The sequence below is a fragment of the Neolamprologus multifasciatus genome, chromosome 18 (assembly GCF_963576455.1).
Source record: "Neolamprologus multifasciatus chromosome 18, fNeoMul1.2, whole genome shotgun sequence".
Lineage (NCBI taxonomy): Eukaryota > Metazoa > Chordata > Actinopteri > Cichliformes > Cichlidae > Neolamprologus > Neolamprologus multifasciatus.
In genome coordinates, this window is record NC_140456.1 from 513,462 (window position 1) to 577,164 (window position 63,703).

The 63,703-nt window shown below is 45.1% G+C and overlaps 5 protein-coding genes and 1 long non-coding RNA gene across 13 annotated transcripts; 1 reads left to right on the forward strand and 5 right to left on the reverse strand.

Annotated features, from left to right (window-relative positions):
• Window positions 1-2,096: 2,096 nt before the first annotated feature.
• LOC146496874 (uncharacterized) lies at window positions 2,097-13,313 on the reverse strand. 2 transcript variants are annotated; one of them, XM_085140771.1, is made up of 3 exons: window positions 13,031-13,313; window positions 11,966-12,250; window positions 2,097-5,628 (listed from the first exon to the last, which is right to left on the reverse strand). In XM_085140771.1, exons 1-3 carry the CDS (start codon window positions 13,200-13,202, stop codon window positions 4,427-4,429), a joined length of 1,659 nt encoding a protein of 552 aa, XP_084996897.1. In that variant the 5' UTR covers window positions 13,203-13,313; the 3' UTR covers window positions 2,097-4,426. The 2 variants fall into 2 exon arrangements, with proteins under 2 accessions (XP_084996897.1, XP_084996898.1); XM_085140772.1 differs by lacking the exon at window positions 11,966-12,250.
• Window positions 13,314-13,942: 629 nt separating this feature from the next.
• LOC146496875 (uncharacterized) lies at window positions 13,943-22,605 on the reverse strand. Its single transcript, XM_085140879.1, has 2 exons — window positions 20,926-22,605; window positions 13,943-17,725 (listed from the first exon to the last, which is right to left on the reverse strand). The coding sequence occupies exons 1-2, from the start codon at window positions 21,095-21,097 to the stop codon at window positions 16,716-16,718; spliced, it is 1,182 nt and encodes a 393-aa protein (XP_084997005.1). The 5' UTR covers window positions 21,098-22,605; the 3' UTR covers window positions 13,943-16,715.
• A 111-nt stretch (window positions 22,606-22,716) lies between these two features.
• Window positions 22,717-42,713, reverse strand: LOC146496876 (uncharacterized). Of its 6 annotated transcripts, none has more exons than XM_085140903.1 (2): window positions 42,607-42,713; window positions 22,717-24,160 (listed from the first exon to the last, which is right to left on the reverse strand). In XM_085140903.1, exon 2 carries the CDS (start codon window positions 24,143-24,145, stop codon window positions 23,051-23,053), a length of 1,095 nt encoding a protein of 364 aa, XP_084997029.1. In that variant the 5' UTR covers window positions 24,146-24,160; window positions 42,607-42,713; the 3' UTR covers window positions 22,717-23,050. The 6 variants fall into 6 exon arrangements, with proteins under 6 accessions (XP_084997029.1, XP_084997032.1, XP_084997030.1 ...); XM_085140906.1 differs by having other exon boundaries at window positions 22,717-24,169; window positions 42,607-42,693; XM_085140904.1 differs by having other exon boundaries at window positions 22,717-24,166; window positions 42,607-42,667.
• On the forward strand, window positions 30,856-32,740 carry LOC146496877 (uncharacterized). Its single transcript, XR_014870791.1, has 2 exons — window positions 30,856-30,969; window positions 32,371-32,740. It is a non-coding gene; the product is annotated as an uncharacterized LOC146496877 (long non-coding RNA).
• On the reverse strand, window positions 37,596-44,619 carry LOC146496878 (uncharacterized). The gene is made up of 2 exons (XM_085140928.1): window positions 42,607-44,619; window positions 37,596-39,411 (listed from the first exon to the last, which is right to left on the reverse strand). Exons 1-2 carry the CDS (start codon window positions 42,776-42,778, stop codon window positions 38,576-38,578), a joined length of 1,008 nt encoding a protein of 335 aa, XP_084997054.1. The 5' UTR covers window positions 42,779-44,619; the 3' UTR covers window positions 37,596-38,575.
• A 109-nt stretch (window positions 44,620-44,728) lies between these two features.
• On the reverse strand, window positions 44,729-58,083 carry cyp7b1 (cytochrome P450, family 7, subfamily B, polypeptide 1). Of its 2 annotated transcripts, none has more exons than XM_085140826.1 (6): window positions 56,863-58,083; window positions 51,629-51,765; window positions 47,747-48,343; window positions 47,206-47,412; window positions 46,954-47,132; window positions 44,729-45,870 (listed from the first exon to the last, which is right to left on the reverse strand). In XM_085140826.1, exons 1-6 carry the CDS (start codon window positions 56,943-56,945, stop codon window positions 45,577-45,579), a joined length of 1,497 nt encoding a protein of 498 aa, XP_084996952.1. In that variant the 5' UTR covers window positions 56,946-58,083; the 3' UTR covers window positions 44,729-45,576. The 2 variants fall into 2 exon arrangements, with proteins under 2 accessions (XP_084996952.1, XP_084996953.1); XM_085140827.1 differs by lacking the exon at window positions 56,863-58,083 and adding an exon at window positions 51,907-52,356.
• Window positions 58,084-63,703: the final 5,620 nt, after the last annotated feature.

Consider the following 63,703-nt stretch of genomic DNA (forward strand, 5'->3'; position numbering starts at 1 on the left):
CCATGATGAGAGAGACAGAGTCTGGAAGTTCTCGCTGCAGTCTAGCGTTAGCGTCTCCTTTCAGGCAGGATAGACGAATGTCACCGAGCAGTGACAAAGAGCAGTTTGAGGTCAAAGGCTTGCACCCGTTTGCCACAGCAGATGATTTTCAGTAAGTGAATGTGTTTAATTGTAGGCAGGGACATTACTGGATATTCTTGTGTAATTGCTACAGAATAATATTTATTTTATTAATTTACATTTACAATTTCTTTCCCCGGGGACCCTGTGACACCCCATTGAAGAGCCGTAGGCTGGATCTCTTAAGATCTCACTGTTGGGTTTGTAAGGCCATGTTGCTCCTAAATTTCTATCTTGTTCAAAGAGAAGATAGAAAACATAGTTCTGAGCTAATCGACCTTAGTGTTCTCCTTTTTTAAAAGAATCGATAAAGAATCGAAAATGGAATCGTAAAAATCTTATCAATACCCATCCCTACTCCTGAAAGCCATGTGGTGGCAGACATGAACCCTGACAGTGTCCTGCTTATGGCAAGGAGGTGCGACTTTCTTTGTGGGCACAGTGTCTCCTGGAAATGTAAAAACTGAGCACAATAAAGCAGAAGAAAGCACTCAGGTTATGAAGCATATACTCCCAATAACATGAAACTAGGACTGGGCGATATGGCCCAAAATTCATATCTCGATATTCTTTAGCTGGATGGTGATATATGATATATATCTTGATATTTTTTTAAAGCCATAAAGATTTACAGCACAGAGAAAAAACAATAAAGACGGGGCGGGTACATTTCAAACTTGTTATTTAAGTTATTAGGCTTAGCAACACAACTATTAACGTTCGTTTGAAACCGTTATCAACATTAACAGACTGAACTGGGCTTAATAACAGGAGTGCATCATTTTAGTAAATTATTCTGGTGAGTATCAGCTGCGCTGGGTTTGTAAATCGGGACATCCAGCTGCGGTGCTGATCCGACGCCACTCGTGGCAAAAATCCGGACAAATGTCACTTGATGAAGGAGCAGATCTGCATCAGATGAGATCAGCTGACTGCGTGTGCGTGCGCTGTGCACAGCGGTGTGTACTCTGTGCGTTAACAAGGAAAACACAGATAAGAAAGTGGTGCACAAAAGCAGGGTAGTGACAGAATCGATGCACATTATTGATATTTGAAGCATGTGTAGCTGCACATTAACACACGGGTACTGTGGGATATATTTTTAAAGCGCTCGTGCTCTCGTCCACTCCCCGCAAAAAAATAGCAGCTGTGCGGCATCTGTGGCGTCGGTGCTCTCATCACATGCGATGGAGTAAACATCAAAAGCACAGCTTTATCAGACAGTTGCAGTTTAATGTTGGCTGACGAGTCTTCAATGCGTCGCACGACTGGATTTCTGGACACGCTGACGTTGTTGAAGTCCTGCACTTTTTCCACATTATTTCGGTGACTTTAACGAGGTGTGTTTTATGAGGTCGCCATCTGAAAAAGGCTCGCCATGTCTCGCGATGAGTTGGGCGACCTCATAGCTGCTATTGGAGCCTTTTCCTGGACCTTTCGAGCACGAAATAAATACTGTTGCTGACCCTGCAGTAGAGTTAATTTCTGCTCTCGCTCAGCACCAGTGTTGGATGCATAGGCCTGATGTTTGGTTTCATAATGACGTCGTACATTATACTCTTTCATAACTGCCACAGTTTCAGTGCAGATCAAACAGACACACGTCCCCTTGAATTCTTTGAAGAAATATTCACTCTCCCACCGTGTCTGAAATTTTCTGCATTCACTTTCTACCTTTCTTTGGTTCTGACCTGTTTAGTAACTTGGGGGTAAATTTCTTCTGTGATTGTCCTTTTTGTTGGAGCAACTGCCTTGATCAACAGTAGCTCCCCCTGGTGTTAAAACTAAGAAGTGCAATACACTCAAGCAAAAGTTGAAGTGCAGCCATATTCTATTCTATTTATAAATTAAATTAATCAATTAAAAATGGACCGCGGGCCGGAGTTTGGACACCCCTGGTTTAGGTGGACGGCCTTGTCTTGGTAGGTTTACAGTTGTGCCATACTCCTTCCATTTCTGAATGATGGCTTGAACAGTGCTCCGTGGGATGTTCAAGGCTTGGGAAATCTTTGTGTAGCCTAAGCCTGCTTTAAATTTCTCAATAACTTTATCCCTGACCTGTCTGCTGTGTTCTTTGGACTTCATGGTGTTGTTGCTCCCAATATTCTCTTAGACAACCTCTGAGGCCGTCACAGAGCAGCTGTATTTGTACTGACATTAGATTACACACAGGTGCTCTCTGTTTAGTCATTAGCACTCATCAGGTAATGTCTATGGGTAACTGACTGCACTCAGACCAAAGGGGGCTGAATAATTACGCACACCCCACTTTGCAGTTATTTATTTGTAACAAATGTTTGGAATCATGTCTGATTTTTGTTCCACTTCTCACACTTTGTGTTGGTCTTTCACGTGGAAGTCCAATAACATTGATTCATGTTTGTGGCTGTAATGTGACAAAATGCGGAAACTTCAAGGGGGCCGAATACTTTTGCAAACCACTGTACAGTGTCCAGCTGGAAGATGATGCAAAGCTGCTAATCCAGGCTCCACGGAGAGTCCCAGCTCCGCTTAGGGATAGTCTTAAAAAAAAAAAAGAGCTGGACAGGATGTCACAGTTGCAGCTCATCACAAAAGTGGAAGAACCGAACTCAATGCTGTGCATGGAGAAATGGAACAAAAGTAAAGAACTGCGAGTATGCAGGGACCCTGGAGATTTAACCTAAGCATAAACAAGAGCACTGCCAGATACCAACGCGTGACGAGATTAAAAGTGAAATGGCCAGACACATATACTTCTTTAAGTTACATGCAACACGGGATTTCTGCAAATAAAGCTGCGTGAGAAAAGTTAAAAAACTGAACTTTTATTTTGTACTTGTAAATCAGATTGTGTAGTTGCAAGTTTTGTAACCTTGTAAACCAAAATATGTGTCATACTAGGGCTGGGCGATATGACCCAAAATTCATATCTCGATATGTTTTACCTGGACGGCGATATAAGATATATATCTCTATATTTTTTTTTAAAGCCATAAAGTAAGAACAAAAAGAGAGTTCTTAGTCAAAGCTGTGTCCCAGATGTCACACAGGCACTTTTATTAACATAGATGTACATAAAATTTAGTCAAAAATAAATGAGCATTTATTAAATAATAATGCTCCATAAATAAAAGAAAACAATGTTGTTTTTGTGCATAACAAAAAGCTCACAATTGTGCAGTCAAAATGTAAACTAAAAGACGCTGAGCATAGTAACAAAGACAGATTTCACAGCTGCTCTGTTCCCAACTTCTACTGTGTGACTGACAGCATTGAGTTTGAAATCCTCGTCGTAACCACGTCTCTGAACAGGTGCCATTTATGGTCCTTATACACAGTAGGGTAATATTACGTTGAAGCACAGTACGTATCACTCCGCGAGGCTCCTCGGTAGCCGTATTGCTCTGACAATCCATCAAGCGGTGCTGCTCCGTAGCTTGCCAAAGTCGTACTAAAACATTTTTGACAGATTGCTGAGCGCCGTGTTCCACATAAAATTGGTTTGCGGCCATCAAGCACAACCAGAATTCATACATAAGGCGCGCTGTCAACTTTTGAGAAAATGAAGGGACTTTAGGCTGTGCAGCGCCTCTGGGCCGCATGGTGTTAGCATGGTTAGCTCGTTAGCGTGGTTAGCTAGCTAACACGTTGACGGCGTCCAGCCCCACGCACGGGGCGATGCGCAGTAACTCGTTAACGGAGGTTTGCCGTGTCCATCTTGTCCCTTCCTGCAGGTGAAGCGATGGGGGAGGAGGGGGAGTTGTGTTCAGTGAAGGAGGGGCGAGGCTGAGTAATGTTGCGTAAAGACAAAAGTGGACGAAAGAGAGGCAAACTTGCGGCTCCACAAGTATAGTTATAACGTAACATAGACTATATTGATATAAAGGATATTGTCACATCTTATATCTCGTATAAAAATATATCGATATTTTTTAAAAACTCGATATATCACCCAGCTCTATGTCATACATACATGAGGATGCAGGTTTTTAGGATCACCTCTAAAGGCTGAAACAATAACAAGTGGATGAAATTACAAAATACATGAACGCATGAGAAGAAACAACGTGCTCTAAACAAACCATTACAGACTAAAGCAGGCAGAAAAAGCCAGAGGGATTCTCAGCTTCAACTTCAAAGTCTCACATAAAACAGTGACACACAAACACAAACTATGAAGCGCCTTGAGGCGACTTTTGTTGTGATTTGGCGCTATATAAATAAAATTGAATTGAATTGAATTGAAAACAGGAATACAGCATAAAAGACAGATATTTCTAGAAAACAACAACCTGTGAGAGTTCTCATGCAGTCTATCAAATTCCTACTCGCACTGAAACGTTTTATGAGCCTCTGGCTTCTCACCTGTGTGAGTTTTCTTGTGACACATCAAGCTACTTTTTTGACTGAAACTTTTCCCACATGTATCACAGGTATATGGCCTCTCACCTGTATGAGTTTTCTTGTGAATATACAAAGTACTGCTTCGACTAAAACTTTTCCCACATGTATCACAGGTATATGGCCTCTCACCTGTGTGAGTTTTCTTGTGAATATACAAAGTACTTCTTCGAGTAAAACTTTTCCCACACGTATCACAGGGATATGGCCTCTCACCTGTGTGAGTTCTAAGGTGGCGTTTCCAGGTACTTCTATCACTGAAGCTTTTCCCACAGGTATTACAAGCAAACAGCTTTTCACCTGTGTGGGTTCTCTTGTGATTATACAAATAACTGCTGTGACTGAAGCTTTTCCCACAAGTGTCACATGGATACGGCCTCTCACCTGTGTGGGTTCTCATGTGGATAGATAAATTCATTTTTTTATGGAAACTTTTCCCACATGTATCACAGGGATATGGCCTCTCACCTGTGTGGGTTCTCATGTGATCATACAAGTGACTGCTTCGACTGAAACTTTTCCCACAAGTATCACAGGGATATGGCCTCTCACCTGTGTGGGTTCTAAGGTGACGTTTCCACGTACTTCTATCACTGAAACTTTTCCCACATGTATCACAAGGATACGGTTTCACATCAGTGTGAGGTTTCTTTCTTTGGGATTGACTCTTGATAGGTTTTTGGCAAACATCAGACTCTCTACCTGTGGCAGCATTGCAGGGACTCTCTGACACAGTCCAGCTCTCCACATCATCCTGACGTATGTCTCGCTTCTGTCTCTTCTTTGGCACTGAGGTCACAGTTTCCCTTAACCCTGACTCTTCACACTTGCTGGATTCTTCATCTGTGCTTTCACTTTGAGGAGAGTCATCACAGAGGAGCTGCTTCCTGTCTCCTCCTGGTTCACTGTGCTCTCCTTCCTCAACAACAGTCACCATAAAGGTATCCGTCTCCTCCTTCAGTCCCAGCTGCTCTCCCTCCTGACTGCTGCACAGTTCCTCCTGTTCCTCTTTAATCTGTGGAGCTTCTGGTTCCTCCTGCTCCACACTGGAGCTCCTCTCCTGGTTCCAGAGCTGCTGCTCAGGGAGAACCTCCTCCTCATCATAGATATGCTGCTGTGGGACGTCTGGAGAGAAAACCGGATACATGAAAATGGTGAATATATTCATCATGCTATCCATTTTCATAAACACTTCTGTATCACCCAGACAACATCTCCGGGCCCACTGAGTTCTCAATAAGCTATACAAGGCATTTGATCAACTTCTCATTCTAGGAGCAGTGTTGAAACAGCTACTGCTGACATCACCAGTGAGCTGGGACCAACCTTATCACCATTCTTATCAGCAGTGATGCTCCTAACCCCATCTCCCATCCTCTCCAGTTAGAATGACTGTCCAGTATTGGAATCATGGACACAGCTTTACGATATTTTACATCCTTCCTATCTGACACAAAACAGCTCGTTCACAGCAGAACCGTCAGTGTTGGGACTCCTCTTATTTACAATCTCTCCCTTTACTCTCACAAATATTCCCCACCATTGAGGAGTACAGTTTCAATTTTATGCTGATGAGACAACACTTTACATTATCTAAGTAGCTTGGAGAGAAAAGCGTCTGGACTTCTTTAAGTTGCTTAAAGACGTTTCACCTCTGAACCAGTTTTTGTCAAGCACGACATCCCAGTGTATTTCACACCCAGCAACACACTCTGACAGAAACTGGACAAAACTCCTAAACAAACTTAACAATGTGGTGTTTGCTGTACAGTGCAGCGAGGAATGCCCAGACCTCTACATTGGAGAGACCAAACAGCCACTTCACAAATGCATGGCACCTCCACGAGACACAAGACTCGGCTGTCCATTTACATTTAAAGGTCAAAGGTCACTCTTTGTAAACTTGTTAAGACTTACAAAACTGCGCTGTGATCGTGGCAGGAGATTCCTGAAATCTGTCCCGCCTGGATTCTTTAAAAACGTGAGCTTTCTGACGAGGGAAAACAACACACTGGACCAAGTCTGCACCAACATGTTTGGGAAGCGCATCTGTAACCTGAAGGTCGCCGGTTCGATTCCTGGGCTCTCTGGCCGACATATCCTCAGCATAACCATGTATAATATCCACAAAATGTAAAAACAGTTATACACACACAATACGGTAATATTATGTTGAAGCACAGCACGTATCACTCCGCGAGGCTCCGCCTACGATAGCCGTAATGCTCCGACAATCTATCAAGCGGTGCGGCTTCGTAGCTTAGCAAAGTCGTACTGAAACATTTGACAGATGTTCGAGCGCCGTGTACATAAAATCGTTTCGAGGTCAGTAAACACAACCAGAGTTCATACATAAGGCACACGGGATTATAAGGGGCTCTGTCGACTTTCAGAGAAATCAAAGGATTGATTTTAAGTGCGCCGTATTTTCCAAACAACACGGTAATAACGACGGCCCGCTAGCATGCGCTACCAAAAATAGTGCTTTGTTGTGTATCTGACGAAAGCTAAACCAGTTCCACACCACTGAAGCTGCAGCAGTTTTACAAACCAGTTCTGGTTCATCCGTTTCATTCAACGATCCACTTTCACTCTTCTCGTTCTGCGTCGCCGCCATGTGCGTATGTAAACAAAGGCACTGCGCATGCACGTTTTACCCATATTCTATCGCGATATTTCATTTTCCTATCGTTGCCCGACATTACACCGGTATTACCGTGAACGGTATGATATAGCCCAGCCCTAAGACCCTAAGTGCTAGGACCAATTCTGTTTACATTATACATGCTTCCCCTAGGCAGCATCATTAGAAGACATAGCATACATTTTCACTGCTATGCAGATGACACCCAGCTCTATCTGTCCATGAAGCCAGATAACACACACCAATTAGTTAAACTGCAGGAATGTCTTAAAGACATAAAGACTTGGATGGCCACTAACTTTCTGCTTCTTAACTCAGATAAAACTGAGGTCATTGTACTCGGCGCTGAAAAGCTTAGAAATATGGTATCTAACCAGATTCTTACTCTGGATGGCATTACCTTGGCCTCCAGTAACACTGTGAGGAACCTTGGAGTCATTTTTGACCAGGATATGTCCTTCAACGCACATATTAAACAAATATGTAAGACTGCGTTCTTCCATTTGCGCAACATCTCTAAAATTAGAAATATCCTGTCTCAGAGTGACGCTGAAAAACTAGTTCATGCATTTATTACTTCCAGGCTAGACTACTGCAATTCATTATTATCAGGATGTCCAAAAAACTCACTGAAAAGCCTTCAGTTAATCCAAAATGCTGCAGCAAGAGTCCTGACAGGGACTAGAAAGAGAGAGCATATTTCTCCTGTTTTGGCTTCCCTTCATTGGCTTCCTGTTAAATCCAGAATTGAATTCAAAATCCTGCTCCTCACATACAAGGTCTTAAATAATCAGGCCCCATCTTATCTTAATGACCTTGTAGTACCATATTACCCTATTAGAGCACTTCGCTCCCGCTCTGCAGGCCTACTTGTTGTTCCTAGAGTATTTAAAAGTAGAATGGGAGGGAGAGCCTTCAGTTTTCAGGCCCCTCTTCTGTGGAACCAGCTTCCAGTTTGGATTCAGGAGACAGACACTATCTCTACTTTTAAGATTAGGCTTAAAACCTTCCTTTTTGCTAAAGCATATAGTTAGGGCTGGACCAGGTGACCCTGAATCCTCCCTTAGTTATGCTGCAATAGATGTAGGCTGCCGGGGATTCCCATGATGCATTGAGTTTTTCCTTTCCAGTCACCTTTCTCACTCACTATGTATTAACAGACCTCTCTGTATTGAATCATATCTGTTATTAATCTCTGTCTCTCTTCCACAGCATGTCTTTATCCTGTCTTCCTTCTCTCACCCCAACCGGTCGCAGCAGATGGCCGCCCCTCCCTGAGCCTGGTTCTGCCGGAGGTTTCTTCCTGTTAAAAGGGAGTTTTTCCTTCCCACTGTCGCCAAAGTGCTTGCTCATAGGGGGTCATATGATTGTTGGGCTTTTCTCTGTATCTATGAAGCGCCTTGAGGCGACATTTGTTGTGATTTGGCGCTATATAAATAAAATTGAATTGAATTAACCCTAAACCAGTTCTTCACCTGCTTCAGCCAACGAAACAGGGACACCATCACCCATCCTGCCGTTACAGACGACGCCCCCATCCAGCTGGAGCAGCATCAGATCAAAGCCACATTGTGCAGAGTCAACGCGAGGAAAGCAGCTGGTCCTGACGGTGTAGCTGGTAGAGTGCTTAAAGCATGTGCAGACCAACTAGCAGAGGTTTTCACCACCATCTTCAACCTCTCACTGCTACAGTCTGTCGTACCATCCTGCCTTACGTCAGCCGCCATCGTTCAAGTGCCCAAGAAGAGCAAAGTGAGCTGCTTGAATGACCATCGTCCAGTTGCTTGAACACCCATAATTACCAAATGCTTTGAGCAACTCATCATGTCGCACATTAAAGCTGCCATCCCTGCAGACCTCGATCCACACCAGTTTACATTCAGGGCAAACAGGTGGACAGAGGACGCCATAATAACAGCTCTTCACACAGCCCTCACACACCTCCTCCACCCTCATTCTGAACGTAGGCGTCCCACAGGGGTGTGTCCTCAGTCCCCTCTTATACGCACTTTTCTCCCATGACTGTTCACCAATCCACACCAGTAACACCATTATAAAATGTGCTGATGACACCACCATCATAGGACTGATCGAACACAGCGATGATTCAGCTACAGAGAGGAGGTTCAGCATCTGAACACAGCCGAGACCAAGGAGATGGTAATTGACTTCAGGAGAACAAAGCGATCTGAGCACTCCACCCTCTACACTGATGGAGGAGGTAGAAAGGGTAGAAAGCTTTAAGTTCCTCGGAGTCCACATCTCGGCAGACCTCACCTGGTCCACAAACATCTCCCACCAGGTAGGGAAAGCACAACAAAGGCTGTACTTCCTCAGGAAACTACGTCAGGCCCAGTTACCCCAGAGTCTGCTAATAAACTTCTACCGCTCCACCATCGAGAGCCTTCTGACTTACTGCTGCACCATGGAGGACAAGAGGAAACTGCAGCGGGTGGTGAGGGCAGCAGAGCGGACAATCAGCTCTTCAATAACCCCCCTCAGAGACATTTATACTGCCAGACTTCAGCAAAAGCCAGCATCATCATCAAAGACCCCTCGCATGCTGGACACTCACTCCTAGGTTTATATCTGGGATTCTCCACCATTTGACCTTAGAACTGAAGAAGCTTCTCGGATGAGAGGTGAAACGTCTTCAAGTAACTTAAAGAAGTCCAGATGCTTTTCTTTACAAGCTCCTTTGACTACGATGACCTGGATGACTGAGAACCTTCACAGACAGATTGAAGAAACCATTTCTCCAGGCTAAATGATGATCCTCTAAATTTGAGACACGCCATTTCCTCTCCAGATTACGAGTCATCTGCTTTAGGCTACGTGTTTGAGAATTATACCACGGGGTCAGGTACTTCTGATTAGAGTCCTTAGTTTTCACTGGAGCTACAGTATCCAGAGTCGTACGTAGTGAGGAGGTGAAATTATTAACAAGATAATCGACCTCTGTTGGGGTAGCGTTCAGATAGCTGCTCTGCTCTGTGTTGGTACAGGGCATTGACGATGATAACAGTGGGTGGATTATATTCTTAAACTTAGTTACAGCGCTTTCAGAAAGACATCTACTTTGATAAAGTCTACTCTCCACTGCTGTGTAATCAATTATTGTAAATGTAAATGTTATCAGGAAATGAAAATCCTGCTCCTCACATACAAGGTATTAAATAATCAGGCTCCATCTTATCTTAATGACGTCTTGATGCATCTGAATCATCCAGGTAAGTAAATCTCCAAAAGTTGATTCTGTTCAACAGTGGCCAGGAGAATTTGCATGATTAAGATTAAGGAACTGACCTCCCAGCCCTTTGTTCCTTCAGTGGGCTGGTTTCAGTCATTATGCAAATGTCCTGTTTATAAGATTGAAACCTGCAGTCAGCTGAGACTGAAGACGTCACCTGATGATGAAACGTTTCTCCCACAAAACGCTACGTCCAGATGAACAGAATCAACTTTTGGTGGTTATCTTAATGACCTTACAGTAGGTCTGCCACGATCAGTCGATTATAAAAATTGTGTACGACTAATTTAATAGTCGATGAGTCGTTGGAAACTCTGTAAGATCCTGAAAGAATCAGGAATAAGTAGCAGGATTTAAAAGTGTAATAACGGACTGAAACAGAAGATGGCAGCACTGCATGTACAAGCTGCCGTTAAATGCCAAGGAAGGAAAAAAAAAAAAGCAATGTCCATTTGTATATATACAGATGGATAACCCATATATCCATATGTCCAGTATCGTAGCTGTGTCCAAATTTAGGGGCCGCATCCTTCTGAGGGCGCAATTGTAGACCGATTAACTTTCCCTAGAGATCAATAAAGTATTCTGATTCTGATCACGTTACAGCGACGTGACGAAGGCTGTCCAAATTTAAAGACCCCTCCAAATACATCCTTCATTTCCCCAGATTTGAAGGATGGGTCGGGTGTGTCCTTCGTGGCCCAACCTATCCCAGAATTCATAGCGCAGCCCAGCTCAGTTTCCAACAATGGCGGCAGCTAGTTAGTTTTAATATTACTCTTATTATTCTTTCTGGTCACAAAATAAACGTTTAACATATTTTCAGGCGAGAATGTAGCTGTGTAAACCTCAAACATCTGCTCAGTTTATCAAGACACCACATATTTTCAAAAGCGCTCCGACGTTTTCGGAGACGTCTGTTACCCACTAGCTCGATAGCTAGCCGGGGGCTAGGCTAACTAGAGCCGTGAGAACACCGGACTCCGGCAAATCGTTTTCAAACCCACCGCCGTCTTTCGCTACTCAGGTTAAACATGATATATAAGTCACTTAGATAATTTAAAAATGTTATTGTTTGGCTTTTTTTAGTATTTTATTTGTTCCTGAGTAAATCGGTTTGGCTGAGATTAAAGTTATAGTTTTTACACAGCTGAATAAACATCAAGCAGACAGCTGATTATCAGAAGTGCGAGATGCTCGAGAATTTACTCCGGTGTCCTGTTATATTCCAGTTTGGATTCAGGAGACAGACACTATCTCTACTTTCAAGATTAGGCTTCAAACTTTTTTTTGCTAAAGCATGTAGTTAGGGCTGGACCAGGTGACCCTGAATCCTCCCTTAGTTATGCTGCAAAAAGCCATCAGTCACCATGGTGATGTACCCAGTAAGAAGTGTGAGAGGAAAACCCCAATCCTGCCTCACAGCCGCGTCCTCGGGTGAGTTTAAAGCTGAATGTTTGTTGAAACAGAGACACATCCACCTTCTGTCCTCCAGAAACATCCCTGCAGCCTCAAAGTAAACGAACCATAGAGCTGTGATCAGGATCCTCCCTCAGAGGGACACTCACCTGTCCTGTGCAGCTTGATTTCGGGTTTCCAGGTGATATCCAGCAGTCTGCGCTGACGCTCCATCTCTTCCTCGTGCTGCACAGGATCATTATGAACTGCAGGCTCCTCCTTCAGTCCCAGCTGCTCTCCCTCCTGACTGCTGCACAGTTCCTCCTGTTCCTCTTTAATCTGTGGAGCTTCTGGTTCCTCCACACTGGAGCTCCTCTCCTGGTTCCAGAGCTGCTGCTCAGGGAGAACCTCCTCCTCCTCCTCCTCCTCCTCACAGACCTGCTGCTGTGGGACGTCTGGAGAGACAGAAGAAAGAAGTCACAACCACAGAAACATTAACAGGACTTTACAGCATGACTGCGTCGCTCGTGTGTGAGAGTAAAGCCGTCCAATCAGCTGTAAGTCGCTGATCTCAGATCTGCATTTATTCAGACAAACATCTGGAAGGTGAAGCCCCCTCAGCACAGCAGCAGCACCGCACTGCCACTACACTTCATAAATTCAATATCAGCTTTCACTGTGCGAGGCTGCACATTAAACTCTGTGTCACTTCTTTCAGTCGCGTCCGTGACTCTGAACAACAACATGGTTTGTTTTTCTCACACGTGTGGAAATGTGACCACAGGAACCGTGCACGTGCTGTGGACGACTTTAGCTTTTATGTGACATCATCACAAAGGGCCCGGGCGACCGCTCTGACGTCACTGATGGAGAAATAAAAAGACTTATTGTTATGACGTTAACACTGAACTCTTTACAGCAGAAGAAGAAAGGAAATCAAGAAAAAACCTTTTCAGGCTGGATTACTGAGTTTAGAAGGTGCACCTGAACGCACCATCAAACACACGTTTCACCGCCAAACAAAAAGTTTTTCAAACGATTCACAGGATTGAGTGATGGATGCAGGTCAGAGAAAAGCTCAGATCAGGCTGATTTCAGCGCCTGCTGTTTGAATGGAGCGCAGTGCAGTCCTGTCCTCTGTTTGCTCTTTGTTAGCTCACATCTCCAAAAAGTCCTCACAATCAGAAACGTCCCGCAGAGCTGTGATCAGGCTCCTCCCTCAGAGGGACACTCACCTGTCCTGTGCAGCTTGATTTCGGGTTTCCAGGTGATATCCAGCAGTCTGCGCTGACGGTCGATCTCTTCCTCGTACTGGACGATCGTTTTTTCAAACTCCAAGAATATTTGTTCAGCAGCAGCAGTTAGTCGCTCGTTGATAAACTCTCTCAGATACTGAACTGAAGGCATTGTTACTGACACAGCTCACACACGCAGCTCACACACAGCACAAAGCCTCCAAAAGTTCACGCTGGAACAACCAAACTGCCGCTTTTAAAAAAAATGTTTACTTCCGCCTGTGTCCCGCTCTGAAGTTCCGGCAGGAGGAGGATGTTCAAATACTTTGTTCCGCTTGCAATAAACGTCCTTCTTTCTTCCTAAAACCTCTTTAAATGCACCAAACTGAGCCATAAATACATAAACAGCGTGTTATAAATAATAAAGGAGAGAAAATGGAAAGAAAAGGCCTCATTCAGGTTTTTATCCATAATGAATCATATCTACTACTGATCATTCATATACTCAACACCAAAGAGTCTGACGTGAATGAATACTAACACACGGCTTTATAATATTTTATTGTTTGATGTAGGTCTAAAATAAATGAGGAATTAAATATGTTTGTGGCGTGCTCAGAGTCTTCATTGGTGGAAATCAAATCAAACTTCAGTATCTTTGACGTATTACTGCTGTGTGATTTTTATTACTATTAATGAAATGGATGAAAAGCTGACCCTGAGTAAATGTGGTTATCCCAGCTGGCCTTCTGTCAAAGCTGGAGAAGAAAAAACCCTCAGTGATCCCATATGTGTCAGCAGTATGGGAACAATTGAGACCCATTTTCTCTAAACAAAGCGTCTTTGTGGCTTTTAAACCACAAAACAAGTGAACTCAGGTGCCTGTCCACATTCATGAGTGATGCAGTCATGCTGTAAAGTACTGTTAATGTTTCTGCGGTTGCATCAGTAACTTCTTTCTTCTGTCACTCCAGACGTCCCACAGCAGGAGGTCTGTGAGGAGGAGGAGGAGGTTCTCCCTGAGCAGCAGCTCTGGAACCAGGAGAGGAGCTCCAGTGTGGACCAGGAGGAACCAGAACCTGATTTATTGCTATTATTGAAGGTCCGCGGCTCCGGACCGTAGTAAAGGGACCTCTGACTAATATGTCGGGCTCGTAGCTGAAAACTAGCTTTACTTTGTTGTCTGGGTCAACTTTGCTAGCAGAGACAGAGAGAGGCGTTGAAAGGCTGCTCCAACAGAACTTATTGTTTCAGAGGAAAACACGAACACGGTGTACAGTGGAGTCTTAATAGCTTACTTACAGCTGGGCTCGTCAGGCTCTCTTCTTGGCTGCAGTGGTTATTATTATATTTACATGCTTCCAGCTCCCGTTTCTGCTCGATGACAGCTCGTACTTTTCCTTTTTCTCCCTCCCTCGCTCACAGACACATAACGTGTATGGCAGTCCATTCTCCCTGCAGCACGGACTACACTGCCCATGATGCTACATTCTTTAGAGCTATACCTGTAGCATTCTGCCTGTTAGCTTAGCACAACAACAACAACAGGCGCTCTCTCACCCAGGAAACACGCAGAGAGAGAGCGTCACCCTGTAACCATGGTAACCGTAACGCTGCCACCTGGAACTACAGAACGTAGCTGTACTCTTCTGTGGAACCAGCTTCCAGTTTGGATTCAGGAGACAGACACTATCTCTACTTTCAAGATTAGGCTTCAAACTTTCCTTTTTGCTAAAGCATATAGTTAGGGCTGGACCAGGTGACCCTGAATCCTCCCTTAGTTATGCTGCAATAGACGTAGGCTGCCGGGGATTCCCATGATGCATTGAGTTTTTCCTTTCCAGTCACCTTTCTCACTCACTATGTATTAACAGACCTCTCTGCATTGAATCATATCTGTTACTAACCTCTGTCTCTCTTCCACAGCATGTCTTTATCCTGTCTTCCTTCTCTCACCCCAACCAATCACAGCAGATGGCCCCGCCCCTCCCTGAGCCTGGTTCTGCTGGAGGTTTCTTCCTGTTAATAGGGAGTTTTTTCTTCCCACTGTCGCCAAAGTGCTGCTCACAGGGGGTCATATGATTGTTGGGTTTTTCTCTGTATTATTGTAGGGTCTACATTACAATATAAAACACCTTGAGACAACTGTTGTTGTGATTTGGCGCTGCGTAAATAAAGTTGAATTGAATACATATGGCTGAAATGATTCAAATGCAGCAAGTATACACGTTTCACATTAATATAGTCTATAACCTAGTTATTTTCTGTAGCCTGCATAATTAACCTCCTAGGACCTGGCGTCCACATATGTGGACATCACATTTTGGGTTGTTTTGACCAAAATACAAAAATTTCCTGATATCCACTTATGAGGACATTACACTGCCACTGTCCTATCGAGATTTATTTAAACGAATATCCTCAGATTTGGATCTCATTTTTCTCAGAAATGAAAATCATGTGAAAAAAAAAATCAGGTAATTCTTTGTTTTAACATTCATCTGGTCCCAAACAGCCAGGGAAGAGTTCGGGTCTTAGGAGGTTAAACATCTCAGTTACATAAACATGTGAATTTTGATGTCATGTACTGTGTAGCCTTGTTAGAAAAATCCGATTGTTGCATGTTTACATTTACACAAAATGTCAGAAATCTGCACCTTCATAAACAAAAATTAAACCTAATTTTTCCTGATTTGTTAGGTTCACCCTCTGGGGTCCAAAATATAATTGTCCATTTCGACTCCTTTTGATTTTACATTATTTATATGTCACCTTCAAATGTTCTGACCTTTTTTGGTATCATTCTCTTCAGCTCAACCTCATGGTTCTGAATTTACAGTTATTTTTTCATTGACATACTGTGTTAACTGATCTGAAATCATAAAACAACAAAAACACAAAATCCTAGCAGTAGTTATATTTTTTTACTATAGAAATCACACCCGTGGAATGAATTATTTTCATAACTTGAAATGCAAATATAAATTGTACATGTTGAAAACATATGCACAAATTTTGTAAACAACTATTTATCTAAAAATGCAATGCAATTTGTGTACAACCATTTAAAAATACTGCTATAACTAAATAAGAGAACAATCAGGTGTCACAATAAGATGGCCCACAAATTGTGCCAGTAAAAAAAATAAAAATAATGTCCGCCACAAGACAGAGGAGGACACCACAGACCTGAACCCTGCAGGCCTATAAATATAACGCTAAACAGCAAAAACAAACTTCACAACTAATTCTGAACTAGATTTTTCAAAATGAAAAGAAACAACTCACAGTATAATTTGACGAATCCGTGGCAACAACACACTTCCTGTTTCCTGTAAAAGTTTGCATAGACAATTTCCAAAAAAACCAAATAAATTACTACTTAATGAGATGCTTTTCTGTAAGAATCCAAAGGACAGCTTGACACCTCACCATTAGCATGAACTCTATCCTGTTGGCACATGTCATTAACATAATCACAGTGAAGCACAGTCCAAAGGTGCTTTCAGTATGAGGACTGCTTTTCTTTTCTACTTTGAAAAATGTATGCACCAAATAAGAACCTGCTACACGTGAGTCCTTTTCTAGTTTCCCACAGCTACAGCGTCTCACCTGAGTGCCCTCTCATGTGGGCAGTAAAAATACCACAATCACTGAAACTTTTCCCACAAGTCTCACAGAAATACTACTTTGAGTGTGTTCTTACGTGGACCAACCAGAGTTCACGAGACCGGAAGCTTTTTCCGCAGAGCTCACAGGGATGTGGTTTCTCGCCTGTGTGGATCCTCATGTGGACAGACAGAATATTTTTCTGAATGAAGCTTTTCCCACATGTTTTGCAAACATACGGCTTCTCACCAGTATGAGTTCTGATGTGTCTCTTAAGTGTGGACGAGTCAATGAATCTTTTCTCACATATGTGACAGGGGTAAGGTCTCTCACCCGTGTGCGTTCTCATGTGGATGTTTAAGTTATTACTTTGACAGAAACCTTTCCCACAAATTGTGCATGAGTACGGCTTCTCGCCCGTGTGAACCCTCATGTGATATTTCAGTGTTAGTGTGTCTCGGAAGGTTTTTTTACATACATTGCAGGGGTACGGTTTCTCCCCTTTGTGGATCTTCATGTGAACAGATAAATGGCAGCTTTGGCTGAATCGTTTCCCACATGTTTTGCATGAATACGGCTTCTCGCCTGTGTGCGTTCTGTAATGTATCTGCATCTGAGATTTTTTCTTGAAAGTTTTTTCACAAACGTAACATTTTACAGACTTCACACCTGTACCTGTGTTACTCTCGCTCTCTGACATAACTGAGCTGTCTCCATTGTTACTCCGGTGCTTCTTTTTTGACTCTGACTCTACGGTTTTGGTTGATCTTGCTTCTTTATAATGTTCTGCTCGCTGATCTTTGCTGTTGTTGTTCACAGAACTCTCAAAGAGAAGCTCCTCCCTGTCTCCTCCTGGTTCACTGTGGTCACTTTCCTCATGAGTTTCAGTCACCATGAAGGTATCCGTCTCCTCCTTCAGTCCCAGCTGCTCTCCCTCCTGACTGCTGCACATTTCCTCCTGTTCCTCTTTAATCTGTGGAGGTTCTGGTTCCTCCTGGTCCACACTGGAGCTCCTCTCCTGGTTCCAGAGCTGCTGCTCAGGGAGAACCTCCTCCTCCTCCTTACAGACAGGCTCCTGTTGGACGTCTGGAGCGTCAACAACAAATGAAAGAAGAGAGATGATTAAAAAGACAGCAAATAAACTCTGGTTAAAGTCATAAACCATAGAATCCCCTGGTAAAATGCATATGTTTACAGCCCGATGCAGAAACTGGTTTGGTTGCTACAGATACAACATCCTCCTGTATGGTGGACGATGTTGTTACAACTCACCTGTTTTCATTGGATTAAGGCTTAAATTTTACTAACTCAAGTCATTTTTATATAGACAAGCTTTCAATTAATTTTTATTTTTATGTTGTATTTTATTGTTTTACATTGTTATTTGTTGTATTTTGATTCCCAGTATTGTGAAGCACATTATGATTTTTATCTGTGAAAAGCTCTGCATTACAGAGGTGTCGAGCAGCCACCCAGGCAAACAAAAAACAGAAGCTACATCATGTTATAATGTAAAAAGTTTATTGTTCTAACAATAAACTTTTCTGCCAAGCTTAGCAAACGTAAGCTTATATTACGGTAGGAACATCATGTCAATTCAGACTTTAGAAGCTTCTTCGGTATTTAATCCGGAAAAGGACTGAATTTGATGCATAAAGCGCCAAAATGTCACAGCGTGATAATAAAAGACCCTCGGCTAGCACAAAGCTACTGCTAAAGGCTAATGCTAGCCAAACAGCCGTGTCGGTAAACCAACAACTGCCGTGACTACTCGGCTATTTCACTACCTCTCCCAATAACTGAGGATGTGATGGGCGAGTTTCCACCTCTACCCGTCTCATCCAGCCAGTCTCCGGCGCCAAAGAAAGCGCTGCACTCAAAGGAAGATAGGGTGGATGTTGCTGAAACTATCAAAGCTAATAAATGAAAGAATGGATGACCTCGCGTTTGCCGGAATCAGAAGAATGCCGGACTTTACATGTGAGAAGATAAAAGATGTCAAAGGCAGAGAAAAGCTCCAAAGAGGAAGAGCGTATTCCACGCCTTATAAAACACTTTATAGACAAGGCTAATACTGAGAATTCCTACAGCACAAAGTGGGAAATTTGAAATGAGTGTTGAGACGGTGTGGGGCAAAAAAAGTCGAGTGCAGCAGCAGAAGAAAATCAGATTGTTCAAAATTCTGTGATATATCAACTCCCACCAGACGAGGTCTCGGAGGAGGACAGATTACGTCTTTCGATCTAAACTGGATGAGATTTGCACCAGAAAGCTGAAGGAGCTTTTGTGCGTTCAGGAAAAAGATGGATGGACTTATTACTTTAATTCCCAAACCTAAGAAGGACCTACTTTCTATAGACAACTGGAGACCAACAAGCCTCCTAAATAATGATTGTAAAATATTAGCTCTATTGCTAGCTAGAAGAATATATTTTGGATGATATTGTAGACGAGACACAGTCTGGATTTATGACAAACAGGCACATCTCCAATAATATCAGACTCGTCTGGGATATTCTGGACTACTCAGCATCTGATGACTCATTGATCCTTCTCGTGGACTTCTATAAAGCCTTTGACTCAACTGAGCATGAGTTTATATTTCTCACACTTCAGAAATGTGGTTTTGGTGATATCTTCTGCAGAGCTATCAAAACTCTGTATTCCAGTGCAAATAGCTGTGTTAGAATGAAAAATGGCACCACTTCTCGTTTTGGTCTCAATTGAGGTGTAGGCCGATCAGCGCCGATCTCTTTTTACTGTGCACCCAAATTCTTGCCTCTCATATTTTGAATAGCATAAACATAGCAGTCAGTTGGCAGATGATACCACAACCTTTCTTAAAAATGCCAGCCAGGTGCTGACTGCTTTACATTTACAGGATTTCTCAGAAGGGTCTGGATTGATGCTAAACTTAAATAAATGTCAATTATTACCTGTCAAAGAGTGTAATGTTCAGAGTATTTGTAATATTACAGTTAAAAATGAAGCAACATATTTAGGTCTGATGAGCAAAGATAAAAAACAAAAAGTTTTCCCCAAATTATTAAAAAATCTCAAACCAAATGAAATCAGTGGTTGCAGAGAGATTTAAGTTTAAAGGGGGGTATTCCTCTGAAAAGCAGAAGGTCTGTCTCGACTGACTTATGCAGCAATTTCACTGCATGTGGACGGAAAAACTGGTAAGGATGTTGACCGAATGCTCTTCAACTTCCTCTGGAAAAACGGGACATTACATCAGCAGGAGTGTAGTGAGGCATGACTATGAACACAGTGCTCTAAACAATACATTAAAGATTAACCAGACAAAACATTTTCCTAAAAATCAGGCCTCCATCTGGTATTCCTCACTACATTTTCTCTAAGTTTGGGGGTCTAAGTTTTGTCTGAGGTTGTGATTATAATATAGATAAGCTTCCAGAAAGTTCTATTAGCCTGGTCCCTTCTATATAAACACAACTTTACTCCCCATACGTGTTTAATCTGGAATAATAGGAACATAGTGCATAAAAATAAATCGTATTTTTTTCTAGGTGGGTTGAGAAACTGATTGTTTTAGTGAAACAGCTGTTTAATCCTAATGGGCAGATTATGTCTTATCCAGAATTTTTAAACACTTATAAATTTCCAGCCACATCCAAAGAATATGTCATATTATTTGATGCAATACCTGCGCGTATTATAATGCTATCTACAGGTATTCAACCTGTGGGTTCACACACTGGAAGAATATTATATATATATAATATTATCCTGCTAATCATTATATGACAAAGGTCAAAGGGGACATAAATATGAAGCCATCCTGAGACTGCGCAGCACCTCTGATCTGTTCACCTACAACATTCATCACTGCACATCTCGACAAGGACTTTACTCTGAAACGGGAAAATGTTGGATTTTGTTTATTTTGAAGGCAAAAAAAGAAGAAGGTGATACATACTTTACAATACATTTGTTAGTTATCTTAGCTACATTTTATTCCCACAAATGCAAAAACAGCAGCCAAAACCTAATTTAAACTCCACTATAATGATACTGTATCTTACAAAAGATTGATTCGTGGATCACTTAATAAAAACGATTTTATGCTATTTAAAATTATTTGAACTTGTTAATTCTTCACATTCTCTGTATACTGTTTTTTAATAAAGGTTTTGGAAAAAAGAAAGAAGAGAAAAAGTCGGAGCCGAGAGGAAACCGGAGCCGAGGCTCACCTGCCGTGATCTCCAGCAGTCTGCGCGGCCCTGGCTGTGATCAGGATCCTCCCTCAGAGGGACACTCACCTGTCCTGTGCAGCTTGATTTCGGGTTTCCAGGTGATATCCAGCAGTCTGCGCTGACGGTCCATCTCTTCCTCGTACTGGACGATCGTTTTTTCAAACTCCAAGAATATTTGTTCAGCAGCAGCAGTTAGTCGCTCGTTGATAAACTCTCTCAGATACTGAACTGAAGGCATTGTTACTGACACAGCTCACACACTCTGCTCACACACACTCAGCTCACACACTCGGCTCACACACTCGGCTCACACACACTCGGCTCACACACACTCGGCTCACACACCGGAGCAAAGCTAACGGTCCAGCCACCGGATGTCCGTCCGCACAGTTCCGGCAGCTCTTCTTCAACTTCCGGTGCATTACCGCCACCTTCTGGATGAGAACAGCTTTTACACCTCATAAAAACACCTGTTGCTCTTAAAACCCTGAAACTACATCACCTGTGTCGCTTTGTAATATTTCTTTTATTCATACTTGAACTCTATTTTTCTGTAAGTCAGATTTGCCTTTCCCGTCTATATTAACCACATTCTAACATTACTTGCTCAGATGATCCTTTTTAGTGTCATATAAAACAGCGGTCCCCAACCCCCGGGCCTCAGACAGGTACAGGTCCGTGAGAGTTGAGGCTCAGGTGTGAAATGTATGGTTTTCAGGGTTTTTAGCAGTTTTCAGAGTTGTTTTGTTATCGTTTTTCCTGGGTCTTTTCACGTGTTATGAATAAATCTTCTTTTTTTCGGTACCAGTACTAGTTTTATTTTGTTGTATTTATCCGCGACACCTTAAAGGCCGGTCTGTGAAAATATTGTCGGGCACAAACCGGTCCGTGGCGCAAAAAAGGTTGGAGACCACTGATATAAACTGTATGACCAAACCTCAGTATTGAGATTATATCTTATGCTCTATGACTTCTTCTGGAGTTTAATCTCTTTTCAGACGACAGAAAAACCCAAATGTTCCATTTAGAAGAAAACCATCAGTATTCATTCACTCTGTGATTTATTCCCACAGCCGTTGATTTAGTTCAGCTTTATCATCGCGCCGTCCTGACAGAGCTGTTTATCGAGCTCCGACTAAAGAATAAAATCAGAATTCAAACACAGGACTTAACAGGCATAAACGATCCTGTTTCAGGTCACATATTAACAGTTGTAGAAAGCTGTTTGCAGCCAACAGGAAAAAAGAAGAAAGGATGAATCTGAGAATGTTTTTCCTCCAGAGGCTCGTCACAGAAACACGAGACTTTAGAGAAACGTCTGGGCCTCCTACGAGGGATCTTCCAGGAATGGTGGAGTTTTCCAGAGCTCTGATTGGTCAGTAGGCATTTTCATACCTGCTGATCTCAAAGCTGTTTGCAGCGTAGGTTACCATGGTGATATGCCCCAGTAAGAAGAAACCAGGGTTAACGCTGGTGATGTGGAGAAGAGCTTTAGTGAACAAAAACAACCATAAATATACTGAGTCGAGTCATTCTGTTGTTGTGGATCAATGACGAGCTTCCAGCTGCTCGCCGCAGCACGTCAGTCGATGTTTTATTGAGTTCAGTCAGTGGATGGAGAGCATCCATGTATGTCTGAACTCCGACGGGGTCATTCTAACATGTGAACTTGCTCAATCATTTTCAGCTCTATTCTGTTTACCCGTCACATAAAACCCCCAGCACATTTAAGTTTGTGGCTGTGACGTGTGGAACAGCTCAGATATGGATAATCGTTCAGGGGTAGGGCAGCTTCTGTCAGAGTGCGAGGAGGTGAAGGTGAAACTTTCTCTTATTTCATAAACAGGGCAAAAGAAAAACATGATCACAATTTAGAAGGAACTTTATTTATACAGGTTACTTTAACAACAATCTACACTTTGTTGGTGTCACCTCTAAAGTCCAAAATGATACAAAGTTACCGTAAGTATGACACACGAAGGGTAAAATGAAACTGGGAGGATCGCAGCCACGACAGGTGAGGAACCGTAGATGAGAACATGACAGGAACAGAGCGCGTTGGTACGGTCGGATGGACGAAGGAAAACGGCTGCGTGAACGACACGAGCTGACGAGCTCCTTTGCCGTCGGAGCCAAAAGTCGAGGCGGGAGGCAGACGCCAACACCCCGCTCCGACCTGCAGCTTTCCAGGCTACGACTCCTCACCTGCGTGAGTGTCCAGGTGCTCCAACAAGCTGCGACTAGACGGAAAAGTGGCGCTGCACGCGTCGCAGGGATACAGCTCCTCACCGGCGTGCGTCTTCATGTGCACGGACAGGATGCTTTTCTGACGGAAACTTTTCCCGCAGCTCTTGCATGAGTACGGCTTCTCGCCCGTGTGCGTTCTCATGTGCACGGACAAGATGTTTTTTTGGCGGAAGCTCTTCCCACAGGCTTTGCAGGGATACGGCTTCTCGCCCGTGTGCGTGCGCTCGTGGATCGTCAGATCGCTTTTTTGAGCGAAACCTTTACCGCATGTTGCGCAGGAATACGGCTTCTCGCCCGTGTGCGTGCGCATGTGCACGGACAGAATCTTTTTCTGACGGAAACTTTTCCCGCAGGCTTTGCAGGAGTACGGCTTCTCGCCCGTGTGCGTTCTCATGTGCACCGACAAAGTGCCGCTGAATCGGAAACTCTTCCCACATTCTTCGCAGGTGTGCGGCTTCTCATCGGTGTGCGTTCTCACGTGGACCAACAGGTGACCCCTCTGAATAAAACCTTTCCCGCATATTTCACAAGCGTATGGCTTCTCACCTGTGTGAAGCCGCATGTGGCTCAGCAGGTGACTGCTCTGAGTAAAACCTTTCCCGCATGTTTCACAGGAATACGGTTTCTCGCCCGTGTGGGTTCTCATGTGACCCAACAGGTGAGCCCTCCGAGTGAAGCTCTTCTCACATGTTTGGCAAGTATACGGCTTCTCGCCCGAGTGGATTTTCTGGTGTTCCTTTACGTAAGAGTTTTTCTTAAAGGCTTTTCCACAAACATTACATTTAAACGGCTTTTTACTCGAGTCGGCGTCACGCTGATTCTCTGACACCGGCGAGCTGCCGGGAGCGCCGTCAGAGTGAAGCTGGTGACCGTTAGCCTCTGGTTCACTGTGGTCACTGTCATCAAAAGCAGTCACCAAGAAGGCGTCGGCCTCCTCCTTCAGGACGAGCTGCTCGTCCTCCTGGCTGGTGCGCACTTCCTCCTGTTCCTCTTTAATGTGTAGAGGCGTCGGCTCCTCCTGGTCCTCACTGGAGTTCATCTTCAGGTCACACAGCTGCTCCTCCTCACAGACAGAGAGACAAACCACGAAAACGTTAGTTCAAACTACACACACACACACACACACACACACACACACACACACAGAGTTGTTGTCTGAAAACGAAGCATCTTTATTTCAGTTTCACTGCCACGGGATAAAACAGATTTTTAATTCAACACGTCGTCTTTTATACATTTCTGGGATTCCCTCGTCCTCAGTCAGGTGACCTACGCTGCTCTCTGTGGACTTCAGCTCATGTCCTGGTCACAGACCAGCTGACGACCCCTCACTGCCTCACTTCTGTGTCATTGCTCCCAGGGTAGACGAGTGGGGCCCCAGATCACCCGAGCCTAAACGCTGGCTCCCCATGCGGCTGTGCTCCACCCTTTACACCCACATCCACACCCCCACCAAGTCCAGCAATAGCATCATCAATTCTGAGGATGAGACAATCCCAGTGACACAGAGGAGGACCTGACCCGGAGCACGAGCACAGTACTGGTTTAAAAGCTGCTGCGTCCTCCTGTCACTGCAAAGGGAACGCCCGGACATCCCGCGTGGTCGTCCAACAGCAAGAGGAACGCACGCCCAGAACATCTGGAGATATATCGCCCCGTTTGTGAAAGATGCGTCTCGACCCGGACGCTTTGTGTTTGAAAGCTGCACATCAGGAACGAGGACAAACACTTTAAAAGACAACAAATCGTGCGAGACGTGGAAATGTCTGGAACATGTGCTGCTTTTGCGTTTCATGGAAAACGCCAAAAACCGTCTAATCAGAGGCGTTTGAAAGCTTTAATGACATCACTCGTTTAATGAGCGTGCGGCACCTTTGAACACTGAAGAACAACGTGGACAATAAAGCGGCCGTATATACTCGAGACATGAAAGTTCCTACATAACACGTAACATCTGAAACAGAGATGATGACACAGCGTGGCGTATTGTGCCGCGCGCCATGAATGATGATGAATGATGATGAATGATGACCTCCACTTGTGTCCCTAATCTAATTCTTTCACCTTTAACAGAAACAACAACAGATCCCGACCCTCGCCTGCCTGCTTTGGTGGCACTGATGTCACATCCTGTCAGTATAGAGTCCAGCTGGATGAGAAGCTGGCGAGGTCTGCCAGCACGGACGCTGCCTACAGTCTGAGCCGGCTCAGTGTGTGCAGCTCTGAAGCTCCCCCCCTGGAGGAGGGGATCAGTGACTCCCACCCCAGTTTCAGCAGCAGGTTCCTTCAGCCTGGCTGTGTGAGGGAACAGGAGCTCGTTCCTTCTGCTGCTGTCATTCATTATAAATTGCACTTTTTTGCATAAATTGCAAAAAAGTGCAATAAACTACAAAAAAATTGAAAATCGTTTTTGTTTTTTAACATATATTTCTAGTTAGAGAAATTTAAGAGGCTTATCCCTCAAAACTGTAAATACAAAAAAGTTGCACAAAATAGTTTCCCACCACAGGAAATTTATTGTGAGTGTCTTCATAGTTTTATTTTTGAAATACACCAATTTTTATACACTGCAGGAAAAACGAAAATAAATATTATAGTGCAAATTTGCAAAAAAGCAGCATATGCATCAAAATAAACTATTTCCAGCAGTGCAATATGAGTCCTAAGCATCCCAGAAACCACACAGAAAGTCATAAAGTCAAACAGAACTTTTAAAAACACCAGTATAGGCTCATGAGGCCCCGATGGTAAAAAAAAAAAAAAAAAAAACTACATTTCCGCGAAAATGACGTCACTTCCGGTTTCGGGCAGGTCATGGCGGACATGCGATAGCTTGCACTGACGTCTATTCCAACGTAGGAAGTGTTATGAACAGCTGATCGGATCGGCAAAGCGTGTTTCTGGAATATTATGTTTTTGTTGCTGCAAGTGCTTTTTATGCAGTTTTTGCAAAGCTATATGTGGAAGGAAACTGTGACCGAGGACAAGCTGATGGCATAAGATGTAAGTACAACTCCTCCGGTTTCATATGCAAAAACAATTATTGCGCTAGCTTACGTGGTTGCAGAGCTACCGGATTTAAAAATAGTTATGCAAAACAGAGCGTGCTGCTCCGACCGGCTTTAAAGGGTTAATAGTCTCTCTGTCTCTGACAGTGTTTCTGGACAGTCATGCTCCACCTGGTGGCAGACGGCTGCATGACATGTAGGAGGAATGAAAACAAACAATGAGGGCTTCCTGTTCCGCCCTCTCTCATGATGCCGCATAGACACACCTCCTCCGATCAAAAACAGAAACATGCAAACTGAGATTTAAAACCTGTTTGATGTTAAAAATGCTGAAAGCAGGAAAAATGGAAACGAGAGGAAAAGAAAGAACCTGACGCAGTAAATGGATGAGCACTCGTGGGCCTGCTGTGTGCTGGCAATGCTGAAGACAACATGAGGCAGACATCAACCAACCTGCTGGGGTAAATATGGAGAAAATCTTACAAGAAATTCAAGAATTTCAAAAGGAGAGCAAAACACTCAGCTCGGAGATATAAAAGGTAATTTTACCTTAGATATCTTAGACTAACAGGAGGATCGGAGAGGTGGAAAACCGGACTGAAGCAGGCGACAGCAGAGCTCAAACACTGGAGCAGGTGATGAAACATGTGCTCAAAGCTCAAGCCCGACACAATGGAAAACTTATGGACCAGGAGGAGCCAGGAGAGACAATATCAGGATGTATAATGTCACAGAAAATGAAGAGGGGGAGGTTTTGTGGAGAAACTCAGAGAAAACCTGGACAGTCCACCGGACACTGAGCGATGACACAGAGCGCTCGCCTCCACCGAAAGACTCAGATCGATAGTGATCACATTTCACACCACGAAACGAAATTCTGCTTAAAGCACGTCTGTGAAGGTTCTCAGTCACGGATTAAGAAAGACATGAAGGCAACAAACTGGAGGATTTATTTCGATCATGATTATCTGATTGTCCTGTGGAGCAGCTGATCCAGCGAGCATGGAGCATCGGGCAGCAGCAGAGACGAGCTCCAGGTCTGCTGAAGGAGATCTCCTCAGTAAGAACCAAAATAATAATAAAAGGTAGTTACAGGCAAAGGTGTGTGTATCCCGCCCTGCAGTACTTTCTCTTTTTACAAGCAGAAGTTGATGATTAGCCAGTAAAGGTGTGTGGAGGTCTGAACATGCACTTAAACCCCAAACAAACAGGCTCCAACAAAACAACCGGTAAAAAGTGAAAGAGCTGATGGAGGACATGGGTTTGATTGGTGTTCCCTGTTCCACACTCATCAAATATCAGAATAGACCATTTCGTTGTCCAGCGCAGGGACAGATCGAGAACTCTCGAGTCGGACGTCGGAACCTGAGCGAATGCGCCCTGATAAATATTGTAGTCGACTTAGAGGAAAACTAAAGAGAAACAACATGGAGACTTAGGCCCAGCCTAAGATTAGCCTAACGATGCTAATCTTAGGAAAGAAATGAGCAATGAAATTCAAAAGTACATGAAAGAAAATGATAATGGAGAGGTGTCCTCACAGATAAAACGACTGCAGCAGCCTCAAGGAAAAAGAAACCTTAGCAGGAAAAAAGAGCTGGAAAACAGCCGTGCACTGAACCGGAATCTGAATACACTAAAACAAGAAATCAAATGAACTTCAGATACACTCAGGAGCCTGAACAGATGCTACTTTGTAGACAAAGACATAAATGATTGGCACAGAAACATCAATATACAAAAAAGGGGATCAAGCTGCTTTCAACATGAACATAAACCCAGGATGATACAACGACACACAGAGCGGGCTGGGATCCTTGAAGAGGCTTTTGACTCTGTTAGTTGGCAGTGCTGATACAGAGAACTGCAGAAATCTGCTCATCACCAGCTCATTAAAACCAATGTAAAGGCATTATATGACACTCCAGCTGCAAGGCTTAAGATTAATGGTGACCTCAACGTCTAACATTGGAGAGGTGAGTGAGACAAGGCTGTGCCTCGTCTCTTTGCTGCAACAGAAAAATCACAGGTGTTAAATGTCAATGATGTACTTTTATACTTCAAAACACCCGAGGAGTCCCTGCCTGAGGTAAAGAACTCAAAAACATTGGTCCAATGACAGGATGTAAACTCCTATAATTACAGTCCATGTGAAAAACCCAAGCAGACCCACTGAAATGGAAAACAAAATTATAACCAGGCAGGATCATACCTCCGAGCATAAGCTCTACAATAGAAACCATCAAAAGATTTCTGTATGTTTCAATGTTTCAGAGCCACCCACTCAGGATTAATCACAAAGATTTTACTGAACAGGATAAAACGAGCTCTAGATTTATATGACAAAACATTAAAAGAGAACAGTGGCTGGGCCCACCGCGTTCAAAAACATATTACACTTGAGCAATGATGCACAGGTGGGATCCATCATATGGAACAACAATACGCATGTACAGGCAGTGCTGGCAGACAACTCTGCAGGGTAAAATGGTGATAAAAGAAAATAAGCTGGAGAAGGATACAAAATATCGAAATGTGTGCATATGATTCAGAATCAGATAGATGCTAGTTTCAAAAACTGGATAGAAAAAGGACTCCATGTGTGGCGTTGTGAAGGAAGATGAAGTTTCCAAACTTTAAAGCAAACATTTCATTTAGAAAATCGAGACCACTACAGACATCTCCAGCTAAGAAACTTCTATACTCGAAACATTAAAGACCAAAAACCACTGCAGCGAGGCCGTTCATCCAACTCTTTCTAAATGCTGAAAGGTCAGAAACTAAGAAAGCTGTGATCTCACAAATATACAAAAGTCTTCATGATTTCAACAATCGCTCAACAACAACTGTGGCTACGAGGCAGCGCACCACTACCATGTGTGTTGGGACTGTAAGAATATTAAGAACTGCTGCAGAGACGTTCATAAAGTGATACAAAACATCTTTAGCACATATTTACCATGTTTGTAGGACACTAGGGCTGCCACGATTAATCGACTAGTCACGATCACGATCAAAATCATCGTCGACTGATTTAATAGTCGACGCGTCGTTTGAAGCTTTGTAAGATCACAAAAGACGCAGGAATAAGTAGTAGGATTTAAGTGTAATAACGGACTGAAACAGAAGATGGCAGCACTGCATGTACAAGGATGCCAGCTGCCGTTAAACCCCGAAGAAGAAGAAGCTGTGTCCCAGAATTCATAGCGCAGCCCAGCTCAGTTTCCAACAATGGCGGCAGCTAGTTAGTTTTAATATTACTCTTATTATTCTTTCTGGGTCACAAAATAAACATTTAACATATTTTCAGGCGAGAATGTAGCTGTGTAAACCTCAAATATCTGCTCAGTTTATCAAGACACCACATATTTTCAAAAGCGCTCCGACGTTTTCGGAGACGTCTGTTAGCTGATAGCTAGCCGGGGGCTAGGCTAACCAGAGCCGTGAGAACACCGGACTCCGGCAAATCGTTTTCAAACCCACCGCTGTCTTTCGCTACTCAGGTTAAACATGATATATAAGTCACTTAGATAACTTAAAATGTTATTGTTTGGCTTTTTTTAGTATTTTATTTGTTCCTGAGTAAATCGGTTTGGCTGAGATTAAAGTTATAGTTTTTACACAGCTGAATAAACATCAAGCAGACAGCTGATTATCAGAAGTGTGAGATGCTCCAGAATTTACTCCGGTGTCCTGTTATATTTTAGATAGCAAGGAGTTTATTAAACTTCACCGAAACAATCTGCAAATGTCATTAAAATTTAATAAACTATCATCTTGTCTTTATTTTTAGTTAGCACATACCTTAAACACTTACAGCTGTAAGCTAATGATAGTTATATAAGAGCAGATGCTGCTGGTGCAATAAGCTGTACGGTGGATGATGATCTGATTAGTCGACTATCAAAATAATGTGGCAGCCCTAGAGGACACACAGCCTCAGACACGCAGGGTGTAGATAAATACTTGGTGTGTTGCTGACCAAAAGATGGCCAACACAGGATCCACCAACATTACCCAGCTGGCCTCATGTAACGTTACAGATTTATAAGATGGAAAAGACTTTATTTTAAACTTTATTGACTTTAGAGTATGAGACATGGCTTCGCTGGATATTGCTGATAGTCACCGTTGAAGGAATAAATGTTTAAATATTTTTACTCTGTATAGTAACATGTACTAATGTCACCATGCATGTACGTAGTTACAAACTACATTTATCTGTACACGTGTTGTTTTTCTGTCCTCACACCTGTGTGAAGGAGAAGTACCTGAAGTGAGTGCACACACCTAGACCACAATGCTCCTCTGTACTTATACGAGTCTTAAAACTAAGCAAGCCGTTAAACGACGTGTATTTCATTTCATGCATAACTTCAATAAACACTTAAAAAAGCAGATAAAAACAATAGGATTAAATAACTGTTACGTATGGTGACAATAGCAACAACGTGTAATAATAAGCAGCCGACAGCCGTGCAGCTCAAACAGCAGCACGGCTGATGAACATCATGCAGCACCCACGCAGATCGTGTTTCTGTCTGAGAGGACGTTTGTGCCATCAGGGAGAACTCTGCTGATAATCTGCTCCACCTGAGGACTGAGCCTCAGGTGGAGGCAGGGCTGAGTGATTACACCGAGCTCTGCGAGGCACAGCTGACTGCACCACGGTTTGCTGTCAGAGCGAGCTCATGGCGTGGTGGTGCTGTACGGTTACACGACCTTCATAACTCTGAGTTTTTCTTTCCTGACAGGCCCACAGTTAAGGATCCAGACACTCACACTGGTTGGAGCTGACCCCACGCCTATAAAACAGGTGGAGGTGGTGTGAGGCGGACTGAGCAGGTGTGCTCAGGTAAGTCGGTGGAGAGCTATTTTAAATCCCTGCTGCCTGAGAGCCCACGGGGCGTGTCCTCACCCACGCTTTAATGAAGCCCGGGTTTATTTTAACAAACAGAGACAACATGGTGGTGACGTAGTTTGCCCTCGCGCTCCAGGTCAGGGAAAGGAGACGGGCTCATCAAACAGACCCAGTGTGACGTCAGGGGCCACGTCCGGAGTCGATCGCGACAGTTTACCACGTGTGTACGCTGCAAATCGATCAGCTGATATTTGATCACGTGGCTGAGCTGTTGGCGACCTTCCAGAGAGCCCAGACCGCGCAGGACGCACGAGACCTTTTGTTCGGTGCGCGCGCGTCTGTGCGCAGACTTAACGTCCCGCAGAGCTGTGATCAGGATCCTCCCTCAGAGGGACACTCACCTGTCCTGTACAGCTTGATTTCGGGTTTCCAGGTGATATCCAGCAGTCTGCGCTGACGGTCGATCTCTTCCTCGTACTGGACGATCGTTTTTTCAAACTCCAAGAATATTTGTTCAGCAGCAGCAGTTAGTCGCTCGTTGATAAACTCTCTCAGATACTGAACTGAAGGCATTGTTACTGACACAGCTCACACACAGCACAAAGCCTCCAAAAGTTCACGCTGGAACAACCATACTGCCGCCTTTTCATTGTTTACTTCCACCGGATGTCCCGCTCTAAAGTTCCGGCAGGAGGAGGATGTTCAAATACTTTGTTCCGCTTGCAATAAACGTCCTTCTTTCTTCCTAAAACCTATTTAAATGCACCAAACTGAGCCATAAATACATAAACAGCGTGTTATAAATAATAAAGGAGAGAAAATGGAAAGAAACGGCCTCATTCAGGTTTTTATCCATAATGAATCATATCTACTACTGATCATTCATATACTCAACACCAAAGAGTCTGACATGAATGAATACTAACACACGGCTTTATAATATTTTATTGTTTGTTTAGGTCTAAAATAAATGAGGAATTAAATGTGTTTGTGGCGTGCTCAGAGTCTTCATCGGTGGAAATCATTTGTAAAAAGTTCAAAACATAACGTCTAGATTTGAAAATGCAAACGCACACCTCTCTGTGCCAAAGATATGATGATGATTAAAGCATGTCCTGTTATGGAAATGTGAAATAAATCCACACAGACACAAACAGGTTTGAGTTAGCTTCACTCAGGGCACAAAGGGCAGCAGAGCGTGGCAACAAGCTGACAGTCGTGTGTAGAGATGGCAGCACAGCACTCACAATATCTTCTACTGAAAGTTTGTGTGGAGGCAGAGCGCGATGCTGTGGGGCCGTCATTCAGCAGGCTGACACAGAGAAGAGCAGCATCTTCACATATGCAACACATTCTAAGAGTTTTTATGTGTTTTGATGTGTTGACATTTTGCAGCCGGAGCACTTGGGCACTCATGACTGCAGGGGCATCGACCATCTCCTGCGCGAGTGAGGAGAATGGCTTCTCAGCTCTGATGGACCACACTTCCTGCCCCACATGCGATGCAGTGACATCAGCGGGCAGTTCCTTCTTGCTGCGTCCACAGTCCACTCTGTACCACACTGTGAAATAACACTGCAGCTCCTGTAAACGATGTAAGGCACGTGATCTTTAAAACTCTGTGCATGCAGGTCCTCAGTCATGGAGTTGTGGCAGTCCTGAGGGCTGCAAAACCAAAGTCTGCTTAGCTTCTTTACAATCACAGCTTCTGTTAACATTCGGCCTGTTTAGGGTACAGTGCTGCAGCTGACCTACGACCTCTCTGTGAATAAATGTTACCTTGTTTATATAAGTCTGCTTCAGCTGTGTGCAAATAAAACTCATATAACTCATCTATAGATCATAAGGGCTGCGGGCTACTTTGTAACCAAGAATTACTGCAAACACTGCTGTGAATTCTCAGAAACACGCGATCATATGAGTTTACGCCCACAAAGGGTTTATGGTCTGTCTGCAGTTTAAGGAGACGCTGCTCTGATCCAACATCTTCAGCATGGAGGTACAAAAATATCACGAGTGGAATAATGTAACAGACAGACCAACACGTGACCCGAAGGCTTTACCAGGGTTTATGTGCGCCCAGTGTCCCCTAGAGGGCGCTGAAACACAAGCATAAAGCTCCACAAACATGAAGACATAAGTAGCGCCACCAAACAATAAGATACAGACGCTTTAATAAACCACCGAAGTGCTCAAACAATATCAGACTACCTGACAAAAGGAGAAACTCGGATCCTGTAAGATTCTGTCAAAACGTGTTAAATCAAGGAAACATAAACACGTGACTTCATGTTTTTACACCTATAGTTGAGCCAGCAGCTCCGTCACGTCACTTAACCGCGAAAACCTTTTTCCAGGAATCCAAGTAAATAACTTTAATGTGTCACTTTAATCAAATAATAATCTGATTTTTTGTAAAACTGTGAATTTTACGCTCATGTGTAACAATAATAATAAAACATCAAAGTGCACAGTGGCAGACGGAGCATGACAGGAATGCTGTGTCATAAACACGGACTGGATGCTGGTCTAATACATCTGTGGAGCCAGTAGCGGTTCTTGATACGGGCGACAGGTATCAAGAACCGCTCATCCATCCTGATGGTTGTTAATGCAGAGCATGGAGCAGCTGTGCCCGCAGGGAAGAGTCACCGGATCCTTCAGCAGATCCAGACAGATCGAGCAGCACAACTTTTCTCTGTCCAGTTGAGGCCTTTTAATTCTGAGAGACAGCCAAGAGTTTCTCTTCTTCTCTGCAGATTAAAGGCGAGTTCTGATCCGAACCCAAACTCGCGCCAGTCCGTCGCACGTCTGCGTTTAAGAGCAGGCAGCAGCAAGAAGCTATCAGGTTCAACTTCATTCCAGTCCAAATATGAATCACGAGACCGCCCTCCTCCTCTTCCAGTCCCAGTGAGCGCAGCTACCTGCATCACCAGGAGAGGACCGAGGTCATCACAGGTGATCGGGCCCTCCAGCAGCCCGCAGTGTGCTCGTCTGTGTGAACACACTCAGCACTCGTGCCTCCTATAACACACTGAGATCAACCTGCCTCTCACAACGCGGAGCTTTACTCATATTTGCACATTTGTGCGTGTGCAGTGCAGAGCTGCTGTCAGGACAGAAATCTGATCACCGTAGAGGACTGTTGACCAAAATCAGAGAAGCTGAACATGAAGCATTCAGTCGATAATAAATAATAATAATAATAATAAATGATCAGCGAGCCTGGAGCAGCTGTGCTGAGAAACTGACACACAGAACAAGACGTGATTTCTACTTTAATAATGAGCGAATGTGTGCGGCCTCGCTCCGCTTCCTGCTTCTACATCTGGACATTCCTTCTTCCCAACGTGACAAGAATTTCATGACACTTGCTGTGAATGTGAATGCTCGGCTGGGAAACCAGCAGCTCTACAAACAGATCCAACAGTTTATTTTAACACACATCCAACACACAATGGTCGCCTCTCGTCTCTCTTATGTACAGTATTGCTACAATGTTTCCGATACAACAACTGACATTCAATTCTATTCAATTCTACTGTTTTTCTTAATTTTTGCTGCTCTTATCTTTGTATCGTCCACTTTGTTTCATGTTCAAACCTTTATCAAACCCTGATAAAAGTTTATCTTATGTCAGGTGTTAGTATCTAAAAGCTTACAGTGTAGGAACAGCAGGGTGATGAAAGGGGAAGATAATCCTGCTGTACTCACTAACAAGTGTTTAGTGCAGAGGACGGTATCGTCAGGCTGGATTACAGAGCCTCTCCTCGCCTCCTCATAACTCACGAGAACTGTAAATGTTGTGAAATTACAGAACATGAACATGTTGTGTGCCGAGTGATGAAGAGCAGTCTTTGTTTTATTTGAGGATTACCTTCAGACAGGCAGAAGAAAAAGTGCAGTTTGGTGCCCACAGAAAGCTGAGAAGCTGCAGAGCAGAGGAGGAGGAGGAGGAGGAGGAGGAGGAGGAGGAGGAGGAGGAGGAGGAGGAGGAGTTTATCAGGTTCACGGAGCGAGAAACTGCGACTGACAGCCTGATCTGGAGTACAAACTCCTCGGAGGACAGCTTTGACATCAGACTCTTTGCTTGTTTTCCTTCATTGACACGTGCACAGAGGCCGACCGGAGACCAGCCACAGTAAACCCGTATGAATGTACAGAATTCAGGAAGCACAGAACGGTCACAGGCCTCTGGCCTCATACGGGTCGAGCACGCCACGTTGACCTTTAACGGCAGATTCATGTCGGGGAGTTCAGGTTTAATGATACTTTATTGTAACTTTAATCCAAACAGTGAACTGAGAGTCACGGAGGAGAGCGACCCCCAGAGTCGCCGTTCATGCTCAATAAACACACGTGCTGGTGTGAAAGCAGAGCCAGTGAATAACTCCTGAGCTGCAGCTTCATCCTCACCTCCTGCGAGGACCCATTCTGAGCGTTCACCATGGCAACCGGCTCATACAGAGCATCTATTTTAACCCAGTGGAGCCAAGAAATGGCCGACTTCAGCGTTTCTGTCATAGACAAAGCTGCTTCTTTGATCTGGATCTTGAAATCCAGCTCTCAGCTCTCAGCTGTGGCTCTGCGGCGAAGCGCCTGTGAACCGTGGGTCAGAGGTCACGAGGCTGGACAGACGTGAGTGTCTGTGGCTCGTCTGCTGTGGCGAGACAACAGCTGAGAGGAACTCTGAAACAGACAGCACTGTTCATCTGTGTGTGATTCGGGTGATTTAGATCCTGTTGAGCATTTAAAAAGTTGCCTGACGACATTCAGTGACTGTGTTCGTCGTGCGAACAGATCCGGACGCGTTCAGCAGCCCGCGATGACCCACAGCTGGTCCTAAAGTCATCAACCTAAGCTTCACTTCATCTCCAACAAGATGTGTGACCAAACTAAATCACTGCGATTGCAGCAACATAAATGTTAATCACAGCTGCTTCCTGGAGCAGAAGCAGGGATCGTGCACGCGGATCCTTCACTGTTTACTCTCGCTCAAATATGTGGTCTGTCTGAGCGGACACGAGGGGGACGAGCAGGACAGTTTAACGAAACAGCAAACATCATCGCTGGAAGTGTTCTGTCAGAACAACCAAAGCAGGCCAGCACGATCCCATCAGGCCGAGGCTGCAGACGCCTGCTGTCAGCTTTGGCCTCAGGGCTGCAGAGAGACAGCTTTCTCTGGGTTAGCTGCTTTAACAAAACCCAAAAGCCTGTTAACATAATACAAGTCTTTATTGTCATTGCAGTCACACCAAGCACAACAATGCAACATTAAACTGTCGCATGTCGGCGCTGCGCACAACTAAACACAACACTGTAACTTGAAGTGTCAGAAAGGTAAGCACAAAAAGGATGACTTGATAAATAAAACAATGAGTGAATGTTTATTATTATTGTTATTGCCCCCAAAAAAGTCCAGGTAGCCAATCAGGTCAGCCGTGAGCATTGGGCTGTTGTAAAAGCTGTTCTGGAGTCTGTTCGTTCACAGATAATCAGTTTTACATAAGAACCACAATTATTGTTCTCTGTTAGCCTAACCCAGAGCTTCCCAAAGTGTGGGGCCCGCCCCCTAGGGGGGCTGCAGAGCCATTGGGGGGGGGGGGGGGGGCACGGTATGAAAGGGGGGGGGGGAACAAAACGCTTGGACACTGCTAGCACGGGGCGCCCACAGAAACGCAAAGCAGGAGATGAAGCATCGTTGAACATGTTTCCAAACCAACTTCAGCCAAAGACTAGAAAATATGGTGAAGCAAATCTTCCCTTTGGCTTCACCTGCACAGGTGCTGAGGTAGGTCTCCCTGCAGGATTGGTTTCCCTTCGTCAGGAGCAGCGCTGGGCTGTTTAAATCAGGACGAACAGGATCCCACATTCTTGATTTTTAGTTCACAAACACTTGTTGTGATGACTAACTACTCCTGACATGTTGGAGATGTTTGCTCTTTATACAGTAAAGTTACAGCAGGATACAAATAACATCAGGTTGATCCTGCAGCGATTAGTTCCCCGGTTCAAATCACAGACTAACAGGATCCCACAGCTTTTTGTTTTTAAACACATTTTGCACAGAGAGACATTTTTGAAAAATGTATTGATGCAATGTTGAATATTATTACACAGGAAAAAACAACTACACGTAAAATAATCACACTGTGACGCCTCTGCCTTTGTAAATGGAGGGACAGTAACTGCGTGTAAAACCTGCAGACAGTCAGATTAACAGTATTTTGTCTCTGTCATTCTGCAATTCCTCTCATGTAAACAATAACGTGGCCACAGCGTGACGTGAATAAAGGCACATACCTTTGACGTGATGAACTCTGTATTCCTCGTCCACATGTAAACGCAAAAAACAAGTTTTTAAAAAATCAGTTTTTAAAAAATCAGTTTTCGGTGATTTGAAACGCCGTTTACGTGGACGAAACAGCTGCGTGTTCAAAAACACCCGTGTAGGTGCAGACGCAGCGTAAAAGAGTTAGTAGTTTATTTTATTACTGCCTGTGATTATTACTTGTATTTGATTAATTGTTTACTAAATGTTTGAGGTGTGAAATAAACGCAATGGAGTTTGAAAACAAAATATGGGCGTGTGTGGTTGGAGGATGTGTTTTTTTGGGGGGTTTTGGGAGGGGGGGGGCAACATTTTTCTTGTAAAACAGAGGGCCTAACCCATCAGAGCTTCATGTGAGAGCAGATATGCAGATAATCAGTCACCTTTTTACTCCCTGTGCTGAGCTTGTGCAGCTGCACATCAGAGCTCTGAAGCATCAGCTGTGACATCACACACATGTGACATCACCGCGTGTTTGCCGATAACAGAGGCGGGGATACCTGTCGCGTGGAATCAGAGTGATCAGTTGCAACGTGGCAGCAGATTAGTCAAAATGACTACAGCAGGTAACTTCCTCAACGAGCGAATCAGCACGAGTTACCATGGTGATGTGAAACATCCACCTGCGTGACGCTCTCCTTTTGATCCTGACGCGCCTCGATGACCACACACGTCAGTCCAAACCTGGCAGGTGAGGACAGAAAGTGAGCCGAGCTACAGTTCGCTCAACGAGTTTTCCACATCCAGACCTTTACTTTCAGCCACGAGGCTCGTTTGAGCGCAGCGTGCACGATGACAGCAAAGCTGCGTCAGTCCACACGCGCTCAGTGAGACCTCGCCTGCTCAGCTGAGAGGCTGGCGATGGACGAACCCGTGATTTTAAAGCTGAAAGCTGTAAGCTTTAAGAGGAGGGATGGCAAATCACATCCGATGTTATTAACATGCTTTACCTGAAAACAAGGCCCACACTGCTTATTAGTGATGAAGGTTTTTATGGTTTATGTGGATCAAATTACAACATTTATTTTATTTAGTTGAGAAAATAAAATCATTCTGGCAGCAGCTGAACAGCGAGCGGCATCACAGCTCTGAGATCCACAGGAAGCTGCAGCCTGGAGCGTTTATGACACCACACAGTTCACCTGCCAACAGCTCTCCTTTATCCATCCAGGTAACAGTCTCTCTTCTCCTAGAGAAGAAGACCAAAGACCTTTGACCTTCTCTCATCAAAATGAAATCTGCAGCTCCATCGTCGATGTTTCTGATCTGTCACCTGACTCCTGTGGCCAGAGCTGAAGCTTCAGACTTCCTGTGAGTTTTCAGCTGCACTTTCAAAATTCTACTCCCACTGAAACTTTTCCCACACTCTTCACAAAGAAACGACTTCTCTGCCGTGTGGATGACCGTGTGTTTCTTCAGTGAGGACGACTCAGCAAATCTCTTCCCGCAAACGTTGCAGGGGTACGGCTTCTCGCCCGTGTGGCTCCTCACGTGGGCGAGGAAGGAACACTTGTGTCTGAAACGTTTCCCGCAGCGCTCGCAGGAATATGGCTTCTCCCCCGTGTGCGTTCTCATGTGCACGGATAAAACGCCGCTCTGAATGAAACATTTCCCGCATGTCTGACAAACGTATGGCTTCTGAGTCGTGTGGACCCGGTAGTGCTGCTGCATGTGAGACTTAAACTTGAAGGTCTTCCCACAAATGTCACAGGTCACAGTCTTTTTAACTCCAGCCTGCTCTGAGGTTACGGATGTGTTGACAGAATTCTTTGTCTTTGCATGGATTTCTGATCCTGATGTTTCACTCCGGCTTCCTTCCTGATCCTGGCTCTCGGCTCCAGCAGAGCTGCGACAGAGGAGCTGCTCCTTGTCTCCTCCTGGTTCACTGTGCTCTCCTTCCTCAGCAACAGTCACCATGAAGGTATCCGTCTCCTCCTTCAGTCCCAGCTGCTCTCCCTCCTGACTGCTGCACAGTTCCTCCTGTTCCTCTTTAATCTGTGGAGCTTCTGGTTCCTCCACACTGGAGCTCCTCTCCTGGTCACAGAGCTGCTGCTCAGGGAGAACCTCCTCCTCCTCCTGCTTACAGACAGGCTGCTGTGGGACGTCTGGAGGGAGAGAGGAACACAGCAAAACCCTTAAACATGTTTAACCTGTAAATAAATAAAGTGAAGGTGACTTAAGATCAAGAGTCATTTACCTCGTTCTGTCCAATCGCACTAAATCTCTGTGTCAGCCTAATGTTTCATATAAAAAGCGCCTGGTTAGAGATCTCTGTCTATCATTTACAGCTCGCTGAGGCACGCTCGTGTCCCACCTTTAAGCATGCTGAGGTAATCCCATTACTTAAAACCTAATGTAGATCCTCCCAGCGAGTACAGACCTGTTTCAAACTGACCATTTATTGGCAAACTGTTAGAAAAAGTTGTTACAAATCTCTTCAGATCTTTCTCATGAACACCACAGATTTCTGATCCCTTTAATTTGCTCGTCAGAAGCACTGCACTGAAGTCTGATGCAGGAAGCTGCTCTGTACTCGTGCTGCTACCTCAGCGCTGCCTTTGATACCGTACGTTATAATGTTTTACTGAACAGGGTCTGGCTGCTGTTTCTGGCTCAGCACGAGCAGCTCCTCCTCCTGCCCTGATTGTTTGACCTGTGGCGTCCCTCAGGGTCACAGCCTGGGTCCACTGTTATTCTCCTTTTACATCCTTTAGCAGGTATCAGTCAGTCTGCAAAGACCATTGCTGTAACCTTGCTGTAGTACTTGAGTCCTCCTGGGACTCACATATAAAACCTCGCGTTCCTGTTTCTTTGATTTAAGGAACATCTCTGAATTGCGAGCTGTGGTCTCCTCTGAGGTGGAGAGTGTTCATGAGCGCACTGAGATTATTGTGAACCCGTCTTTACAGGCTCAGTTGCGTTTGGCTTCAAGTGCCTGTGAAGCTGCAGTCTAAAGAATCGTTTCAGAGGCTGACACTGTTTCTGTGGGCTGGTCTCAGTTTGTTCTTCGGCGCTGACGATGATCCAAACACGATGAAACAAAACGCCACACCAACGTCCTCCCTTCTTTCATATTTCATAATAAAAGCATACACAGAAAATACGATCCTGGTCTTTGAACGGACACTTTATTTTGAAAGGCTCCGTCTGTCTGTGATGTGTTTGGGTAGATTCCCACTTCACAGCCTCCTCCAGCTGACGCTGTCACACTCGGTGATTGGAAACGCCGTTTACGTGGACGAAACAGCTGCGTGTTCAAAAATACCCGTGTAGGTGCGGACGCAGCGTAAAAGAGTTTGTAGTTTATTTTATTACCTGTAATTTATTGCAGTTTACCTGTATTTGTTTACTAAATGTTTGAGCATGAAGGCCAGAGGCCCCGGTCTGAATGGCTGAAGAGCACAGAGCACCTGAACAGGTGAGTGCAGGACTTCAGCACCGCCTGGACTGACATTCAGCTCAAAGTTGTTTCAGAACGGTGGATAAACTTTTTCATACTCGATCAACAGGAAACTTTCACCATGGAAACGACTGATGCACCTGCGGGCGGCGAGTCAAAAAGAGCCCCCTGCCTCAGGAGACGCCACACAGATGTATAACCTGCAGGCGACTGTTAGAGATCCTCCCACAGCACCACCTTAATCGTACAGCAACATTAGAGAATATGTTAATATCAGGTGATAAGTGACAGCCTACAATATGAGAGCGGGGACCACAACAACAACACCTGGCGAGAGCGGGAAGGAAAAACTCCCCTTTTAACAGGAAGTTACTTCCAGGAGAACCAGGATTAGGGTGGGCGGGGCCATCTGAGAGACTGGTTAGAGGTGAGAGGCCAGAAATCGAGACTCGTCTGTCTTTGAGCTCCACATGAGCTAAACCAGGAGCGTTCAGCACGTGTCTGCCAACCAGAGCTCTGCTCGGCACAAAGTCACAGGGTCAAAGGTCTGAAGGAGCTTCAAGGTTTCAAACACCTGCATGAAGGTGACGGGAGACCCGTGCACAACAGCAAACAGCAGATGCTGTTTCTGCACGTGGGTGACGCTCAGCCTCTCTGACACCCCCCCCCCTTTTATAGCCGATCATGTGACCGAGCTGCTGACAGGTCACATGATCGGCTGTGCCGACTTCTTAAGAGCTGCTGCTGCCATCAAAACGAGCTCATGCTTCACTAGTGAAAAGTGTTAAACACGACGTGAATAAAACACGAGTTTATGACGTCACTGCACTACGTCGTCACACTTTGTCGTGTCGTCCTATTTTCAAGTTGCAAAAAAGAGCTATAAGAATTATAAACCAATCAAACTATATAGAACCAACTAACATTTTGATTATTAATCTGAATACCCTGAAATTTTATGATTTAGTTGAATATAAAATGGCACAGATAATGTATAAAGCACAAAATAACTTGCTTTGCCCCAGTACTCAGAAGCTGTTCAAAGTCAGAGAGAGTCAATATGACTTAAGGGGAACAGATTTCTTTAAAAAAAACAAGATAAGGACAAATATAAAGCAGAGATGTGTTTCTGTTAGAGGAGTTAACCTGTGGAATAGTTATGACAGTGATTTAAAAAGGTGTAGTTCATTTTCCTTGTTTAAAAATATGTTTAAAAATAGAGTATTAGAAAAATATATATATCAAGAATGAAAAGAGCAAAAAAAACAAAAACAAAAACAAAAACAAAAAACAGAAAACCTCTTGATTCTTTTGCTTTGATGTAGTTACTTACTAAGGTGGTGGTGTTTTTTCTTGTTTGTTTGTTTGTTTGTTTTGTTTTTGCTTTGTTTGCCTTCTCTCACCCCAACCAATCACAGCAGATGGCCCCGCCCCTCCCTGAGCCGGGTTCTGCCGGAGGTTTCTTCCTGTTAAAAGGGAGTTTTTCCTTCCCACTGTCGCCAAAGTGCTGCTCATAGGGGGTCATATGATTGTTGGGCTTTTCTCTCTGTATCTATGAAGCGCCTTGAGGCGACTTTTGTTGTGATTTGGCGCTATATAAATGAAATTGAATTGAATTGAATTTTATTATTTGCTTCGAGCCCTGTGTACAGGAGCTGCATGCTAAAAGATCTTTTGTTAAAAGGGTTGGCGTAATAAGCAAATGCTTCAGCCAATACCTTTTGATTAGCCTTGTCTCATGCTTTCTTGCTTTGTGGTAAATCTTTGTTCTGTCTTCACTGAGATATTTGAATGCTAATCAATAAACATATCAGAAACATATCAGAAACACTTTAAACAAAAGTTTGGTTAAACGTCCCGCAGAGCTGTGATCAGGATCCTCCCTCAGAGGGACACTCACCTGTCCTGTGCAGCTTGATTTCGGGTTTCCAGGTGATATCCAGCAGTCTGCGCTGACGGTCGATCTCTTCCTCGTACTGGACGATCGTTTTTTCAAACTCCAAGAATATTTGTTCAGCAGCAGCAGTTAGTCGCTCGTTGATAAACTCTCTCAGATACTGAACTGAAGGCATTGTTACTGACACAACAACACACTCAGCTCACACACTTCCTGCTCAGACACACGTGGAAAGCGACTTTATTTTGTCTACTTCCGCCACTTCTCGCAGCCTGAACGTCCGGTGTTCTGGGAATCCATCCTACCTGGCAAACCATCCTACCCGTTGTTTCTGCGCATGCGCACAACACGAAATTCAGTGGCAAATCGTCCTACCTTTGTGAATATTAGCTAGAAAAATACCCTGACGGGTAAAATTCAGTGCCAAACCATCCTACCTTTGTGAATGTCACCTAGAAACATACTTTAACGGGTAAAATGAAGTGGCAAACCATCCTGGCTGTATGCATATGAGCTACAAGTATACTCTGATGGGCAAAGTTAAGTGCAAACCGTCATACCTCCTTAAATTGGTGCTTGAATGACTCTGTGACAGCAGAAATGTGCATAAACTTACGGTAGGACGTTTTGCCAAAGTAGGATGGTTTGTCAGAACCGGCCGAGAACGTCAGCAGTTTTATTTCAGTGTTTGCAGGTTATTGTTTGGGTTTTACGCAGTAATATGAACTTTGCACACGTCACAAACAAAAGAAAACAAAGAGGAAGACTTTGAACAGCAACTATAGACTGTAAATAAAAGAAGGTCCAGTGGGCGCTGTGTGCCGCCATGAGTGGATCTGGTGTCTGCAGACACAGGAAGCTGCAAAGCAGGAGATGAAGCATCGCTGAATATGTTTCCAAACCAACTTCATTCTGAGCCAAAGACGAGAAAATATGATGAAGCAAATCTTCCCTTTGGCTTCACCTGCACAGGTGCTGAGGTAGGTCTCCCTGCAGGATTGGTTTCCCTTCATCGGGAGCAGCGCTGGGCTGTTTACATCACGGACAAACAGGATCCCACATTCTTGATTTTTAGTTCACAAACACTTGTTGTAATGACTAACTACTCCTGACATGTTGGAGATGTTTGCTCTTTATACAGTAAAGTTACAGGATACAAATAACATCAGGCTGATCCTGCAGCGATTTGTTCAAATCACGGACAAACAGGATCCAACAGCTGTTTATGTTTTTAAACCCATTTTGCATTTTTTGAAAAATGTATTGATATCAATGTTGAATATTATTACACAGGAAAAAACGACTACAGTAAAATAATGACAGCGTGACGCCTCTGCCTTTGTAAACAGAGGGACAGTAACTGTGTGTAAAACCTGCAGACAGTCAGATTAACAGTAGTTCGTCTCTATCATTCTGCAGTTCATCTCCTGTAAACAATAATGTGGCCACAGCGTGACGTGGAAAAGGCACATAACTTTGACGTGGCGTGATGAACTCTGTATTCCTCGTCCACACGGAAACACAAAAAAGGAGTTTAAAAAAAATCTCAGTTTTCGGTGATTCGAAACGGCGTTTACGTGGACGAAACAGCTGCATGTTCAAAAACACCCGTGTAGGTGCGGACGTAACAGAGTTAGTAGTTTATTTTATTATTTCCTGTAATTTATTGCAGATTACTTGTATTTGATTAATTGTTTACTAAATGTTTGAGGTGTGAAATAAACCACAATGGAGCGTGGAGTGTGTTTTTACACGCTCCTCAGAGCGCCACTCCACCGCTCTGACTACGAGCTGACCTTGTTACATGCAGGTGGCACCGACTCGCTGCACCCTGTGGGACAAACCTGAGGACACAGGAAGGTCCGACTCCAGGTGTCCTGCAGATCTCTGGGTCAGCACACCCGAATCACATGATGAGTTCATCACAAGGCCTCTGGAGACCTTCAAGACATGTGAGGAGGTCGTCATTTAAATCAGCTGACACGTCTAAAACCTGCAGGACGCCGGCCCTCGAGGCCTGAAGTTTACTTCTCAGTCTGCTGACAGCTTTCGGCTACGTCCACACGTAACGGGTGTTTTTGAAAACTGAGATTTTCCGTTCTCGTTTAAAAAAATAAAAAATAAAAAAATCCCGTCCACAGACGCAAAAATTAAGGAAAACGCTGCTGGGAACATGCCAAAGCAGCAGGTGGCGCTATATTCCTAACCGTGTAGAAATATTGGCCAATCAGAAGCCTAGAAGCCTGGGTGGGAAAGAGTAAACAAAGCTGGGGCAAAGAAGCAGAACAGAGTCCTGTTTGTGGAGGCACAGTAACTGTGTGTGTGTGTGTGTGTGTGTGTGTGTGTGTGTGTGTGTGTGTGTGTGTGTGTGTGTGTGTGTGTGTAAACACTGCAGAGAGTAATATTAACAGTATTTTGTCCAAGTCCACCATTGTAGAAATCCTCAATCTAACATGTTAACAGCTGACGCTACAGTACGCTCTGGATGCTTGTGTCAAAGCTAAGCTAAGCTAACCGCGGCCGGACTTACTAAAAGTGTGGACTGTTCCTTTAACTTTGAGAGCGTTAATATGAAAGCAAATGCACCACTGTTTGCCTGAAGCTCCTGGCTCATACAGCATTTACACCTCGGTGCTATACAAAGGTACATACTGGCTAACAGTCATCAGACCCGAGGCACAGAAAACAATAACAAAGGTGCAAAAATACGTAGTAATTACTTTCGGTCTTCTTTTAAAACTGATGAAGCTTTAAGGCAAAAATCAGGCTGGAAGCTTCAACCTGTCCAACGTCTCCACAGCCGCTCACGTGCAGCACGTCCAGGCACAGAAGTGCACGCCGTGAGGGCGACGCTCACAGGACGACTGAAAACGAAGCAGAAATTAGAAAAATCTGAGCAGAACTCTTCTGCTCTACGAACACCAGGTTGGATAAGCCCGTGCAGAGGAGCCTCACCTGCTGGGGGGGTCCCCGTTACACAGGCCGCAGCCTGTAGCGGAAGCGGACATCTTCAGCTGGCAGCATGACACCCAGGCCGGCTCTGCTGAGGTCCAAGGTGGCTTTGCTCTGGCCCTCCTCCAACTCCAGGTCCAAGTAAAGCAGGATCACAGACAGGAACTGTTTGATCTCATTGATCGCGAAGAAACGTCCGGGACACTTGGTGGCGCCTGAGCCGAAAGGCATGAGGTAATGCTTGAGCTTCTGGCCGTGCTTGTAGAAGTTGGTCTTCTTCTGGCCGTTCTGCATGTAGCGGTCGAACCGGAACGTCTGACGGCAGAGAGAAGAGCGACAGCGTGACGAACAGTCAAACGTGGCGTCCCTTCACTTCAAATGAAAGTTACAGCTTCGGCTATAAGCCCTGAGAGGAAGAAACCACTGACTTAATAAACCTGCCACAGAATGATGACCTTTCACCCCACAGAACCAAGTCCGCCAGAGCTTATATTATATGTTTACAGGCTGTGGAGCCATTTTTGGGAGCATTTCAAGTTGCTATACATCAATACAACCATTACAGCCTAAATTTTAATAATATGTCTGCATTAAGTGCATAGTAATTACATAAATTGCAAAAAAGTGCAATAAACTACAAAAAAATTGAAAATCGTTTTTGTTTTTTTAACATATATTTCTAGTTAGAGAAATTTAAGAGGCTTATCCCTCAAAACTGTAAATACAAAAAAGTTGCACAAAATAGTTTCCCACCACAGGAAATTTATTTTGAGTGTCTTCATAGTTTTATTTTTGAAATACACCAATTTTTATACACTGCAGGAAAAACAAAAATAAATATTATGATGCAAATTTGCAAAAAAGCAGCATATGCATCAAAATAAACTATTTCCAGCAGTGCAATATGAGTCCTAAGCATCCCAGAAACCACACAGAAAGTCATAAAGTCAAAGATAACTTTTAAAAACACCAGTATAGGCTCATGAGGCCCTGATGGGAAAAAAAAAAAAAACTACATTTCCGCGAAAATGATGTCACTTCCGGTTTCGGGCAGGTCATGGCGGACATGTGAAAGTTCGCACTGACGTCTATTCCAACGTAGGAAGTGTTACAAACAGCTGATCGGATCAGCAAAGTGTGTTTCTGGAATATTATGGTTTTGTTGCTGCAAGTGCTTTTTATGCAGTTTTTGCAAAGTTATATGTGGAAGGAAACTGTGACCGAGGACAAGCTGATGGCATAAGATGTAAGTACAACTCCTCTGGTTTCATATGCAAAAAAAATATTGCGCTAGCTTACGTGGTTGCAGAGCTACCGGGATTTAAAAGTAGTTATGCAAAACAGAGCGTGCTGCTCTGACCGGCTTTAAAGGGTTAAGGTGCCCTGAGTCCAGCGTACCTGTGGGTCCTCGTAGATCTCGGGGTCCAGGTGCATAGCCTGAGGGTACAGGGCGATGATGTCTCCCTTTCTGACGGCCGCCGAGCGCTCGGCATCCAGACGCAGACTGAAGTCCTCCTGAGCCACCCGGATGTTCATGGAGGCCGAGCACAGGCGGAGGCTCTCCTCAATGGCGCTCTCTGTGGAGAAAGTCAACGATCTTCAGCTTCACATCTCCAAGTGTACGAATGCAGAATCTCTGTGTGCACGTACCCATGTAGAGAAGCTTCTCCAGGTGCGCTGGGGTCAGCGTCACGTCCTTATCTCTGCTGAATTCCCCTCCGCTGAGTCTCAGGACGTCCTCGAGCTCCCGACGGACGAACTGCAGCGCCTCAGGGTGACTCACCAGGTAATACACCACCCAGAAAATAGCAGGAACCGTGTTCCCCAGAGACGCCCACAGGATGGCGAAGTGATGAGCTGAAAGTCAGCAGGATGCAGAACGTCATCCACAAAAAGCTTCACGTTTAAACTCAGGTCACAAAAACAGTTATTGTCAATATTGTGGGCTGTTGAGCTGCCAGTGGTGCAAATCCATCAGGAGCTGCAGACACAAAGCAGGCTGACATTACGCTTCTGCAACAGCTTTAAAGCCGAGTCAGTTCAATTTAAATGAACTCCACCATTAAATAAACATCATCATGGAGCCAAAACTGGAAATGACAAGTTCACGCCCACGATGGGTGTTGACCTCTGACCACAGCTGAGCCGCTCGAGGCAGCAGAAACATGTTGGACAGCAGCTCATCATCTACCTGCTTTGTCGTAATCCCTCAGCGTGTCGTACTGCTCAAACATCTCGGATCGCATCCTGACGAACTCTGACGAATGTGACCAGCAAGACATCTGGTGCGGCAGGAAGTAGTTGATGAGCCTCTCGCGGATCGCCTTGGTCCGTCCCAGCAGCCAGATGGGGATCTGAGCGATGAGGAGCGGAAACATCTTGTCGAACTTGACGAAGTCCGTCTCCAGGACGCTCATCCCGCTGTGGCGGCTGGCGGACGGCGGCTTGCCGTACATGGTGAGAAAGGTCGCCTCGAACATGATCGAGTTGCAGAACTTGTGCATGTAGGCGGTCTTCCAGCTGCTCTCCTGGTCCAGGTAGTCCTGACGAAACACCAGCATCAGGTTACCCATCATGCTCTCTGTCAGGGGCGCGAGGTTGTCCCCTTGGAGGAGGATGAAGCCGCGTGTGATCTGCTCCTGCAGGCCGGGGAACTTGCTGGTGACAGGTGGGTAGCCGAAGGCGAAGGGCGCCACCCTGTTGGAGAACTCGTGGAAGTCCAGCTGCCGGCCTTGCTTGATGATGGTGGGATACAGTAAAGGATCCATGATGAAGGTCATGTATTTACCTGCATTTATAAAAGAGGCGTATCAGGTGTTTAATCAGACTTTAAGATAAAAGGTCAGCAAAAAAACAGCTGGAAAGATCAGTGGTCCTGAAGAGAAACAGCTGGAGGACTGATCGCTTTGAGCATGTGCGTACACAGTAGCGGTTTTAGATACGGGCGACACGGGCGGTTGCCCGGGGCGGCATCGTGGTGGGGGCGGCATCACGGGCATCGGCAAAAAAAATAAAAAAATAAAAATTGCTCGTACTCATGCTGCCCCGACGTCATGCCAGCGCATATTGGGAATGTCACAGGCACCGATAGGTTTTCTATCGCCCATTTGCTGGGAGTAAGGGCGCCCTCCGTTTGCGAGGTGCGCCTGCTGCTTGCTGCACAGAGAGGAGAGGGCGGGGCGGCGGGGGATTCTCTGACCGGCTGGAGCAGCGTCTAATAACCAACTCGCAAAATAAAACAAAAAATAAACAAATCAACAAACACGAAAACACCAGACATCATGATACAGACTTATCATTTGCACCGATGTCTTTTTTCGAAATTCTGTACACGAAAAGTGAGCGAGAGCCCTCGGTGCGCCTGCTCGCTGCTGAAGTCAAAGTAAACTTTATTGTCATCTCCGCTACATACAGTCCAGTAGAGAGACGAGACGACGAGGCTCCAGTTACAGCAGTGCAAGTAAACAAACAATAAATATAAGAAGAGTAAGAAAATAAATATACACTTTAGGACCAGGGGTAAAGGATCAATAACAATTTAAAATTTATAATTTAAAGTTTCACACACAACCTGTCGAAAGGGGAGGGGCCTGCTGCTTCCAAATAGAGCACATTTCATTTATAATGATGTAAATCCAAGCTCATTATCTCTTCATGATTTGAATCCTGGGTTGTGTGAAATCCCAGAAATGCACCTTAGACAAAGTGAATCTGTGAACTAAGGTGTAGGTGTGTTAGGTCATGTTGTGTTGATCCTCAGGTTGGGGATTTGTGTTCATACTGGAGTGCAAAATTAAAACCAAGATGGACAAGAAAAGTTCAAAGCCATCAGGTGCTCAGTTTAGAAAAAAGAGAAAAGAAGAGGAGGAGAAACGAGCAACAGATGCAGGTAAGCAGATGTGTGATTGGATGATGGCAGGTCATCCTGAACCAATCAGAATACTTTATTAATCTCTAAGGAAATTATGTGGGTTATAGTTGCTCCAAGAAGAAATGGTAAAAATAGTAACAGTAACAGACTAAACTCCAAACATTATGTTACAGATTTTAATATTAATTGTCAGTTGTTGATTTGTCCTGTTCTCATTGTGTGATGAATTATGATGGCTGTTTGGTAGCCGTTTGCATACAATGCCAGAGGGAGTGTTCGCCCAGGGCGCCAAACAGGCTAGGACCGCCACTGTGCGTACATATAAGTCGTGTCCAAATTCATGGGCTGCATCCTCCTGAGGACCCGGCCTTCGCGGTCTACGTGGGCCGGGTCCTCAGAAGGTTGGGTAGGCCGGAAGTAAACGGCTGTGAAATTGGACGGTGGAGCCTTCTGATGAGCGTCACCGCTGTCTCGGTGGAGTTTAATAAACTCGGCCGTCTGCTCCTTGCTGTCTAAAATCTAACAGGACACTGGCGTAAACTCTCAACCGTCTCATACTTCTGTTTAATCAGTTTTCTGTTTGACGTTTAGTCAGCTGTGTGAAAACCACCCGGGGGATTAATAAAGTTTTATTTTATCTAATCTAATAACTTTAATCTCAGCCAAACCGATTTACTCAGGAACAAACAAAACACTGAAAAAAGCCCAACAATAACATTTTTACGTTGTCTAAGTGACTTATATATCACGTTTAACCCGAGTAGCGAAAATCTGAAAATGATGTGCCGGGAGTTGTGCCGTTCTCGGCGGCTTCAGTGACCCTCGAGCTCCCGGCGAGCTCTCGAGCTGGTGGGTGGCAGACTTCTCCGAAAATGTCGAAGCACTTTTGCAAATATACGATATCTTGATAAACTGAGCAGATGTTTGATGTTTACACAGCTACTTTCTCACCTGAAAATATCTTAAAAGTTTATTTTGTGACCCAGAAAGATCAGTAAGAGTAATTTTAAAACTTAGTAGCGGCCGTCATTGTTGGAAACTGGAGTTTGGCTGGGCCGCGCTATGAATTCTGGGATATGGTGGACCACGAAGGACACACCCATCCTTCAAATTCGGGGAAAAGGAGGACGCATTTGTCGGCTGCATTCGGAGGAGTCTACGAATTCGGACAGCCTTCGGCGCGTCGCTGTGACGTAATCGGTCTACAAATGCGGCCTCAGGAGGAAGCAGCCCATGAATTTGGACACGACCTATATACACAAGACAGTATTCTCCTTCCTGTATATACAGGAAGGAGAATACTGTCTTCTAGTACAACAGGTGCTCAGAAAGCAGAGGGAAGAAGTTAGCTCAGCTCAGTCATGCAGCTTCTTCCTGAGTGTGCGTGATATGTTGTATTATCATGCTGCCTCAGCCCATCACTGCATTAAACCACGTCTTTATACACAGTTTAACCCAAACACAGACTCACAAAAACCGTTCCCAGACGTTCTCACCACGAGCACTTTAAAATCCCCCGTCTCTGTGGTCCAAAGGATCTTAAATAGCAACTGGTAATAGATTACTTTGAGCTCTAAACATTAACTCTAACAGCTCTAACAAAGCCCTGAAGTTTTAATTATTTTGACTGTAAAAATAAGACATTTGTATGATAAAAATACCCAACTGTGTGTGTTATACACTGAAAAGATAATTTTGTGTATTTTTATGATTGTTTCCTCACAGCTCGACACTCGAATGAGAGGAAACGTCTGCAGAGATGTTATAATCTGTAATTTGGTCGTGACTACGTCTGATATCAATCCTAAGAATTTATTCTGCTTTTTCATTTTCTACTTGTGTCTGCGTCCCATCGTTCACCTTCATTCTGTCTTATTCATTATTGATAAGTTCCTCAGAATCATTCCCAGAACAAACATATTAGTATAAATAATATAAAGTTTGACTATGTAGAAACCTCGAGCATGACATTAATATGTATAAAGACCCGGGAACAGCTCGCGGTCACTCAGCTGATAAAGCAAAGCTGGACACAGGCTCAGCCTGTCACCTGCTCCGTAATAATCTGTGCCCACACTTGAATAGTTTACAGGATGTTGATGAATGACTGAAGTGCAGCTCTGGACGTTCTAACGAGTTTGTGCTGCCAACGTGCAGACAGCCTCTCTTTAATGGGGCTGCAGGGACGCTGGAAATACCAACCTGCTATCTGGACCGTGAACACATCTCCAAACTTCCTCTGATGTTCTGTCAGAAATCTGTGGGCATCTTTCCCAAACTCCAGCGCTTTTCCAATGAAAGGAATCCAGCCTTTTATTAACGGGGGCTCATCTTCTCGTCTGCAAGCGACACAAGAGAAACCACATTATTTCACCTCTGTGACACAAACAGTTTATCTGATCTGAACTTTGTTCCTGAGATTGTGAAACTGTAATAAAGAGTAACCTCGGGCAGAAAACACTCCCTCCTATAAAACACACCTGCTGCTGATTATTAAACAGGCGTCTGCCTGCTGCGAGCTTCAGGACCTGTTTTCTGTGTCGCTGCTGTTCGGCTGATCGCACACTGATGTCGTCCTCTCAGTGTGTCAGGACGCCGTCAGCTCACATGTAAACTTGCCTTTAAACAGTAATCAGTGCAGTTTGTCACTGTTTTACTGCAAGCAGCCTCACACGCTGCATCAGCTCATGTGTGCGCTGGATTAACGCCGTAACCCTGAGCTGTGTTCACCCAGAGCTCTGCCGTGGTACAGACGCCTCCTGCTTCTGTCTTCCTCCATTAGTGGAAGCCCGAGTGTGGTGAAGGCGTTTCCCAGGAAACACAAAAACACGTCCGGCCCAGACACAATCTGAGCTCGACTTCCTGACATCAACAGTGCGTTTAAGCCGAGTCTTTGATCCGAGCCCTAAACGATACCTGTAATACCTGTAATACCTACAGCAGAACATGCTGTAGGTATTACAGGTATTGCACTGCAGTGGTTTGTATCATATCTATCTAATAGACTCCAATTTGTGCATGTAAATGGAGAGTCCTCTTCACACACTGAGGTTAATTATGGAGTTCCACAGGGTTCAGTGCTAGGACCAATTCTGTTTACATTATACATGCTTCCCCTAGGCAGCATCATTAGAAGACATAGCATACATTTACACTGCTATGCAGATGACACCCAGCTCTATCTGTCCATGAAGCCAGATAACACACACCAATGAGTTAAACTGCAGGAATGTCTTAAAGACATAAAGACTTGGATGGCCACTAACTTTCTGCTTCTTAACTCAGATAAAACTGAGGTCATTGTACTCGGCGCTGAAAAGCTTAGAAATTTGGTATCTAACCAGATTCTTACTCTGGATGGCATTACCTTGGCCTCCAGTAACACTGTGAGGAACCTTGGAGTCATTTTTGACCAGGACATGTCCTTCAACGCACATATTAAACAAATATGTAAGACTGCGTTCTTCCATTTGCGCAACATCTCTAAAATTAGAAATATCCTGTCTCAGAGTGACGCTGAAAAACTAGTTCATGCATTTATTACTTCCAGGCTGGACTACTGCAATTCATTATTATCAGGATGTCCAAAAAACTCCCTGAAAAGCCTTCAGCTAATCCAAAATGCTGCAGCAAGAGTACTGACAGGGACTAGAAAGAGAGAGCATATTTCTCCTGTTTTGGCTTCCCTTCATTGGCTTCCTGTTAAATCCAGAATTGAATTCAAAATCCTGCTCCTCACATACAAGGTCTTAAATAATCAGGCCCCATCTTATCTTAATGACCTTGTAGTACCATATCACCCTATTAGAGCACTTCGCTCCCGCTCTGCAGGCCTACTTGTTGTTCCTAGAGTATTTAAAAGTAGAATGGGAGGGAGAGCCTTCAGTTTTCAGGCCCCTCTTCTGTGGAACCAGCTTCCAGTTTGGATTCAGGAGACAGACACTATCTCTACTTTTAAGATTAGGCTTAAAACTTTCCTTTTTGCTAAAGCATATAGTTAGGGCTGGACCAGGTGACCCTGAATCCTCCCTTAGTTATGCTGCAATAGACGTAGGCTGCCGGGGGATTCCCATGATGCATTGAGTTTTTCCTTTCCAGTCACCTTTCTCACTCACTATGTATTAACAGACCTCTCTGTGTTGAATCATATCTGTTATTAATCTCTGTCTCTCTTCCACAGCATGTCTTTTATCCTGTCTTCCTCTCTCACCCCAACCAATCACAGCAGATGGCCGCCCCTCCCTGAGCCTGGTTCTGCCGGAGGTTTCTTCCTGTTAAAAGGGAGTTTTTCCTTCCCACTGTCGCCAAAGTGCTTGCTCATAGGGGGTCATATGATTGTTGGGCTTTTCTCTGTATCTATGAAGCGCCTTGAGGCGACTTTTGTTGTGATTTGGCGCTATATAAATAAAATTGAATTGAATTGAATTGAACGAGCCGCGAGGACAGAAACACTCCACCCAGCTGCAAGTTTGGACAGAAAGCTTCACTTTGATGTCGACGATGAACATGAAACAAAGTATCAGTTTCACAACGAGCATCACATTTACACGTTCGTGCCTCAACAAGACTCGACGTTCAGCGTAATCAGCAAACAGGGATGAAACCTGACTTAACGAGGACACAGACTCAGCTCTCTGCGTTTGCAGTCGTCAGTCACATGTTCTGTGTTCACACTGCTGATGGACTCACAAACACACAACGTGACCCCAGAGAAGCGCAACACAAACACAGCGTTTCTGAAAGCGATGCAGGAGGACGACAAAGTGAGGCCTTTCTCTCCGAGCTGCTCCCTTCAGGAGTCCCAGCGTCCTCCTTCACTACGTCCACAAACCTGAAGCCTTCCTTTACATCTGTCTTAATCACCTTCACTGACCGCGGTGACTTCAGGTAAAAAGGACGCACACAAAGAGATGTCTTTAAACGTAACCACGACTGCACGACTCCCGCGGGCCGTGAGAGGACTGGTGACTCCGGGGGAACAAAGAGAAACGCGGCCCTGCCGGTCCGAGCTGCAGGGCGCCTCACTGCCTCCAGAAAACAACAACAAAGCACCGAGCAGCAGGGTCATTGCTGCGCTGCATTCATGCGCAGCGGCTGGAAACGGTCCACCCTTTAACAAATCTGAGGTTCTCGCTCAGTGTTCCCCTGCACTTCCAGTCTTTGTGCCTCACACTGAGAGGAACTTCCTCCTGGGAGCAAAAGGTCACGGGACACCCTGGAGGCCCAGTTCTCCTCAAACACAGACAGGAAGCCTTTCATTGGGGCCAGACACGATCAGTTAATCTGCTCTCGTTACGTCATCTGAATACAAAACAGCTTTATTTCTTTCGCACATTTAAAACCAAAGTAAACTAAAGTGCTTCAGGTTAAAACACCACAGATATCTGAATCAAACCAGAGACCCCTGCGTGCCTTTCTATCCCACGCCGTGACCACACTGTCCGTCTCATCCAGGTGAAACCGCGCGGCTGGGTCACTGATATTTCAGAGACATCGTCATGCTCCGTTTAGATGAACCTGCAGCAGCAAAGTGTGGAAACTGAGGAATGACACGCTGTGTGTTGGTCCACACACCGAGTGTCCGCCGTGAGACGCTGAGTGTGTCAGAGACCGAGACGTGGAGGCGCTCGGCGCTCTGAGAACGACCGCGGGGACAAAGAGTTCAAGAATGCACGACAGAAATATGTGGAACATCCCAGCAGATGGACATCGGCGCTCCCACTCAGCTGTGGGAATCCAGCAGAAGGATCCAGGACAGAGCTGAACGGAGCGTGCGGTCTGAGGAGGCACCGTCCTGGAACAGCAGCGCTCCGAGTTTGAAGCCGGAGCGTTTCAATCCTTACAGTCGTTCGAGATGCTCGGAAACTCTGGACAGGATGTGCAACCACAAATCTGCTGCGAGAAGAAAGAAAGCAGAGAAATCTGCCTTCAGAGTTTCTGGAGGACGCCACTCACCTGTCGATGCTTCATGATTATCAGGGTTAGCCGCTCGCTTCAAACACCGAGTGAGCCGAGGGCGTCTTCAAACACGCCACACTGTTTCAGCTTCACACCGGGCGCATCAATCAGATGCTCCTCAAATGATCCGGTGCCGACCAAATTCATCCAAACATGGCTCAGATATCTCACCTGCAAAAGCATTCGTCTGTACTGCGCTGGAGCCGAGGACAAGCCGAAGGGAAGCCAGCCGTTCACAAAATGTGTGATAAAGGCTGTGAGTGGCGTGCTGCTGTCCTGCAGGACGCCCTGATGGTCCGCCTCGCACCAGCGCTGAGCACGTGTCACGCCGCGTCAGAGACGGGATGCATCCCATTTCATCCTCATCTTTGGAACAAGCAGCCGTCTCACCTGCTGATCTGGGGTCAGCTGGAACAGGTGACTCCCATAAATCACGGCTGCATTTCTGCACCTCACCGTACGCCCCTCCCCTCCAGCGCCAGGAGTCGACTTACGCCGGTTGTAACCAGTGATCGCCGTCTACAGGGCAAACAGCCGCAACTCGCCGCAGTCGCCCGGCGCGAAGGATGAGGGTGATGTCACGGTTCCTGCCATTAGTAACTGGGATGACCACCCTGGACCGATTCCCCCTCTGCAGGGTGATGGCGGTTTGCCCTTCTGGTAATTCTGACGCGTCCTCACCTCTGCACACGCTCACTGCAGCAGTTTTGCAGCCCTCGGGTTTCTCCACCTCCGCTGATTGTTTTGCAGTTCTTCTGTGGTTCATTAACTTTCACTGATTTGCTGCAGCATCGATCTGCTTCATTCATCTTATCGATGAGTCACCCGAGGATCATCGAGATGAAGCTCGATACCCGAAAGCTCAGTGCTGACAGACTGAAGTCCTGCACGAGTTCTGTTCATCAGAGTCTCCGAGGGGAGCAGAAGCCTCTCCTTCAGCTGCAGTTGTCCTGAGGAGGTGTTGAGGAGATTCACGATCTATCTGAAGCTGCCTCTAAGACTCAAACTTCAGCCCAGCTTCTGTGACGTCTCTGTGACGCACCAGGTCTGCGTGAGTCGGAGCTTCTCCCCACTTTGACCTCTGGTCTCTCACTCAGTGACCTCCTCCTCCATCTCTTTGTTTCCTTTCGTGTTGATCTTCTTCCACTTCCTGTGGCAGCATCAGTCTCGACACACTTCCATCCTGTGAGTCTTTAACGGGATAACGAGCACTTCCGTCCCGCAGTGACCCCAGGCTGCCCCACCCTTTGCTTCGCTGCTGGGAAACAGTCGGACAGCAGTGAACGTGACGCGGGTCAAAACCACAGAACAAACACGAAACAACATTCATGAATAATGTTACAATACCGAGAATCATCGACACGTTTCAGAGCCAATCAGGAGCTCCGCGTGCAACAACTTTTATCATCAACACAGAAAAATCAGAACCGAGCCGGGCCGGGCCGGGCCGAGCCGAGCCGAGATGCGGGCGGACTCACCTCGTCCTGCCGCGCAGCACCAGCACGAGCAGCGGCAGCAGCGGGAGGAGCAGGCCGAGCAGCAGCAGCAGCAGCGGGGACATGATCCTGCCTCTGTCCGGGACTCACACCGGAGCTCTACTCTGCGGGAGCGCGCACACACTTATATACGCGCACATCACCGGAAGCTTTCAAAATAAAACACACCAACTTCAGTTTGTTTTTACTGATCATATGGATGCCACGTGTGACACACACAATATAAAGTTATAATAACAAAGACAAAAACGAGGCCACGAAGACTCAACTCTCCTTCACTGAGTGCGTGTTCTTCGTGGATGTGGGGTTGGAGTGGAGGCTGTCAGCTGGGACAGCAGCCCACGCCTGTGAAAACCACCAACACTGTTAGCGACCGTGAAAAGAAGTCAGGCAGCTTCCTCTCTAATCACATCACAGTGTCTGATGAAGGGATGAAGGCGGATCAGGTGATCGGGGGTTTGCTTTCATGAGACCAAAATATACCTGACCTAATAAACAAGTCTGTGCGAAGTAAAACGAGTTCATGACTGTCACAGGATAACATTGCAGTGTCTCCTGTTCTGTCTTCTCTTCTTTATTTGTGCATGTTTGTGCACATTGCACTTTACGTAGTCCTGTGTTTGTGTGTTACATGTCGCAGCACCACTTCACTCTGTGCTGTACGTGGTTGAAATGACAATAAAATCTGTCGATTCATTTAAATGAGTTTGTTTGTGAGACCAGCTAAGAGAACAACAGCATCCAGTATTAACCAAACTTTGGATTTGCAGATTCAGCGGGTTTCGTTTTTCCACACAGTTAATCCAGGAAAGGCTTTAAAATCATGAAGTCAGACGGTTTCCTGACAGACTGAAGACGTCACCTGGATGAGTTTCTCCCACTAAACGCTACGTCCAGATGAACAGAATCAACTTTTGGAGATTTACTTTCCTGGATGATTGAGATGCATCAAGACAACTCATTTGAAGTGTTGTGTACCTAAAACACCGCTTCTCCTGAAAGCCTGGGAGACACTGCAAACAGCCGAGTGTGTGTGTGTGTGTTGTGCTGACATGAAAACGATTATCTAGGAACAGGAAGGAGACAGAACGCGAGCTGAGGCGCTGCTCTGGTTCTGCAGCGTGAGGTAAAGTGTAAACCTGCTCAGTGCACACTCACAGAGTCCACTCACAGAGTCAACGTCCACTCACAGAGTCAAAGTCCACTCACAGAGTCAACGTCCACTCACAGAGTCAACGTCCACTCACAGAGTCAACGTCCACTCCCAGAGGAAGCAGCGAGTCCCTGCTGTGTGCGTTCTGCATGCCTGACACGCCGAGCTGTGCTCCACCCGGCAGCGGAGGAGAACAAAGGAACAAAAGATCAAAGTATCAACAGGACGTGTTTTTGCAGGGCAGAGCCTCTGTAATAGCTCTGATCTCAGATAACGTAGCTTTACAAATCATGGCTCTTACACCTAAATGTGTTTCAGATGAGTCCAGCGTGCAAAGGCAGCAGAGTGTGCTCTGTCCTGTATATGCAGGAGAAAGCGGTCAGATGACCTGTGAGCACAGCTCCATAATTCAATTAAACTCTTAAGACCCACGTCTACCTGATCTCCTGCCTTTTGCCCCTGTATCAGGGGCGCTGGTGCTTAAGAGGTTAAAGGGAAGTTGCAGAAGTCCAAAATCTCCTCAGCTGGAGAGAAAAATTACATTTATTCCCCAAAATCAAGTTTTGAGCTCTACAGACGGAGAAACCACCAATCAGACGATGCACAGCGAACACTTAGAGAAGAATTTCCTTTAACAGGAAGAACTTTGTTGAAACATGTTTCTGCAGTGAGTTTTGCCGCTCACAGATTTCACCTGTTGGCTCTAAATCTGGACGCTGTTCCCTGTTTTTTTAGTTTGGAGCGTCTCAGTATTGGACAGCCTGGGTGACCGAACAGGTTTCAGCTTTTAAGTCTGTGAAGCCAAACTGAAGGCGGGCTGTTGTTGGTCCTGAACTGATGCTCGATGATCGCTCAGGAGCAGAGCTCCGATGCTGAACGTCTCTGAACATCCACTCGAGACATTCTCATCTCGATGGTTTCCCACCGAGTCTGTCAGCGACGAGGAAAGAAATCATCTCAATATGAAAGTGAAGGAATCCCAGCGTGAGGGGCGACCAATGCTGGCTCGTGTACAGAGACGTTGCTCAAACATTTCTGAGGCAGAAACATGCTTTAACGTGTCCTGGTATCAGCGGTGATGTGTTTGGAGATTGGCCGCTCCTCTTTACAGATCAGGAACTTTGCCACCTGAAATAAAAACATTAACAGTGAAACAGCTGCTCTTAAATGTTTCTGTGATTATCGTTTTATTTGATCTTGTTGTCGTCTGTCAGGTCTGTAAATGAGCCGTGGCCACAAGCAGCATGTTTGTCTATCAGTGTTAATAAAACACAAAGACAATAACAGTTAGTGGGAAATCGATAAAATTCCAGACAGCGTGTTGAGAGTCAACAGAAACCTGATGTGGAAGCTTGACTCACATCAGTGAAAATGCTGATAAGAGCTGGTGTGGAGCTGCCAGCACAAACACGAGCAGGGCAGTCATGTCACGCTGGTCCTGTGCAGAGACCGTTACCTGCAAACTCACGTTGCACGTCCTCTGATTACACCAACATTTGTTTCTTCTGCTCTGCACGGCTTTTATTTTGGAGGCAGATAAAGCGAACGCCGCGTTCTGCACTCGTGCTCGTCCTCACACGGACAAACTGTCCACAGCTGCTTCACCACAGATCCAGAACATGTCTGTTGAGTTACAGCACGTCAGCGATGACCTGCAGAAGCACACGGTGCCGGTGTCGTGCCAAACTCGGTCTCCCCGACAGAATTTGTTTTGTTTGGACTGTTCAAATCACGGACAAACAGGATCCCACATTGTTGATTTTTAGTTTACAAACACTTCTTATAATGACTAACTACTCCTGACATTTTTGAGATGTTTGCTCTTTATACAAAAAAGTTATAGTGGGATACAAATAATATCAGGCTGATCCTGCCACAATTTGTCCCCCCTGTGTAAATCACGGACAAACAGGATCCCACATTGCTGATTTTTAGTTCACAAACACTTCTTATGACGCATTACTCCTGAAACTTTGGAGGATTTAGCTCTTTCTATAGTAAAGTTACAGGAGAATAAAAATAGTTATCAGCCAAATGTTAATGGTTTGTTAAAATAATCCCATCTGATACCCCGTGAGCAATAAATATATAATTTTCTGTTGTAACCCTCAAACTGAATGGTAATGTAACGATACTAATTTTTCACTTTTTCACAAAATGAAAACATCAGTACTTCTTGGTGCTCCCAGCACAGAGGAAACAAATTCTGTCGGGGATACCTACTTTGGATACCGGCGTGGGCGCACGGACGCAAACCCTCGGCTCGCCGGGCCTCTGGGCTTCGCTGTGGAAATAAAAGTAATTTTTCATGTTTGTGGAGGATCGGGGTTCACGCTGTGATTGTCTGACCTGATTCTGCTGAGTGAAAGTGCGAGCAGCGGATTCAGTGCACGTGTATGTGCAGCCAACAGCCTGCAGCGTTAGAGCGATGACCCCTGTGGACCAACACGAGGCGACAGCAGGAAGGAAAAACTCCCTTCCAACAGGAAGTTAAGAACGCGGATCAGGGTTGGGTTGTGAGAAAGGAGAGCATAAGGAAAGAGGACGTTTCCTCCTGTGCCATCAATGTGCAGGAAGTTACAGCTGTTCAGCCTTCAAAATAAAAGCCCAAACACTCTTAGCAACAGTTTTCAATTTGTTCTGTTACTTTTGAAACAGAAACGTTTGCATGGAGGTCAGAAGGAGTTTAATGTGTAGCCGGTGCTTTGTGCTGCATTTTTCTGAAGACTGTATATAAAAGATGGACATAACCACGACACAACGTTCCTTGATGTTAGGATTTGTTGGAGAGCGACCTCCCAGATGTTTTTCTGTGAAACATCCTCCCTCTGGGTTCATCGCATACTTAATCTGGAACAGTGATGTCAGGACACACTTCATTTCACTTTCCTGTTGACTCGAGCTTCCCCGAGAGATCTGAAACATCTGAAAGCTTCAGGAACTATTTCAAGTTTTTCTCCTGCCCTAAATCTGGAGCTGATTTCTGTGTGTGTTGGGGATGCTTTGTGCTCCTGTGATAGACTGAATATGAAGCCATCTTCTATTCTTTCTGAAACCGTTACGCTCAGAGGCGGCTGAGGTCTCCAGTTGGAGCCTCATCAGGCGTTTGATGGTTTATTGAGATGCGTTAAACGTCGTGGGGCTGCAGCTTTGTCAGGACTCACTGACTTCAGCTCTCTCAGCAGCAGTGTGAGAAAAAAACTCGTTGAGCTTGAACATCACATCTGATGTAATCCGAGCGTTCCCGCAGGAGGCCAGCTCTGGTTGGGAAAGCAGCCGTCTGGTTCTCATTAACGGCTCCGAGCTTCACGTAGACTTCCACAAAATTTGATTACACTGAAAAGACGTCACGTCTTCGTGTGGCTCTCAGCACAGTCATTGTTAACTATGTGAGGACGATGAATCACGACACTGTGTCAGGAAATAAATGAGGATCCAACTGCAGGCACTCATTGAGATATGAATGTGGTTTATTGTAGAACAAAGGTGGAAAAAAAACGGAACAAAACTAATCTGCACTGAGACAAACTAAACTATTGAACAGCAAACATGAACACAAAGGGATGTAGACAAAGGTACATGATGGTGACAGCAGGGAAACCACACAGTAGACACGCAGACGGCCCAGCGACTACAACAACAGAAGACACGGACTTTCACAATAAAACAGGAAACAAGAAACCATCACGCAAGGACGCAGACTCGATACTGAGAGGCAGACAGAATATAAACATGAGACACAACCGAAGAACAAATCCTTAAACACAAAAACAGAATTCGAATAATAACCAGCAGAGCACGCGAGTGTCAGAAAACAAACCAGAACCATGACACGCCGTCACAGGAAGCTGCTGCTCAGGTTCTCGGCTTGAACAAGTCTTTGATGAGTCAGCGTTTGCTCAGCGTCACAGACTTTCAGGCTGAAGGCTTAAAGTCAACACAGTCCTGTGAATAAAGAAGTCTGTGTGACTGCACGCTTGATCGGAGCTCAAACGCTCAGAGGATTAAACACCCGCGTCCGTTACTCTCACATCCTCCCTCTGACCTGTCAATACTTTAGCCAGGAGCCAGACAGTGCTCTTCATCAGCAGTTGGCTTTTTTTTTTATTAAGCCATTAACTCTGACCTGAGGTTCAAGCAAAGAAAGGGGTCAGTGTGGCTGAGCAGGTATCTGCCAATCAGAAGGTTGGTGGTTCAACTCCTGGGATATCTGAATCCTCGAAAACACTCAAGCACAGATGAAGCAGTGCTCGTGTGAATGAGGCATAAAGTGATAAAAACCAGATAATTTACCAAAACACCTGATTTATAAAGAAAAACTTTATCTTCATGGTTTCATTTAACGTGAACGTGCAGCATGTTTCAGCACACAGGAAGCAGTCCAAGGACACCCTGAAGCTTTTCTAGCACCGGCAGCAAACCTCCACCAGGAAAGCTCCACTAGGAAAGCTCCACCAGTAAAGCTCCACCAGTGAACCTCCACCAGCAAACCTCCACCAGGAAAGCTCCACCAGTAAAGCTCCACCAGTGAACCTCCACCAGCAAACCTCCACCAGCAAACCTCCACCAGGAAAGCTCCACCAGTGAACCTCCACCAGTAAACCTCCACCAGGAAAGCTCCACCAGTAAACCTCCACCAGTAAAGCTCCACCAGCAAACCTCCACCAGTACAGGTCCACCAGCAAACCTCCACCAGTAAACCTCCACCAGTAAACCTCCACCAGCAAACCTCCACCAGGAAAGCTCCACCAGTGAACCTCCACCAGTAAACCTCCACCAGCAAACCTCCACCAGCAAACCTCCACCAGGAAAGCTCCACCAGTGAACCTCCACCAGTAAAGGTCCACCAGTAAACCTCCACCAGCAAACCTCCACCAGGAAAGCTCCACCAGGAAAGCTCCACCAGTAAAGCTCCACCAGTAAACCTCCACCAGCAAACCTCCACCAGTAAACCTCCACCAGTAAAGCTCCACCAGTGAACCTCCACCAGTAAACCTCCACCAGGAAAGCTCCACCAGTAAACCTCCACCAGTAAAGCTCCACCAGCAAACCTCCACCAGTACAGGTCCACCAGCAAACCTCCACCAGTAAACCTCCACCAGTAAAGCTCCACCAGTGAACCTCCACCAGTAAACCTCCACCAGTAAACCTCCACCAGTGAACCTCCACCAGTAAAGGTCCACCAGGAAAGCTCCACCAGTGAACCTCCACCAGTAAAGCTCCACCAATAAACCTCCACCAGTAAACCTCCACCAGCAAACCTCCACCAGGAAAGCTCCACCAGCAAACCTCCACCAGTACAGGTCCACCAGCAAACCTCCACCAGTAAACCTCCACCAGTAAACCTCCACCAGTAAAGCTCCACCAGTGAACCTCCACCAGTAAACCTCCACCAGTAAAGGTCCACCAGGAAAGCTCCACCAGTGAACCTCCACCAGTAAAGGTCCACCAGGAAAGCTCCACCAGTGAACCTCCACCAGTAAAGCTCCACCAATAAACCTCCACCAGTACAGGTCCACCAGTAAACCTCCACCAGGAAAGCTCCACCAGTAAACCTCCACCAGTACAGGTCCACCAGCAAACCTCCACCAGTAAACCTCCACCAGTAAAGCTCCACCAGTGAACCTCCACCAGTAAACCTCCACCAGTAAACCTCCACCAGGAAAGCTC

Coding starts and splice junctions, on each gene's coding strand:
- LOC146496875 (XM_085140879.1), bottom strand. CDS start 21,097: ATGCCTTCAGTTCAGTATCTGAGAGAGTTTATCAACGAGCGACTAACT. Junction 17,726..20,925: donor AATCAAGCTGCACAGGACAG/GTGAGTGTCCCT, acceptor TTGACGCTCCAG/ACGTCCAACAGGAGCCTGTC.
- LOC146496878 (XM_085140928.1), bottom strand. CDS start 42,778: ATGCCTTCAGTTCAGTATCTGAGAGAGTTTATCAACGAGCGACTAACT. Junction 39,412..42,606: donor AATCAAGCTGCACAGGACAG/GTGAGTGTCCCT, acceptor CTCTCCCTCCAG/ACGTCCCACAGCAGCCTGTC.
- LOC146496874 (XM_085140771.1), bottom strand. CDS start 13,202: ATGCCTTCAGTTCAGTATCTGAGAGAGTTTATCAACGAGCGACTAACT. Junction 12,251..13,030: donor AATCAAGCTGCACAGGACAG/GTGAGTGTCCCT, acceptor CTGTCTCTCCAG/ACGTCCCACAGCAGCAGGTC. Junction 5,629..11,965: donor AATCAAGCTGCACAGGACAG/GTGAGTGTCCCT, acceptor TTTTCTCTCCAG/ACGTCCCACAGCAGCATATC.
- cyp7b1 (XM_085140826.1), bottom strand. CDS start 56,945: ATGTCCCCGCTGCTGCTGCTGCTGCTCGGCCTGCTCCTCCCGCTGCTG. Junction 51,766..56,862: donor GTGCTGCGCGGCAGGACGAG/GTGAGTCCGCCC, acceptor TGTCGCTTGCAG/ACGAGAAGATGAGCCCCCGT. Junction 48,344..51,628: donor GTTCACGGTCCAGATAGCAG/GTTGGTATTTCC, acceptor TTATAAATGCAG/GTAAATACATGACCTTCATC.
- LOC146496876 (XM_085140908.1), bottom strand. CDS start 30,676: ATGGCACAAACGTCCTCTCAGACAGAAACACGATCTGCGTGGGTGCTG. Junction 24,170..30,586: donor GCTGTTTGAGCTGCACGGCT/GTCGGCTGCTTA, acceptor TCTGTCTGTGAG/GAGGAGCAGCTGTGTGACCT.